The 72,089-nt window shown below is 33.8% G+C and overlaps 2 protein-coding genes across 3 annotated transcripts; one reads left to right on the top strand and one right to left on the bottom strand.

Annotated features, from left to right (window-relative positions):
* The first annotated feature begins 15,957 nt into the window (after nucleotides 1–15,957).
* On the top strand, nucleotides 15,958–18,063 carry LOC112742672 (uncharacterized). Its single transcript, XM_025791909.1, has one exon. It carries the CDS (start codon nucleotides 15,958–15,960, stop codon nucleotides 18,061–18,063), a length of 2,106 nt encoding a protein of 701 aa, XP_025647694.1.
* A 9,874-nt stretch (nucleotides 18,064–27,937) lies between these two features.
* Nucleotides 27,938–60,710, bottom strand: LOC112742099 (1-aminocyclopropane-1-carboxylate oxidase homolog 1). 2 transcript variants are annotated; one of them, XM_025791341.3, is made up of 3 exons: nucleotides 59,861–60,710; nucleotides 58,031–58,352; nucleotides 27,938–28,554 (listed from the first exon to the last, which is right to left on the bottom strand). In XM_025791341.3, the coding sequence occupies exons 1-3, from the start codon at nucleotides 60,394–60,396 to the stop codon at nucleotides 28,288–28,290; spliced, it is 1,125 nt and encodes a 374-aa protein (XP_025647126.1). In that variant the 5' UTR covers nucleotides 60,397–60,710; the 3' UTR covers nucleotides 27,938–28,287. The 2 variants fall into 2 exon arrangements, with proteins under 2 accessions (XP_025647126.1, XP_025647127.1); XM_025791342.3 differs by lacking the exon at nucleotides 27,938–28,554 and adding an exon at nucleotides 55,437–55,806.
* Nucleotides 60,711–72,089: the final 11,379 nt, after the last annotated feature.

The following is a 72,089-nucleotide window of genomic DNA, read 5'->3' as shown; positions in this document are numbered from 1 at the left end:
CGATTTAGACACATAACTCCTTCTCGGTATCTTCTTGATTCAGCAGGTTTTAATACTTTTAGTAGCTCCTTATCACTATTATTGCACTCCCTAAGCCCTTAACCCTACGATCTCTATTTCGGCATTTGCGTTAGGCATATAAATCTCTTTTTAATTCTCTTTTGTTTACCGAACTTTGATATCTTTAGCGGCTCTTTATTGTCTCGCTATGCGTCTCGCATCTTGTCGATACCATCTTGTAAACTGGTAATGGACTTAGTCTGACATTTTCACTCTACACTCTCATTCTCTAACTTAGAACTTCAACTCATCTAATATTTCCTCCTTTGAAATTAACGTCCAAGAATCCCTTATAAACTTCTTGCTTAGGGCGTCTACTACAACCTCATGATGTTGCATCAGCACGCTTCTTATGTCCCCTAATAATGCATGGTAGTAATTTCTTAAATGGTCCATTAGGTTTAACTGATACAAGCATTGGTATAAAGATCAATCTTCTTTCCATGGTTTAAAGGCTTCCAGTGTATCTTGGTATTTCATTCACATGGTGCACCTCATTGCATCTATTTAGTCACGAGCGATATGATCGGTGAGGATTAAGGTTTTGAATTCCCTCGTAATGTCGCTGGTTTACTTTCATGTTCCAAAGTCTTGCTTTAAAGGATTAACACTCTAATAATTGCATCTAAGAGTTATGCGTGACGCCAAAATCCAATACGAGTTTATTTTTCAAAGAAAAGTTATGTTCAAAGGAACGAACGAGTAGCACAAATGGCGTTCACAAGGATTCAAAAGAAAGTCTTACATACAGTTAATCGGAGTTGTACAGAACTAATGGAATGCACAAGAAGAGAAACTTAGTTGCATCTCAGGGAAGAAGTTCGGATCAAGCTTGAATAGAAAGAATAAGACTTGTCGAATTGAATAGGTTCTAGTTGGCTTTAAAGGAATGCAAGTTTCCACAAGGGAGCAATTTCACGCACCACAGATCACCAGGATTCAAAAGTTATATGATTATATTAGGATGAGTTCAGGCTGAATTCAAAAGAGACAAGCTTTGTACGAGTATGGAACAAGATCAGAAGAACAATAAGTTGGGCTTTTACAGAAGAAGGTTCAAGATAGGACTTTCAATGTAGGCTATAAGAGAAAGGTTAGATTAAGCCGTGAAGACTAGTTGGCACGCCCTCGCAAAAAAACACTTAGTTGAACGATCCTCTCTTCCAGTACTCTCTTTAACTCGGTCTTGAACTCTACTGATTCTAATAATGTCTTCACTTGTGGTGCAATCAACACTGCTCCGATTTTTGACACTACGTCTATGGCAAACTCACGCTCACTCTAAGGTGGAAATTCTGGTACATCTTTAAGAACGGTCTTGGAAACTCTCTCGTATAGGAATTCGGTCCCACCTCGACTTGTCTTTCGATCAATCAACAACTAAGGGTTGAACTCGCTCTATTCCTTTTCCTTGAAATCTTAACGTCACTAGATTTCAAATGGTAACTCCGCATAGCTCTCAACGGTTCCAATTCCTTATGTATAATTCACCCGGCTTCCACTTCGTCATTCTGATTCTTATCTTCCAAGAACCTAACCACTCATCTAAGTTAGCTAAGTATCGCTCCATCTCAACAACTAGTAGGCTTCGACTAATCAACGGCTCGGATTCCACGATCATCAAAACTTGTCGTGCTTCACAATTGGATCATACATATATTAAGGATACACAAGGTAGTTAAAACTCGGCTGCTAGCTTATGGTTACCTCGGGTCTGAAGATCAGATTCGTCTGCATCTCGGCGTTTCTTGTGTGGACAGTCTCGAGCTATATGCCCCGGCTTCCAGCACTTGTAACAAACGCCTAGTCCGGCTCTGTGCGGCTCATCTAGAGTAGTCTCTCCATAGCCTTCCTGTAACATTGCTGACTTCATGGAGTAACATTCTGCGAATTGACTTTTCATAACCAATTCAGGGAAATCCATTAACCTTTGCGGACTCACGCAGTTGAAGATGTCTCTTCTAAGCCCTTTCTCATACTGAACACACTTCCACGCCTCATAGTCGGCTGGATTTCCTTGACAAACTCTTGAGAGATGACACAAGTTGTTGAATTCACGGGTATAGTCAGCAACCGATATATCTTCTTGCTTCAGTTGCATTAACTCCAATTCTTTTGCAATGCGAATAGCATGTAAGAAATATTTTCCGTAGAATTCCGTCTTGAATCTACTCCAAGGGATATCTGTTAACTCCATCTGCAAGGTGTGATATAAATCCTGCCACCATTCCTGAGCATCTCCCTCCAACATGTAAGTCACTATTTCAACCGACTGTACTTCCGGTATGTGCTGAGTGTATAAGAATCTCTCCACATCTCGAAACCACCAATCAGCCCCTAGCGCATTGGCATTTCCGTTAAACTGGGATGGACCACTCTTGAGGAAATCAGTAAGGGTCATGGACCTATAGTATTGACCTGTGTTGCTCGTACCAATTACCCAAGCTTCTATCTCGGGGTCCTCGCATTGGTTCGGTCCTAGGATTCTCCTTCCAGTTACCTCGCTCAGATTCGCGAGTCGACATTTGGTCCCTATTCACACCAAACAATTGATATTAAGGTGATCAATCTCAATATCTCAAGTTTAGTGCTTAAGAGTCCCAAATGCATGCTCACGAATATGTATGCTACACATATCAGTTAGATATCCTAATAGCACATAGACACATACATAGAGAATGCACAATAGCATATCCAGTCCATCCTCAGGCTTTGTAGGAATGAACTGCTCTGATATCATAATGTAACACCCTACTACACAGAGTTTTATGCTTAAGTCGTAGAACAGAGGTAGTGTGGTGTTACGGACCTCTAAACAGCAAAGTAAATACATAATAGAGAAGAAGATAATATACTAGGAGCCTTGAAACAAAATGGTAAACAAAAAAATTGCGAAAATTAAAAGCGCAATACTCAACGGAAAGGATTACTTGCGCGCGCTAAGAAACCTAATAGGAACATGATAAAAATAAGCAGAAGAAGAAAGGAAAGCCAAGGAAACATCATAACTAGCCCCTGACACAGCCTGCGAAGCTAAGGCTGGCCGGAGGATACATATATACATATATATACATAAGTGTCCCCAAAATACACCAAAATACCAAAGTAAACTCATATCTCTCTCTTAACCTCTAATAGGAGCAGCATACACAAGTCACTTGGAGAGTAGCTAAATATATATGTACATATATACAAATAGAAAGCCAAAATACGCCCAAGGACTACTTCGCTTCCCAGGATCCAGACGCCTAGCGAGGAGCCTCTTGACCTGCATCTGAAAAACAACAATACAATATGGAATGAGAACCGGAGGTTCTCAGCATGGTAAAAGTGCCACGCGTATAATAGATACGGTCCTGAGAATGCCATAGGCAATCCTAGAACTCCGTTATTCAGTTATTCAACTTAAGTACTAAACAGAAGCCATCAATAGGGGTAGGTATTCTAAATCTACCTAATTTACTCAAGTTCAATCCTAATCTAACACCAAACCGTTTCTCCATTTCCTCCATTCCTCCATCATTCATAATGCAACAGGAACAAGCAACCAAACAAGTTCACGCACAAGTAATGAGCAGATAGTACATAGCAAGTATAACAGGTAGCAGGTGATATATATCAATTAGGCAAACCCAGGAAATGCATAGCAATTAAAACAAACAAATGCATATGATGTATGTCTGTCCTATGGCTGATGGGGCCCATCTGTCGGTTATCCAGCCAACCCGACAAGTCCGAAAACCTTAGACTGTCCCCCGTCACGCATCCCCAAGAGTCTATGCATAGAGTTCATATTCATTCATCATATAATCACTCAATGGGGGCTATCCATACCCGGGAATTTATACGTGCCTGGTCACCCTTACGAGGTAGGGTCAACAGAGTATCGAGAATCAACCTGGAACACGTGATGGCGAGCCACGGCTTTTACCTAGAGAAACTCGTATCTCAGATATCATTATTCATAAGTCATTTCACATTTATAATTAATACATAATCATTTATCAAGCCATGGCATTAAACTTCCTTTAACATTCTCATCTTCTTATAAAACTCCTTATTTTACCTCTTACTTCACCCTCAAGTTACCTTATTTTCCTAGCTTCAACTAGCTACTGGTGTTAGTACCTTACTTTAAGCCTTAAAGGGAAGAAAATGGAGGTTTAGAAGTGGAAAATTGGTTTAAAAATAGCCAAAATCGATTTTTGCAGCAGGCAACATCCATGCGTACACGTAGGCCACGCACACGTGTGGAGCGTACATCAAGTCACGTGTACGCGTGAGTCGTGCGTACGTGTGAATATGCACACACGTGTACACATGCCTCTCGCACATGCGTCGCCAAAATTCCTCGCCACGCGTATGCGTGAGCCACGCGTACGCGTGGGTGGACATTTTTCAAAAAAAATGGGCAGAATGCCCAGAAAGCGTGCAGCAAACCTGTTTGGTCACCCTGAACTCAGATTTAAACACTAAACTTGCAATGTCCATAACTTTCTCCACAAAATTCCATTGTCCACGAAATTAATATCAATCAAAAGCTCTTAAAATCATCTTTTATTTGCAGCAAACCACAATTCAATCCAAAATTTGAGGTGAAAAGTATGGACCTTCAAAGTTCACCCAAAATCATTTTCTCCAAAACACTTCCAAACCCCATCTTCACCACATTTCTAAATCTTACCTTTAAAACCTACATATTGCTAACATAACCAATCTCAATTCATTAACAACCATTCAAGCTACCATGAATCAATCCAATGAGCCATATCCACAACTTTGCCTTAACATATATGAGCAACCCTTTACATAAACCATTCTATTAATGCAACTATCAACTCTTCACACACCTTATTCCATTAACACATTTATTAACTCTTCATACATTAATTCATCAACTCATATAACAAATCTTTATTAACAAACACCAACCATAATCCATCATAAATAAATACAAGAGCATACCATTAATAACTTCCACACCTCATAATTCCAATACATATTCACCAACAAATTTAATCCAACAACATTACAAGGCTAATCATTAAATACAACAACCAATTCAACTTATCCTATGGTTCCTCTAACCTAAGTTTTCACAATACTATAAATATTAAATATGCGAAACTTAAACCATACCTTGGCTGATCACTTAATTCACCCAAGGCAGCCTCACAACACAAAATTACAGCCCCTCCAAGCTCAATCAAACAGCTCCAACACAAGCCTTGGTCACCAACAAACCTCCAAGTAATCCCAATTCAAATCCAATGCATAAACACCCACTTAATCTTCACCTAATACATATATATATATGTTCTAATTCAGTTTTCTATTACAAATACAAGATTGAGCTAGGGTTTAGGTTACTCTTACCATACCCATATGCTCAATAGTTTGAGCCCACAACTTCTAAAAGCTAACTTGAACATAGAACACAAAAATTAGACAAGATTCACCATAGGTTTTCAAGTTTATCAAAGAAAGAGGGATAGAGATTCTGAACCTAATATGAGGCTTACTAGTGAAATTGTTCCGATAGAAATGTAGAACTCGACGCGCTGGACGCGTGGCCGCAAACGGTGCGGCGATCGGAGCCCGGACGGAGGAGTTATGGTGGATCAAAGGTTGTGAGGGTTGAGAGTTCCTCCTCCCTTCCCCAATTCTGTTTGTGTCCGCTGCATGCAATGGGGAAGAAGAAGAGCTGCTGTTTTGTTTTAATATTTGGGTCCGGTTGGACCTACGGGCCCGGTTTGGGCCCCAGTTCAACCGGTTCGGCCCTTTCGATCCGATTTTGGGCCAAATTTTTGAAAATAGTATCAAAATTCTCGTTTCGATGAGCTCTATCCTATTTTGATATTGGTTTTACATTTTTAGCTTTCCTAATTAAAATTTAATTTATTAACTAATTATTTACCGATTTTAGCGGGGTTTACAATATTTGACTACTATTATATAAGTTTCACGTTTGTTTTATTATGCACATTAATTAAATTATAATTTATTATTTTATTTTGTATGTTTTGAAATAATACAATCGTACTATAAGGATGACATCTATCTACTTAATATACTAAAACTGGGTTTTTCTCTAACTAATAAAGGTGAGGTGTCGATCCCTCGTGACTCCGTTTTCCCTCCAAAATGAATGCGCTTTTCTCTATTCTAAATTATTTTATAAAAATATATTTATTATAATTATATTATAGTTAATATTTAATGAATAATACATAATTATACTAATTTAGGAACATATCTTCATTATAATTATATCAAATCAATATTTAATACATTATTAAACTACTTATCAATTATCAATTAAAAATACTTTTATAATAATAATAATAATAATAATAATAATAATAATAATAATAATAATAATAATAATGGCACCGATCGTGGTAATCATGATAAGAATATTTGATTCTAATCATAAAATGATCAAATCTTATGATATTAATAACGCACATTAATTTTAAATATTTTTAGTCATTTTAATTATATTAATTTTAAAAATATTGATATAATTCTAATTCTTATTCATTATCCAATAATAATAATAATAATAATAATAATAATAATAATAATAATAATAATAATAATAATAATAATAATAATAATAATAAGTATTAATCTAAATATTTAATGAAAATATAGGATGAATTTGTGGCTTGAATAATAATACAATTGTATATTCTTGAAGATTTTAAGGCTGTGAGTAAATAAGTGATATAATAGAGAAATGCTTCTGAATATATATTCTTTCTATATTAATATACGCATGCATGTCACCTCAATATTTACTTTTTAGATCGCTCAATTTTCATAAAGCGTAATAGAAACTATAAAAACCAATAAATAATTACTTGAGTTTTTCGTTACTCCTATATATAGACTTTATTTTTTTTATAATACAGTCTATATATATTTATATATCTTTTTTTTAACTCTTTTTTAAAAATATTAGCATATAATTAATGTAGATAACATATATACTGAATAAATATCTCTATTGAATTAATTATAACGATTAATACAAGATAATAATATAAGAATAATCTAATTATAGTAAGAATTTCCATTAAAATTATTGACTAATAATTTGAATATGATTGATATAGTTAAATTGATATAATCGATAAGATTGAGAGTATATATCAATTATATCAATTATAATAATAATTCACGTGACTTCATATACAATAATTTAAATTATAATTGTCACCTAATTATACTTGAATATTATTTAATTTTAGATATTTTATAGGTAAAAGTTATTATCACGTGAATTATTATCATTATTCAATAATAATAAAATAATAATAATAATAATAATAATAATTTTGAATTAATATAATTGATATAATTGGTAGAGTTTTAATTCTCATTCATATGTAATAATTTTATCAGTATATATTCACAATTTTAATCAGTATATAATAATAATAAATAATAATAATATTATATAGACATAAAATTAATTAGTTAACAAATTGAATTTTTATTATGGAATTTTATTTTTCACTCAAATTTTTAATCATTAGTAATTTTATTTTTTATAATTACAGTCAATTTTGAATATAAAAAGAAAAAAAATAGTGTTGATTGTTATCTATTTTATTTATTTACAGTCATAATTAAATTTGATATAATTATAGTAAGTCTCTATAATTATAGCAATTTAAACCTGCTGCATATATAGTAATAATATTATACATATTTATATATCTCCTCTTTTATCTCTTTCCTAAAAATTTTGGCAAGTATCTCCATTAAAAATGCATACTGTGTGTAATTAGTGTGTGTATATATATATAAGTCGTAATAGTCAATTGTTACAATTATTTATTATCTAGAAAATTCGTACCTCATTCATAGTTCTTTTTCTCTTTATTATTTTTCATACGTAATGGCTACAAGCTATGATTCTATCAACAGTATTACCTAATACCTATAATAAATTATGTAATGAAAATGTTTGGAAAATAAAGGTAAGGATTATAAGGTTATGGAAAGTCCCATCCAAATTCGACAAGAGTAAGACAGCTTACCTAGAAATGGTTCTCATGGATGATAAGGTAGGTTGATTATCCTCCATGATTTCTTTAAGTGATGCTAGGTCCAGTTTATAGATTTTTTTTTATATTTTAAATTTATTTGATAAGTAAACCCTTGGACGAATCAACGACAGTGCGATGTAATAGAGTTATAAGTGCTAATAGTCTTCATTTTAAATTTGTTTTACAGTGTGATAAAATCCATTGTTCAATTGAGAATTATTTGGCAAAGATGTTTGAGTATGATCTGATCGAGGGGAAAGTTTATGTCTTCTCAAATTTTCTGATTGAAGAATCAAGCGGAATTTATCTTCCGACTACACATGTGTGTAGAATAACTTTTAAGAAGGAGTCACGTATAGTAAATACGATCGATGATCGTAACATTCCTGACAATCATTTCACTTTTCTCGATCATGCTGATATATTGAGACAAACAAATGAAAAAGCTAACTTATTTGGTACGTAGTTAATTTGTATTATTATTATATTGTGTTATTCATTTATTTGTCTTTAATTTCATGCTTTTAATTCATTTTTTTTAATTAGATGTTATTGGACTCTTGACCGAAAAAAGAGAACTTATATCATGGTCAAAAGTAGAAAAAAGTGGCCATTACATTGTGGTTGATCTCCATAATTTGTAGTATGTGAAGATTTAAAATTTCACCATTAGAATTCATTTTGTAACAATTATCTATTCATATGCAAAATCTTTTTTTATTATTATATCTTATTACTTATTTCTCTTAATTTTCGCTTTTATTTAGAAATGAGGAAAAAATTAGATGCACACTGTGGGATCAATTTACAACTCAACTACTGAATTATCTACATGATCAGCAAGCAAAGGAATAGATACTTACTATCCAATTTACAAAATTCAACAAGGACATTGGTAAAGCATATTGATTTAACCTTTTATTTGACATATTTATTATATTATATTTGTAATTATGTTATAATTATTTTTAAAAATATCTTTTTAAAAAATATTATTAATATTAACATATGATGTATTAAATAGATATTTTAAAAGTAACTGTAGCCTATGAAAAAATACAAATTAACGTAAATAAATATTGCAAAACATATATCTATACAGCTCTTTTTTTTTTATATGGGACACAGTCCAATTAGACTCTATTTACCTCAAAAATTTGCTAACCCACCTAAGCCCAATCACAAACAAAGCAAACACTCTCTAACCTAACCATTCAGTGATTCAACTCCCTCACCTACCCTCATAATTCTACCTTCCCCTCCTCCCTTGAAAAGTCACGTTATTGGGTAGCAATTTTCCTCACTTACTATGAGAAACCTAGCGGCTATTCAATTTCTTGAAGGGAATAAAGGTCAGTTTAGTTTCTCGGTATGACAATTCTATACCATGTCGCATTACATGGATAGCGGATGATGAAGCTTATTTAACAAGGGGATGGTCTGAATTTGCATGAATTCTAAATGTTCAAACTTATGATGTTGTTTCAATTGGTTATCGTTACGAGAATGACTCTAATAGTCTAATCTATACGTGTCTAAGGACTAGAATAAATTAAATATTATTTAAATAATTTAGTTCTAATATTGGTATTTAATTAAATTAGTTTTAGAGAAATTTAAATTGTTACCTCAATTTATATATTATGACTATTCTTCTTGGATATGTTATTTTTAAATTTTTAATATAAATTTTTTTTTTCGACTTTTAAGTTTATTTTTTTCCTGGATATATGTATCACTTTTTTTTCTTTTTCTTTTTTTGTATTTCAGATTAGTAATGCAATTATTAAGAGAACTGTAATTCATCAATAGATTAGAGTGATTAAAAGTTTAATTATATTATGTGGATACAAGATTGATTAATTAAGATTAAAGCGTAGTAAAAGAAAAAGAGTCACAATACGTGATTTTGCTTTTTTTTGCTAATATATAAAGATACGTGAAATAAAAAAAATTAAAAACATCATTATTTAAAAAAAATTGTTAATCATGCGTATTGAAGGGGGAATTGGAAAATATACATGGATATTAAAAATAAAAAATATTTGCACGATTGTAGAATAAAAATTAATCATACATATATAAGGAAATAATTATAACAAAAAAATGATTAATATATGTGATTTAAATATGTTTATGTATAATTAATATATATGTATACATAGATAAAAAAATATTTAAAATTATTTAACAAAATTAATAGGTTGATGGTGGTTATTCTTTTTATTAGTTAAAAAAACATCCTCTCTCTCTTAATTTTATTAAATAATTTTTTTGTCAGAATATTTTTAACTTCCTTTGTAATAAGTATTTTTTAAATTATCTAATGCATAAAATATCACATCTTTTTATTTTATCTTAAAAATTTTATGTTTTTTTTTATATCAAAGCATTACAGTTTATTATATTATTATATATTATTTTTGTTCCACAAAATAAAAGGTAAAATTTTATATCTTTTTTTTGTTACTTATTTTATTTTATTTTGGCTATTTAAATTCGCATGTATATGATCAATATATTTTTTATTATTTATGCAATATTTTTACAATATTTTTTTTAGTTTCACTCAATATGCATTTAAAAAATCATCTTTAAATCCTAAGCCATGTAATTCAAAGATCATTGCATTCATATTTTTTAAAATTTCAAAAAATAAAAACTTTTGTATTATTATAATTAGTTGAATGAAAAAATAATAACAATCACATCATACTTTTAATTAATAAAATAAAATAATTTATCAAATTATATTAAATTATTAATTTTAGTTACACTTAAAAGTGAATAACACTTTAAAAATAACTAAAAAAAATTCAAAAATCTTATGTGAATCAATATGTATATAAAATATTATGTAAAGATAAGTATAAATATCAGGATAGTAACACTACGCTAGGCACGGTAAATACCGGCAAAAATTTGGAGGCCACACATCTCGCCGCCGCAAAGTTTGCTGGGGAAAGCAGAACTCCTTCGCGTGCCACAATCATCAGCGGCGACTCCATCAAAAACGCCGCCAGGACTATGCCAGGCACGGTAAATAGCGGCGAAGATCTGGAGGCCACACACCTCGCCGCCGCAAAACATGCTGGGGAAGCAGAACTCCTTCGCTTGCCTGATCATCAGCGGCGACTCCATCAAAAACGCCGCCAGGTGAGGATCCAATCTAAAATCAATTTTGTTTTGCCCTCTTTTTTTCTTATAAACCTGAGTTGGTTCCCCCCAAATTTGCAGAAAACCCGCGAAGAGTACTCGGTAGCCCGCGAAGCACACTCATTGCTGCTATTCCAAAACAAAGTTGTGAAGGATTTGTTAACAATTTCTCCTTTTCCCCCTTTTTAATTTCTCCTATAAAGTCTAATTCATTCTTCCCCAGATTAAGCAGAACCCGCTTAGAGTTCTTGGTAGCACGCGAACTCTGCTGCCGTCGCTGCTCCACCGCGAAGGTGCTGCCGATCGTGGGTACTCTGCCCGCCGTGCACGAAATTGTTGAGCCACCCTCCACTGTGCGCCATCCTGAGCTATCGCAGCCTCTCCCGTTCCCTGGTTAGTTCGCCATCCTGTTTCTGTCATACCTTAACTACTTGAAACGGGTGTGTTGATTAGCAAGAATGAATTGCAGTCTGTTATTTTGTTCCTGTCTCAAGTGATGAGACTTGATTGGTTTTAATTAATCTAATCTATCTCTCATGTAGAATCATAAATATAAATGTTTCGTTTTTCATGAAGATTTTATCATGACGTTAAGATCATTAAAGATATTGTGCAGTGAATCAGATAAACTTTATTCCTAATATGTAACTTTAGTTAAACAATATAAAAGAGAAAAAAAACATATGATAGTTCAAAATGATCATAGCCTTTATGACAGGAATTTGGATTCAATTTCATATCCACCACCACTTGCAGATACAAGATCATAGCTTCTTTTGCTGGTTAAGTCAAACTAAATTGAACCTTCCATGTTTGTTACCTTTGTTGTTCATGTTTTCCTTGAAATTGGACAAATTAGAGTTGAATTCCTACAATTGAGCTCTTGATGCTTCTAGATTTTTGCCTGAACCTTCCATGGAAAGTGACCTCTGAGCTTTCTCTACCACAGCTTGCAAATACTTTCCTTGAGCATCTATTCTCATCTGAAATTTCTCCTGTACCTATTGGTTATGAAGCATGTTTTAGTTTTATTTTTTAATTTTTTCTGTTAAACTATGCCAAATTGTACCATTTTTTTTCAAGGTTTGATAAAAATACCAAGTATACTATTATCTGAATCTTATACGTGATAAGTACATCTAGCTGTTCTTCAAAATTCTTTGGACTTCAATTTGATGTCTCAATGCCTGCTGCTATTGGGATTTCTCTGTTTTGAGACTATGTTAGAGTATTTTGGAGAATTGAGGGAATATTTGGTGTCAAAGATTTTGGCTTTGGAATTAATGTTGTTGACATTATTAGAGAAAAAGCATAACTCATGTCTATGAACATGGTGCATCTTCGGTTGTGAATATAATGTTGAGATGTTTGGCTAAGTGAGCTTTTTGTAAATACTTTAAAATTTAAAAAATGCCATTTCAGTGAAAATCATGTATCTTGTGTAAAATATTTTATAATTCCTTTACATCAAACGTGATCTCTCTCACGAAACTACTATCAATAACAACTATTCACTGTTGACAGAATATTTTTTGGGATCTACATTAAGCCAATTCAATCCATACATCTTTGTAATTAACATCATGATTTAGAAGAGTTGGGGATGTTGAACCATACTCATGATTTAGAAGAGTTACACATTTTATTTGTTAGCTACAACTTCCCAGAAAAAACACTAATTAACTTGTGAAGATGAGCATATGTCATGTGATTCTTGTTGAAGAATTTCCAACATAAAGGACCGAATCTTTAATCATCTGTTCACAAAAATAGTATTTATTTTCAATTTAACTCTTGCTTCATCATATGGAAAGAAAAATTCTGATTATGTGCTAGGAATTGTAAGATGTTACCTTGTTAGATTATACCTCAATGTTCACAGATTAGGATCTCGATGCGAGTAGATTCTTTTTTTTTTCTTTTTATTTAACTGTCATTAAATTAATTAAATAATAGTAAAGTTTAATTAATCTAGGTTGACTTAGGCCATTTCGATGTAGAACAGTTTAAGGAGCACACGTTCATCATCCAATTGGTAGTCACTTTGATCTATTGATTTTTCAAGTTTTGGATTTGAATCATGGAAGAAAAATCAAAGACTTTGTTATAATCATCTTATTTCTTTCATAAAACATCAACTAAATTGGATTAGTTTAATTAAATTTTAAATAATAAGATTCAGTATCTCAATTTAGATAAACATAATAAATAAATACTACTTTAGACTTTAGATGCTAGTATCCTATATGAAATTAAGACTACAATAGTTTTATTAAGACTTTGTTTGCTATCTTTGTTGTTCATGTTTTCCATGAAACTGGACAAGACAAAGTTGAATTCGGTCAATTGAGTAAAAAGATGGTTCTAGGTCACTGCCTGAACCTTTCATGGAAAGTGTCCTCTGAGCTTTCTCTAACACATCATGCAAATACTTTCCTTGAGCCTCTATTCTCATATGCAATTTCTTCTGTACCTATTGGTTATGAAGCATGTTTCATTTTTTATTTTTCAATTTGTTCAGTTAAACTATGCCAAATTATAATATTTTTATTTCAAGGTTTGATAAAAGAACCAAAAATAAATGCATAAAAATACCAACTGTACTATTATCTGAATTGTATAAATGATAAATACATCTATCTGTTCTTCCAGTCTCTTTTGGATTTGATTTTGATGTCTCAATGTCTCTGCTCTTGGGATTTATCTATTTTGTTCAAGAATAAATGTAGAGAAATGTCATCTATCTCTCATCTAGAAGCTCTATTGTAATTAATCTCATCTATCTTTAAAGTGGCATAATTGGAGATAACGGAAATCATGGTCATGTATATAACTAAAGAAGTGACATTAATTCTTAATACATTACCATACCCCCTTTCATTATCACCTCTGAAGCTAGTGCTAAACTCTGAAGAGCTATTTTCCTGAAATTCACATACGAAAACTCAAAAAGGAAGAAAACAAAACACATTATATAAACCCTCATTCTTTTAAGGTAAATAAAATGGTAATATTTTCAATCTCTCTGAAATTGTGCTCTTCCAATGCAGATTGATTTGAAGGTGAGATTGCACATAGGCTCTTCCACGAAGAAGATTCTGGTGCAGGAAGCAACGTCGTAACCCAAGTGTGTGTCTGTTTTCGCAGGTGTTAAGGATTGCAAAGTTACTTGCAGCAGAGAAGCTTTTAGAGGACAATCTAATCAAGGTTATGTATGACAATTTTGATTTATTAACATTCTTCTATTCATCTCTTGCCTATGTGAGTATTTTAATTGATCAATCTCCTAGTTAGGAAAAGGAAAATAATATGAAGGAACTGGGCATGATGCATATGATAATATTTTGAATGTGTTATAAGCAATACCCAGCATTGGCAACCTCTCAACACCACAACGTTTGCCTTTTATCAGTACTATCAAAGTGTTATAAGCTACACTCTGGGAGTCTTGTAACATTGTGGGGTTTAATAATTTTTTTTTTCACTGAACCAACTATTTGTCGTCTTTTACTGAATCTGGTATTTTAAGCTATGTGTTTTTGGCTTTTTCCTCTTTAATTTGTGTCATTATTCTTGCTCCACTATAATTTCATTTTTTTAATTCGGAGGTTGTATATTATTAGCGAATTCTTTCATGCTGGACACTGGGAGTATGATTTGAATTGTGATGCTTACGGCCTCTCTCATCAATCTTGTGCTGTATGAGTTATTTTCCTAATACTCAAAATATCTAATCAAAGAAATCTTTATATACTTGACGTAGACATCTTTGGATTATATATTTTCTATCATGGGTAGGATATAGATGCTGTTAAATTAGATTTTAGGTATATCTATGTTCATGAAAAATTGAGACTAATTGGAGATGGTAACAAATTTTCATTTTAAATTTGAATATATGAAAAGTAATATATCGACGCAATTGTAATTTTTTTAGAAAGGAGTTCGTCGTAGTTCACCTGGTATTTTTCTTAGAAGCATATCTAAGATAACATATCTACAATTTTAAGATTCTAAGCTACTACATCTGTTATAATTGTTTTTTTATATTTTTTTTGTTGTCTTTTAAATCTGTCTATCATTCCTGTTATGTTTTCCATTTTTCAAGATATTTTGAAGATTTTATTCTCTGTACATTATGATTGTTTAGTTATATTTTTTGATTATTTTTTTAATTTTAACAGTTTTTCCTGTTTTCTTTTTCAATTTTTAAGGACCCTTTTCTTTATCTTTTTATTTTTTGGGCTTGGAACCAGCAATTCTTTATAGAAGTATTCTTTTAAGAAAGCACAGAATTTTGCAATGAGTAAGCCTCCTCCCCAATACTTTTCGTGAGCTACATGTTATCTGGGATGCAAGTAATTTTAATGCTATTTTCATTTTGAGTTATTCCGTCGCTTGCTACATAGTTTTGAAAGCAATATATTGTCTAGTCTATTACATATGGTACTCTCCCATCTTAATTGCGATAAACTGTTACTGGTCTTCTTGACACGCACCCCATCTTTTTCCTCTTTTTTAGTTTAATGTAATTTTTTACTATTCATTTAGTTATCTGTGCTATTTCATTTATTTAGACATTGACAAGAGCTGGATTACAAAGTCACGAGGTAGTGTAGAGTATAGGGATGGTCTGAATAGATTCCTTGACTTCGCATTTGCCAATTCATCATCCGATGGGATGATACATTGTCCATGCCCTTTGTGTGGGTTCCGATTTTTTCAAACTAGAGAGGACGCCTACGATCATCTTCTAATGAAACCCTTTCCCCCTAACTATACCTTCTGGTTACATCACGGTGAGAGGATAGTAGACGAGAGACGTAGCGGTAGGGAAGAATTAGAACCAACTGTAAATTCAGGCGATCAAATTCGTGACATGGTCCACGATGCATTCAACTTGCCGGGACTGCAGAGTGACGATGAAGACTCGATGAGGGGTCACGTCGAAGACGTTACGGAGGGGTTGCCGTACATATCTGACGAACCTAGCCGCGAGACTCGTGCCTTTCACGACTTGCTGGAGGATGGCGAGCAGGAATTGTATCCGGGATGCTCAAGATTCTCGAAACTGTCTTTCTTGGTGAGGCTCTACCATATCAAGTGCATGTGCGGAGTGAGTGACAAGGCTTTCAGTTTGATTCTAGAGCTACTGGGGGATGCCTTTGAGCATGCAGCGATTCCAAAGACGTTGCACGATGCCAAGAGGATCATAAGAAAGCTCGGTATTGAGTATAAGAAGATAGATGCATGTCCAAATGACTGCATGCTATATCGGGGCTCCGATCAAGACCTGTCTAGATGCAAACATTGTAAAGCATCCAGGTGGAAACAAAAGACCCGGAAGAGTTCCATAGTAAAGATCAATGCCGTTGTCAAGAAGAATGGGAAACCTCTGCCGGCGAAGATTCTCCGCTACTTTCCTCTGATTCCACGGTTGCAGCGATTATTCATGTCTAGCAAGACATCAGTAGACATGTTGTGGCACAAGAGAGGAACCAACTCTGACGGTTTCCTGAGACATCCCAGAGACGGCGAGGGTTGGAAAGCATTTGACATGAGATATACTGACTTTTCATGTGATCCGCGCAGTGTTCGCTTAGCCCTGGCCAGTGATGGCTTCAATCCTTATGGAAACCTCAGTTCAAAGTACTCAATATGGCCAGTGATTCTTATTCCATACAACTTACCCCCATGGATTTGCATGAAACAAACCAACTTTATTCTCTCTATGATTATTCCCGGTCCTAAAATGCCTGGCAATGACATAGACGTGTACCTACAGCCCCTGATCGATGAGTTCAAGCAGTTGTGGGCCGGTGTTGATACCTACGACGCCAGTGAGAAAAAAACATTCAAGATGCGTGCTGCGTTGATGTGGACTATCAGTGATTTTCCTGGCTTGGGCAATTTATCTGGCTGGAATACGTACGGCGGGAGAGCTTGCCCCACGTGCAATTTGGACGCCGAGACTAAGCGACTCACCTTCAGTCAGAAATGGTGTTATATGGATCATCGTCGCTTCCTGCATTGCGATCACAGGTATAGACAGGACCTGAGTAGATTTGATGGTAAGGTAGAGGATAGATCCCCACCTACCAAATTGATTGGCAGGGATGTCCTGAGACAATTGGAAGGTGTGCCCGTCTCACAGGGCAAGGTGCAAGCGGTGGGCGGCAAAAGAAGGCGCGGACAGCAAACCGTGATGCAAGATGAGTCTCCCTGGAAAAAGAGGAGTATATTCTTTGATCTGCCCTACTGGGAGAACAACGAATTACGTCACAACCTTGACGTGATGCACATAGAGAAGAATGTATGCGACAATATTGTTTACACCATGTTGAACGAGAGCGGTAGATCCAAAGACCACCTAAAAGCTCGAAAAGATCTCCAATTGATGGGAATCAGGCAAGATATGTGGCCACTTGAAGGTGGAAAGTATCCCGCTGCAGTCTTTACCATGTCCAATCCACAGAAGGATGTCTTTCTTAGGATTATCAAGAATGTGGTCTTTCCTGACGGGTACTCTAGCAACATCTCTCGCTGCATTGATTTAAAACATCGCAAGTTACACGGGTTGAAGAGTCATGACTGCCACATTCTGATGGAACATCTATTGCCAATTGCGTCAAAACATGTATTGCCCACCACAGTGGCCGTCGTCCTGGCTGAGTTATCAACCTTTTTCCGACTAATATGCAGTAAATCCATAGATCCTCAACAACTTTCTCTCCTTCAGGATCGTGTGGTCAATACTCTATACCCTTTGATGATTACTTGGCTCTAATGGTTCAATGCCAGGTCCCATTTGGAAGCACCAGTCATTCGAACGAGTTGCAGTGGCTTGCATGCGGTCCCCTTGATCAGGCCAGACGCTATCAGGCCTACAACGTCAATGGATTTAAATTCAGAACCATGTCGAGGGAGGAAGGAATGAAAACACAGAATAGCGGTGTCTATGTCACTTCAGACACTAGAAGTTATGCAAGTAAACGGGATGCCAATGTTGCTGTTGGCGGTGTCTCGTACTACGGGAGATTATTGGACATCATCGAACTGAATTACAGTGGTCAATTCACTGTTGTGTTGTTCAAGTGTCTTTGGGCAGACACCACGTCAGGCAGAGGCATCCGACACGACGTGTTGGGCCACACCTACGTCAATTTTGCCACTTCGATTCACACCGGTGATCGAGAAGACGATGAGCCGTACATCCTGGCATCTGAGGCACGTCTTGTGCTCTACGTGGAGGATGAGGTGGACAACGGATGGAGTGTAGTATTCCATGTAAAGCCACGAGATTTGTTTGACATGGGCGAGGATTTTGAACATTGTGAGGTCGACCTTCACCCCCAGGCTTGTATGACTACGATGCCTGAGTTTGATGTCGAAGGCCTGCGGCTGACAAGAGACGGCGATTTAGAGGAATCCACTAATGACGGGGTTGAAGATTGTGATGAGGCCGCCGATTCCTAAAACACTAGATGTCCATCAATCATGTAGCTCATATTTTAATATACTAAAGAAGGGACGAATATATCGACTTATTGTCGATTTTTTTATAACTTATCTTCAAGTCTTCTTACACTCACATTTTTTTGGTGTCCTTCTTCTAATGGTTCTATGTCTTTGGCCTATCAGGAAAATTGGAGTGCCGAGACTTCTATCTCATTTGCAGCAGCCGCTGTTTCGGAGAGAAGATGATAGAGGCGTCCCCATTCTATTCCCTGGATGACGCAACATCATTTGCAAGGAAGTTGTGGTTCAATGAGTCCAGTATACAATCATGGCTGGATGCCTTTTCTGGTCGCAGACACCTCACTCAAGCCATTGGTCATGCGCCGGGTTCAATGATGAAGGTTTGAATGTTGCTGCCCACTTTCTAACCGATTTCTTTTTCATGTTCGTGTATGAAATCCAATTCAGTTGATTATGCTTACATTTTAGGAATTGAATCAATGGGACCGTATGTACCGGGCAAAATTTGGGTTTCAGTTTATAACAAGTACGGATACGTGGTGCTCACAGGAAATACTCGACGAGGTGAAGGTAAATGTTCATGATTTACAAAAGTATTTAAATAGCGTACATGAAAGTTCTCGAACTACTTAATTCAATTCTAATTTCAATTTTGTTGCTGTGATAAATTAGAATCACTTGTGTATGTTTGCAGTCACGGCATGAAAACTCCCTTGTTGTTGAACTGGAAATTGCGGCACGGGAGGAATTCAACCTCATAGTACATGGCCTTGATCGACTATGGGACAGTAAGAAAGACTCGGCCTTTAAGATATTTATATGATCTGAATATGTTTAATCCACTATGAGTTTAACTATTTCAATCACTTAAAATAAATATTAACACATATATGAATTCAGACTTATATATATATATATATATATATATATATATATATATATATATATATATATATATATATATATATATATATATATATATATATATACATTCATGATAACTAATTTGATGTAAACCATAATATTTTACGGCCTAGTTAGGTTGCATACGAAAATTTTATCACATGTTGGTCTTATTTGAAATAAATAACTTCCTAAGTGTTCCTCTGAGAGTTAAGATGTTGGAAGGGAAGGAAAGGGAGAAAATGAATGGTTTCATGAATAAATTCTGCTTAATTTCACTCTCCTAGTCCCCTCACTGTCTTCCCTTCCTTTTCATGATTTCAACCAATAGATACACCCTAAGGAACTCACCTGAGATAATAGTGGCATTGACCCTTGTCATAAACCCAAAATGGCAAATAATTCATAGCAGTACATTAGCTGTTACTCATATTATTGTGTTTTACCTCAGTTCCAATCTGTGCAGAACATCCTGTTCTGATTTGTCTGGTTTGATCTTTTTCCGGATCAATTTGAAAATTGGGTTAACACGTTCTTTTTGCTTATTAGTTGTGTCTTATTTTCTTCCTATCAATACTCTTGTGTCTTCACTAACTAGTTATCCCATTGTTGGCTGACTAAAGAAGCAATTGACTTAGATGTTAAGATTTTTTATCACGCAATTCACACACTTAATCTCTTAATCCGGGCTTGCTTGGCTACCTTGCAACTATCAGGAATGTCTCGTGAGAATATTCAGAAGGAGTCTGAAGCACCGGGGGAGGTGGTTCCAGATTCATTGGATGGAGAGGATGTTGTCCCTTCCGATAGATCTGATGGCGAGGATGCTGATGGACCCAAGGCTTCCACTCTATCATATGATCTGAATTTGACGCCAGAAGAGAATGAAGATCCTTATAGTGGAATGTCTCCTGAGAAGAGGAATGCATGGCACTTGGCTGTGTGGGCTACTAGATACTTGAACCCTTGAGAATATGTTGGTTAGTCTGAAGAATTGCGGTCTAGGTTGTACAGGGTAGCCAGGACGTGGTGGTTGAACTTTATCTTGACTTTATAACTATTTTCTGTATTACCTTGGATTGTTATTATGCTACATAGAAAGCCACTAGTCTACTAGCTTCTTATTATTAATGCCAGTTATATTATTATGAATGAACTATAGTTGATTTATCTAGACTAATACATCCATCACTGGTAGTGGTTTTAATTTACTGTGTTTTTTTGTTTTTCTTAGGTAGAAGTTTAGTGGATAATTCATTCCTATATTAGGCCATATGCAATATGCTGAATTCATGATTACTGTCATCTGATTTTTATATTTAAGCCTTCTTTAGAGTCATTTGTCATTTTGATTTTATATATTTTCCCAAAGGGACTGCAAAGTCTTTTGAAGGGCTTATATATATAAATATAATAAACCTCTGATCACATAGCAAAACTAGAACAGCTTTATTCATATCCATTAATCAAATTAAATAATATACGCTAAGATGCCATCCTCAATTACGAAAAAAAAAAAAAAAAAAACCTATGCTATGCCAAATTTAATATAATGTTTGTATATTTTTAGAAACACTTCTTCACTATTAGATGTGATGCTATAGTCATGACCATTCTAGCATGTTCCCCCATCAATTCCAATTATGATAGAACTGGTTCTCCAAGTTGATAATCAATTGTTTCCACTAAAACACTATTCAATGACACATTGACTGATCAAGTAATATATTGATAACTCTTAAAATGAATGAGAATGTGATAGTGGTCAATGGCCTGCTAATAAAAACATAAAAGATTATCAATATAATGTTTAGTAAATTTTTATAATATAGCTTCTAATTCAATGGTTAAAATGAAGACAATTTATACTCCAAAAAGCATGGGTTCAAATCCCATTTCATGAGTTTTAAATTTATTTGCTACTGTTCTATCAATTTTTTTTTTTGTAATTCTTCTATTTATTATTATATAAAGATACTTTAGTTTTTATAATAATTTCTAAATGAATGTAAGAAATTATATACATAATATATTAGATTAAAGTTTATTTTTTATAATATTAAAATCAAAATATATTAAGTGAATTATTTATTAATATAAATTTATCATCTATTTTATATTTTTTAATTTATCTTAAATACATATATTAAACGTAATGGAGAAACAAAGTTATATTATTTACGTTATATGACTTGTATCTTTTATAATTTGGATAAAAATTAGAATTTTTTTTTTAAAAAACTGATAGAAATGATTCCTTTAAAATTAAATTTAGTTTAAAATAATATTATTAAAAGCAACATTTTTTTTAACTTTGAATTTTAATATGATACTTCCAATTTTATCATTTCGGTCCCCTCTTTATAAGATTTTAGGATCTGCCACTTATTATTATTATTATTATTATTATTATTATTATTATTATTATTATTATTATTATTATTATTATTATTATTATTGTTTTTGTAAAATTAAAGAATAAGTTATAAATTTATGTACCATTGAATTTTTATATATATCAGTTTTCTCCCACTTTTATCACTCCCGCGTCTCAGTTTCGTTTTATTTAGGCAATAGTAACTTGGGGAAACAAGTTTTGGACCTATTTCAACCTAATTTCAAAATCCTCATCTCCTGCGCCCTACCACTTCTACTCACTTCTCAAACACTTCATAACCCGCGCAACCATAGCTCCCTGATCTGGCCTGTATTTGTTGTCGTCGAGGAGAACTGCTCTTCTGTATCCTTGTTTTTTCAGCTTCCAGAACCTGCAGGTAACGTCGCTCTCCCTATTATTTTCGTAGTCGTGGGTTTGGAAAGGCTGTTAGGCCCGCCCTCTTTGTTCTGGTAACCACCCCTGTTTCTTCCAATGGCCATTTGTGATGTTCTAATGTGATTGCATTAGGTGTTCTGGGAGGCATTGAATGAATTTGATTCTCATGAGTGTATTTTAAATCTTAACCCCTTTTACATTGCTGATATTTTCATGAGTAGTGCTACAGTTTAGGAATTTTTCATATCATTATTCCATCTATGTGTTGATACTGTGATGGCTTTTCTTTCCTGTGTTAATATTCTCTTAGGGTATGCTTGGGAGTTTAATCTAACTGAAAAGAAAAGATGAAGGGTAGGGATTTGGGAGATTAAGAACACACCGCTATAGTTCGAAATTTTGTTTTTTAACCAGTTTTTATATACACAAAATTAAAATCGGTATCTAACATTTTTTAAGATAAATTAATGAACTAATTATTAAACTAACGAAACTTAATTTCTTATAGTAATGAAATTATCATAACTTCATAAGGAAAAATGCGAAAAAAAAGGTTCTTCATTATTACATAAAGATATACAGCACTCGCGAAGCACCAATGGCTGTGATCATTCCATGTGCATTTGATTTAAGCATATCGTGGTATATACATAGTTACTTGGTCTGCACAGTAGGCGTGTTATGTCTTGTACCTTCCCCCCTGAGAACACGTTACTTCATTTGTTTATTTTGGTTTCATTTGGTGTTATAACTTCTTTTTGGCCTTAAGGTTCTAAATTTGCTCCTGTAATTATGAATCTCGCTTATAAAAAACAAGTAGAGTATCTGAGCTTATAACCATGTCTTGTGCTGAGTAACTCATAGCGTTGTATACAAGTTAATTTTGTGGGTTATAGTATATATAAACAAAATTTACCCGCATTATATGTTGCTGGAGTTAATGTTTCGATTTTTGGCCTGCATCATGTTATTATGTATATAAGATGGCTAGGAAAGGCCGATTTACCAAAAAGGATAAATCAGGACTAGCATGCCAGCAGTCTCAAAAGGCACCGGCTTCGGTTCCGTCTCCGACTTCGGCTCTCCACCAAGATGGCTCTGAAATTCCCCAAGCAAGCTGTGGTAGTGTTCATACAACCGTACGCCCGTTCCGTCCACCGCGCAGTGAACCAAGGCCTGCTCCACAGACGCGCACTTATAGCAGTCAAAACTCGGAGCCGGGACACTTAAACTTGGACGCCAATGCTCAAGAAATGGATTCTATTGATCAAGAAGTTGACGACAGCTTTGTTGCTTCTAAAGCTCAGAGTCGCAAAGGACGGAAGACAACAGAGTATTGGACTGTTAAGACCATCGGTAACTTTCTTTTTGATTTACCATCTTCAATTTGCGCTATAGTATGTGTTATTTAATTTTCTTCGTGCAAACGGTCTACAATGGAGACATATATAAAGGTTTATAATTGGCTTGTAGATTCCAATGGCACAATCAAGCCGGCTAAACTGAGTGTGATGGAGGCTATGGAACGGCCCAATGGTAGAAGGATCGTGCTTAGGTTCAACAATGAAAAGCAGGCAGTTGGAGACGAAGCTGGCCTGTTGAGTGGCGTTCTCGGTATGCTTGGATCTGACTACGGTAAATTTCCTATCTGCGAGGAAAGTTGGCGTCACGTTACCACTAAAGAAAAAGTTTATTTCGAATGTGTTAAGGTAAGAGTTTATATCCGATCTAAGTTACATCTGCTTATTCATGATTAGAATTGATTATTTTAGGAATAGTAATTTATTCTTAAATTAAAAGTAACTTAAATATAACACAAAGTGTTTGGATATAAAGTGGTTCATGAATATACCGATTTTATTCACAAACTTCTGTGTACTCTTAAGATATGAGTTGGAATTTTTCCTTTTTAATTTGTTAGCTTGTGGATTTCTGTTAATGACATTATACAATTTTCAATCCCTTTGTGCGTTTTTTTAATCAATATTATATATGAGTCAATAAACATCTTTTACTCCATTTTTTTGGGTTCTGGTCGGTTGGTGCAGCTTCTTCGATTTATTCTTTATTGCTAAAAGATGTTTTTGTAATGGATGGCTACCTTTACCTGCTCCTTGACCAGGGAGTGTTACAACAAATATTTTTAACAAATCGTGTCATTTATGCAGCAAATCTTTGAGTTTGATGAAGATAGTGACGGGGTTATAAAAACAATATTTTGAAAAGTATGGGGAAGTCCTGGAAAGATACAAGGCTGAGATTGTATGATGATTACTACGAGCCAACACTGTCGACTGAAGAAAATATCGAGAACCATCCACCAGGAATTGATCGAGATCACTGGAGATGGTACCTTGATTATCGCGCTAAACCTGAGACGAAGGTAAAAATAGTATTTATATTGGTATAACATAGTACAATCACCTTTGCATTGTGTCTTTTTTAAAACAGTTTCTAATCCCCATTTATCTCTTATGGACCAATAGGAGAAGTGCAGGAAAAATGCATTAAATCGAAAAAAACAGCTGTATACCCATACTGGCGGTTCAAAAAGCCTGGCTCGACGGAGGGAAGAAGAGGTAGTGTACTTTTTTATTCACTGTTCAGTATTGTACTGCTCTGCATAATCCCCGTTTAATTTTTTATTCTCCCTGATTGCGTGGTCTTCGGTGATGGATTAAACTTTGTTATTTCAGTCAGAACAAGAAGGAAGGATAGTCAGTAGAGGAGAGTTGTGGGTCAAGGTTCACAAAAGAAGGGATGGCTCTTATATTAATGATGAGGTGAGAGAAATTGGTGTAAGTACAACTTAGTATGTTTAGTCATTACATTTATGATTTCTAATGCATCCATAGTTCATTGCTGCTTCTTAGTTGCCTATTCCTTGTGTGCTGAGCTGAAAATAGGTTGTGGGTTTCTTTTCATTCGATGTTTACAAATAAGCTTTTGGGTCCAACGCTTATACATCATGAAGTACACTTGATACATTTGAAAGATTCAATTAATTTACAAAATATCTGAATTTTCAAAAAAGGTTCTTTATTTGGGCAGAACTTTTGATAAGTGTGTTATGAATAATGATGTTTTAACAGCTCTAATTATTTGTTTCAAAATATATATGTAACACATAATTAGGAGAAATTATCAAAATTACATGCTGTAACTAGTATTGAATTATTTCTCTGCCCATTTTATTTATTTATTTATGTATTTATACATTTACTTAAATGAGCGATATTCTGAGAGCGTGTAATATGCATAAGTTTAGTAATAGAGAGAGAACAGTAGAAGGTTGGAATCCAAGTTTAGTAATAGAGAAAGAACAGTATAAGTCTTGGAATCCAGGGAGATCTGAATAATGAAATCTATAGCGTACTTGGGTGTCTTGTGGTTCCTCAAATTGATTTTGTGACAGAACTGGAATCCAATCCATTCAAAATTATTCTCTGCTCTCACTTCAGATGTATATCCCTATGCATGCTTATGCTTATCGTATGCCTCAAATATAAACTCAATTTAAGTTTTAGTTAAGTTGAATGTACATGAATCGGATCTATATTGTTGTTTTATGTCTGTAGGAAAGACTTCTGGAGATTGAGCAACAAGATGAAACTTCTAGAGTCTTGTCTCAAAATGATTCCCTTGCTCAGGTTTTCGGAAGAGAGAAACCGGGTAGAGTGCGTGGAATGGGTATTGGACCGACTCCCAGTCAACTCTTTGGTACAAATTTGCAACCATCAGTAAACAGAGTCCTAGAAGAGGAGACGCAAAGGAAGCTGAATGAACTACAGACAGAACTGGAAGCCGAGAAGTTGAAAAGGAAGGCGATGGAAGATGAAGCAGCAGCAGACAAGAAAATGATAAAGGTAATGGAGAGTGCTTTGATTTATCTTTTTCAACGACAGGGTGAGGAGCTGCCACCAGAGATTGCTGCAGAGATGTGTTCAGTGGAATGATGCAGTAGAAAATAGTAGTTTAGGATTTAAATTGTTTTGGATGGATGCATACTTTTTTTGAAGTAGACTAGGTAACTCTTAGCAAGAGATCTATTTTGTTGATATTTTGATAAATACATTTTGGTTTTTGGATATTTTTCTGGTTTTGTCACAAGTTTAGATTCTATCCGTCAATACAGTCACTCCTAAAATAATTAGAGATCCAAGGAACCAAATTTATTATAATATTTAAGAAAATTTTACGTGATTTCATAAATAAAAACCCAAATTCTGCGTTTTTTTTTTTAATTTTTTCCTTAACTTGGCGGCGGTTTTTAAAACGCCAGAAAGACTAAAAATATATGGCACTTGTATGGTGGATTGCGGCGGTTCGCAACCGCCTATAAACATGGAGACAAACCGGACCTATACTGCGGCGGTTGTACGAAAGCCGCAAAATACATTGATTTAGAGGAAACTGAATTGATTCGCGGCGGTTTTTAAACCGCTGATAAATAAAGTAGAGAATCGTAGAACGTTTATTTTGCGGCGGTTTTTTAACAGATGCCGCGAAGTACGTATTTAGCAGCGGTTATACCAGCGGTTGCTGGAAACCGCCGCTGAACTCAGTCCCAGCGCTCATAACCAGGGCGGTCACCATAGCCGCCGGAAATCTATTTTGCGGCGGTTTAAAACCGCCGCTAAAAGGATAAAAAAGCGCCTCTAAGCCCCGCCTGTGTTGTAGTGTAATTACGGAAGAATACGAAAGAATACAAAATAATTGTAAATTCTAAGAGTTAAAATAATAAAAAAATGAGAAAAAAAGAAGTTAGATATATATCAATTAAATAATATTATAAAAAAAATTTAATTTATTATTTTATAATATCATTTTTTAAAAAATGCATGTATGCATATAATGAATTCTCTGTTTATGTTTGTTAAAAGTTGAGACCGAATTGCAAGTCAGCGTACAGTACATCACGTACGTAATGAATACTAAACCATATAAATTAAAATTATTTTTTTTTTCTTTGTCTTCATCCCTTCTAAAGTATACATTTTTTTCCTTAAAAATCGCTTCATTCTTAATTTTCTATGTAAACCATATGGATGAAAAAAATATATACTCCATCTACTCTCAATCTTTTTTTTATTGTGTCTTAATCCAGTATAAATAAACATCTTTCATACTACCACAAATATTTAAAAGGTTATAAGCACTTTTTTTTATAATTATCTTAAAAATGGAGGAATTTTTGGCATGGTTAATTATGAGTCATTTTTTTTGTAATTTTTTTAGAAACAAAAAAAAAGTAATACATAATTAATTTAATAAATGAAAAAAGTTACAGAGAGATTAAAATTAATAAAATTAGACAAAAACCTTAAGGAAGAGAATGGAATAAGAAAGAAGACGAAGTATTTAGAAGTTATGCATGAAATAAAAAAGTAACCATAATATGAATGAAAAAAAACTTAATTGGTAATTTACTTTTTTTGACCTTTTTCAAAATAGAAAGATATATTAGTTACTTATTCTTAATAGGGTTAAGATGGAGAAGCGAAAATTGAACATCAAACTTTCCTATTCCCTTTATATATTATTATAAATATTTGTGTTTCGGATACATTTAAAAACTTTCTAAAGCTATAACATATAGGAAGAATTTTAAGTGTACTGAAAACATCAGTGTTCTAATTATTTTAACCGTTTATCTGAATTATAAAAAATATATATAATATATATTAATTAAAATCAACGATTAAAACAAGTGAAACACCAATATTTTTGGTACACTTAAAATTTTTTCTAACATATGTAAAAAGCAATAGTAATAATAGTGTGCCACCCAATCTTTTATAGTAGTTTCCCTTTAGGCTGTGGTTTATTGTTTTGGGGCCAAAATATACATTCGTTTCACAACTTGAAATGCTGCAAAGTAGAGTTCCCATCAAGCCCCTTAGCAAAATGGTGCGCCATTAAATCTTTGATGGTAGTTTCCTTATAGACCGGGGGGTTTTCTGGGGATAACAATTCCTTTATTGGGCCATAAGTCTTGGATTTGCCTTCAACTTGGTCCCACTCCTGCCAATTTGAAAAGAAGCTAGCTATTGAAACTCTTGGCCCTCTATGATTCGACAAGACCCGGTGATAAACACTGACGAAACAATCATTTGTTATCAACTGCAAATGTAGTAAGGGAAGTTGATTAAATATTTACAGTGAATATCTGAGGTTTATTTTTTTATAAGAATGGCTTAAATATAGGATTCTTTTATTTAAATAATTAAAATATTTTATTTTTTAAAATGTATAACGCATAAAAAATTTGATTTTTTTAAGCCATGTGTTACTTCCAAGGTACCGAGACCCGAAAAACTAAAAAAACACCTTCAATATTCAATCACCAAAATAAGTAACAAGAAAGATATTACAAATTCCCGGTATATCCGGGATCGGACAAGTAATAAATGCGAAAATGAAATATGTGCATTTAAAGAAAAAAGTTTAATAACAAAAAGTTTTTAGCTATAATTAGTCAAAATTTTTTATAATTTATTTTATTTATATAATTTAATAATATTTTTATTTTTTATTTCAATCTCTTATCAATTCATTTATTATATTCTTATTAACCTCATTTATTAATGATATTAATTATAATATTATATTCTTTATTATTAACCATTCTTGTAATCAATATTTAATATTTTTTTTATGATTTAAGTTTTATATTTAAGAATACAATAAAAACTAATAATAATTATAAAGAACGGTAATAATAATTTATATTAAATGAGTTAATTGTAATTGATTTTTTTTTTGTTAAGTCGTTTATCATCATTCAATGGAGATACAAAATCTAAAAGCGGTCCTAATATAGTTTTATTTCTGTTAATTCAATTATTTTCATTCAAAATTCACAACTCTAATACCATTGCAAGCACAATTAGAAATTTAGTATAGGCCAAGAAATTTTATAAGAAGTCATCTTTATCATTACAAATAGTATGACAATTGAATTCGACCTTAATATGGTACCTATGATAGAAGGTGCTGATGAAAAATTTGAACAACAGATGGACTCATTCGACGAAGTTGTTGTCAGTTAATCAATTTTTGAGAATATAAAAAATCACACTAGTATGATGAGGTATGGTAATAAACTGAATTTTTTTCTTTTTTTGTGTTTTTATGTGTATTTATAATTATATTGTACTACTATGTTCATACACATAATATTCATACATTCATATACATAACATCCATAATTACATACAACTAACATCTAAAAATTAAATTCATGTTTATTAGATATTACATTTATACACGTATTATTTTTTAGTTATTGCATAAGTAACTATAAAGTTAACACAAATGTTTCTAAATTTGATCATAATTAAATTTAAAAAATGTCAAATTCTTAAATTAATTTATTCAATTAATAAATTTACTCATAACATCCATAAATTCATACACATAACATCCATAATTTTATATTAATAACATCCATAATTTGTACTCATAATATTCATAATTTCATACTTATGATGTCTATAATTAATAAATTTTTATAATTAATATTATCGAATTTTAAACTATATGTTTTATTATATTTTTCAAATTATCTCATATATGTACTAGTAGATCATAATTTTAATTATTTTAATATTTTTATTTAATATTCATATTAATGCTTATTTATTGATTTTAATATGATGAGTTAATAATTATTTTTAAAAAATTATTTTTAAATTTTTGTTTATATTTTATATTTTATTTTTAATAGTCTATATATAAAATATAAATTGTATAGTAAAACTTGTTAAAAATTTTTAATTTAACTTCTATAATTTTTGCAGAGAATTATTGCATTTAATGGATAATAATGTAATTGAGAGATGTTAGGAATTTGATTTGAGAGGAACTGAAATTGATTTTGAAAAAAACATTAATAACTCCAAATATGCAGCAAAATGATAGATGATAAAAAAAATAAATAATAAAAAAATATATGTCACTTACTTATTAAAAAATAAAAATTTTTATATAATATTTTTATATTATAATTATTCTTTAGCTACCAATGATCAATCTACTTAAAATATGGTCGTATTAGTTTTCGAATCTTAATATCTGAGATACATACGGAATCAATGTTCATTTAGAACTGTTACAAATTTTGAAAGTTTGGGGTAAACTTTTTTTAAACTTCTTTGAAGTACTATTATAGGTCGACAATACACATGTGCACTCTGGGAACATCAACCAACAAAATACAATGTGATACGTAGTCAGGACATTATATTTTAAGGTTGGTTTGTCTCTCTCTTATCTTATGTCAAGTAATTAATTTCTTAATAATGACATATTTTGATATTTTGATCTGTTTAGTTTTGATTGATATGTTAAGATATTTTGACTTAATTAGTTAAAAAATATGTTAAAATAATGACATTTTACATTAACTTAATTTAAATAATTAGTTGATTTTTTAGAATAATTCGATTTAAGTAGTTAGAAGACGTGTTAGAATATTAATATTTTAGATTATTTTAATTTAATTAATTAGTGAATGTGTTATGGTCGTTGGATTTAATTAGTTAGTAAAGAACATTAGAAGATAATTAATTAATTTTTTAAATTTAGATGAAGTTTGTTTTTTTACCATATCCTTAATTATATTAGGATATTACTAATTAATATTGTTATATGATTGTATCCATAAAATAGAGTTTTTTTTAATTAAATTATTTTATTAGCTAGAAGACTATTAGTTAAAAGAGAACGTTAAAAGATAATTAATTATTTTTTTTTAGATTTGATGAAGTTTTTTTTTATTGAATACTTAATTATATTAGGATATTACTAATTAATGTTCTTATATGATTATATTCATAAAATACTTATTTAATTAGTTAGAGGAGAACATTAGAAGATGATTAATTAATTTTTTAAATTTAGATGAAGTTTTTTCTTTTTGCCGAATACTTAATTAATGTTGTTATCCTAACAATTTTTAATGTTCTCTTCTAACTAATGTTGTTATATGATTATATGATTATATTCATAAAATAGAGGGCTCTATCTAATATTTAACTACGATTGTGACACAGGTTGGATGCTTTCAGACTTGATGAGGTACGATTCGCTTAGCTTTCTAATGTCTTACAGATATGGCTCTTCCATGGCTGATTAGATGGTTATATGTTTTTTCAGTTCCGATGGACATCTTACAATAATTCCCAGCAACATCACATGCATCTTGACTAGATTATAAGTGCTAGGGAGATTCGTACATGGAAAGCTGTAGTGCCAATGGTCATATAGAGAGATAGCCTCTAGAGTATCATTATATGGACAGGTCAAGAGACAGCTTGCGAGTCAACAGCACCAGTTAAAGGACCCGGTCAATGTGGACAAGTTTCTGTTCAAGATGGCTCGGGGCGGCAATATCAATACATGGTGGCCTTAGGTGCACCGCGAGTGGTATGACTTGTGGAGAGTGATGAATCCACATTTTATGGTGTTTATTTGCTTTAATTGAGTGGATTTTATTGACTTTTCTCACATTTATTCATTGAAATAGCATAGTTTTATGATTTTTTACTAAATTGTATTTGAAAGTAAAAATATGCTTTTTAGGCCTTATAATTGCTAAATTTTATTCACTTTATTCCCATTCGATGTCTTGATGTATTTGTTGAGTGATTTCATGCTTGTAAGGCAATTATGGATTGAAGAAGTGAGGACAAAGCATGCAAAAGTGGAGAATTCATGAAGAAATAGAGTTTGGAGCTTTTCAGCAAGTGTGCGTATGCACAGTGATGTGTGCGTATGAACGTTTGGAAGAGTGAGCGTGCGTACGCACGAGAAGAAAATCAACAAGTGTGTGTACGTACACACCTGTGAGTACGCACAAGTCCTGGCACGTGACTTTATTAAATGCAAAACGCTGGCAGCGAGTTTTGGCTTCCAAAGTCCAATCCAACTCGTTTCTGAAACTATTTCAAGTCTAATTCAAGAGAGAACAAAGGGAGAGCAATTAGGTTTAGTTTAGAACATATTTTAGGTAATTTTTAGAGAGAGAAGCTCTCTCTTCTCTCTAAAATTTACGGTAGATTAGTTAAATTTTTCTAAGATTTATGTTTTGATACTTGCTTTAATTTAGTTTTCTTTGCAATTTCTTGTCATTACATCTTTGCTCTCTTAGTTTTACTTGTTATTTTCTTTATTTCGTCATTTTTATGTTCATGCACTATTGTTGAATTTGGATTTCTATTAATGCAATTTGATGTTTCTTTGTTTATTGTTATTTAATTGAGTTGTTATTATTATATTCTTGCATTTCGTAGCTTTAGATTTTATTATTATTGCAATTTAATATGCTTTTATTTTTATGCACACCAAGTGTTTGATAAAATGTTTGGGTTAGTTTTAGTGTAGTTTTTCATACTCTTGGCTTGGAATTGAAGATCTAGGTGACCTTGAGTCATTGATGTCCATTCTTGATTGATATATTAGTGTAGTTAGTTGATTTGGTTTCCACTAACGCTAGTCTTTCACTAAGCTAATTAGTGAGTAGGCTAGAATTTTTGGATTGAGATCAATTATGCGTATTTGACTTATCCTCGATGTTAGGGTTGACAAAGTAGGATTAACTCTTCATAATCATCATATGTTTGTAGTCAATGGCTAGGATAGGTAACCTTAACTCTCAATCTTTGCCAAGAAGTTTCTAGCATTTGAATTTTTCTTTCTCTTGATTAATTGCCTTGAGTTTAATTGCTTTTGATATTTAGTCATTATTTGTTTCTTTAATTTCTTACTATTTACATTTCTTGTCTCTTGCTATCATTCTCCATTTCCTTATAGCCAATAATTATACACTTCATTTCAATTCCTAGAAAAAACGATCCGGGACTTAAAACTCCCGTTTATTTGATTTGGATTGTGACAATTCTTTATTTTAAACTTTGATGTGAGGATCTATTACCAGTTTGGACTATGCTTACAACGAAATACTTAATTTCTATTGAAAAATTCTAATCTGGCATAAATCTCCATCATCAGAGAGCCCGTGGCCAGTAGTAGCACATGGTGATCATTGACGATGTCCATAATCCTCAACCCACATAGGAGTACTTAAAATGATGGTAGGGAGAATGTCGAGTTAGGTTTCTATCTAGGGAGGGTGTCTTGGCTGATTCGAGAGTTGCGGCCCTGCCTGCAAACATCCTCCCGACTGCTTTGAGAGAAAATGTCTTAGACCTTCCACGGGATATTTCAGATTGCAAGCAACAGGCAAGGAGGCAAGTCAGATATGATATTTAGAGACCAATTCGGAAGGTTCGGAATCAGCGAGGGAGGCGTGCACCTACGGATGGTCAATTGTCAGATGAAAGGAGGTTGAGTATGCATACTAGGAGGATATCCTTGAGGATCCTCCAATGACAACACAGCAGGATATGCCATCGTCTGGCTTCTTTGCTGGTCATTTGGCGGACATTGCGATAGAGTTCATGCCAGAGTCCACCTCAGGGGCACAACAGTATAATTCCTCCTCAACAGCAGTGCAACAGCATTGGGACATGTCATAATGGGATCATGCTAATTTTGACCTGAACACACCATAATGGGTATCATTCGACGAGTTATATGACCTTATGCATGCACCTGGGGATGTCATGGACGTTCTGGCAGATCGGTATCATGGTAGGAGTGACCAGTTGATTCATAAGGCAGGTCAGCCATCCACATCTTGGGTCCCCACACACACTTCGCTGACAGGACCTTATAGACTCAAGCCATATATGCCTCCTGTCGCGTAGCAGCAATTCTACCACCATGGGAATATACATACACTTCCCCACATATGAGGCTACAATAACTCTCCTAGAAGAATCACTCTTGTTAGAGACCCGGTTTTAGCAACGTAATCTAAATCAAATTCACTCTTGTCTTCTTCAACATGATCATGAGGTTTGGCAAAGTGATCGGTGTTGCCATCACCGAGACTACCTGTGGGATCAAAGTGGATGAGCCACAACTACCACCTAGGTCATGAATCGCAGCATACCACTCTATCACATGTTATGACGTTATCCAAACATGTATGTCAAACATTATGCTCACATGCTGATTAGCTTTGACCCAAATTATCTTGTTAAGAAACTCTCTATTCGGTAGAGCTGATAGGAATCTATATGCAACTCTCACAACCTCCTTAGAACCTATTGTCCCCATGTTGCTCAAGATGACATTTTTTAGCACATCTAGAAAATCAAGATGGCAAGTGTGTAATATCACATGTGAATTACACTCAAATATGATTCTTTTCTCACTGTTTCTTTTAATTCCATTGGGATAAACTACCAAAACTAACCATATCTCGGGTATACTGGGCAAAATTACTTTCTGGCCTTATCTGGGTACTCAACATCCTGGATATGTACAACTATGTAGTTGTACCATATCCTGAGTGTAGTCGATCTACTTTTTTTTCAGTTGCTCCTTATCTCAGGTACACAGTACCTAAATTGTGTTTTTATTGGTTTATTAGGTTGTGTACCCAAGATGTGTGTGTATGTAAAATTGTAATTTATCTACACATTATATATTTTAGTAAATATAATATTTTATTTAGGATTAACTATCAATTCTGCCTCTAAATTATCAGAACGCTGATAAATTAACCCTCATTTTTGTTAAGGATAAAAATAAAAATGCTACTACAATACTCAATCATAGGAAAAACCTTTTTTGTTAACGAAAATACCAGAGGTGGCAAATAGAAGACAAATATGGCATTTGTAATTGATGACGTGACATTGTTTTACCTTAAACCCAAATTAAAAACTGTAACATCCCTAATTTCTTGCACCAACTTCTCATACCACCCCTTTTTCTATACTAAATCCAACACTATCACAATCCCAGCACCAACATGATCACCCACCATGAGCACTGCCCTCTCCTCTTACTCGTAGTAGCTACCCTCTCCTCTTTTCTCCTTTATGCTCCTCTTCTCTCCATAGTTACCATCTCCTCTCTTCTCCTGTTCTAGCTACACGCAACAATAGCCACAAAGATAGGGTTCTCACCAGAAAGCAATGCTCAAAGTCTGTGTAGTCACCGTGGCAATAGTTGGAGATCCAAAAGGTAGGAGCACCAAGAGTTGTAGTTTTTGAGAAGCTTTTGATAGAAGCTACAAAGGATACGGGTGTCAAGTGTCTCAATGTTGTCCATCGGTAGTGCGACGCACATCTAAGCATTGTTGAAATGAAAGAAAAGGTTGAAAGCTAGAGAAGAGCGCAAGCTGGTCAAGGTAGTCTATGTGTGGTCATCGTTATGTGAACAATGGCCACCGGAGGTCTCCAACCGTGGGTAGTGCGGCTACAGGGGTGTCAGTGAGGAGATTGTGGACGAGGATTATGTCATAGGGCTTTCCCTTTATCTCTCGCTTTGTATCTGCTCTCATTCAAGGCTTCCTATATGCATTGTTGGTGGATTGATCTAGAGTAGGATAAGCAGTAATGAAATTGGAGTTAATGGGAATGAAATTGAAAATTTTTAAAATCTAAAATATTGAAAATTTTAGTGGATATGATGAAAGGTGAAATGATATGGCAGCGGTGGTGGTAGTGGTGGTGGTGGCGGCAGCGACGGCAGTGGCAATGGAGACTTTGGTGGATTGATGAGAGGGAGAAATTAAATGAAGGTGGTGGAAAGCAAGAGAAGATGTTATAGAGAGTGAAGATGTAAAAGAGAATCAGATGAAACGAGATGTAAATATGATAGATGCTATTTGTACATCTCTATATACCATATCAGTCTGTTCTGTTAGTGAACACTGTTTTAATGATTGAACATTTCTGTAATATTTTTAAATTTTAGTAAGGAATTTTGTCGTTAACAAAAGTGAGGGTTATTTTTATGTTATTTTTATGAGAATTATTTTCAAAAAGTAACGCCATTACACATAAGTGCAAATTGATAGTTTATACTTTTATTTATTTAAATAAAAAATCCCTTAAATATATGACAACTAACCAATACACAAGAAATATTGTTGCAATGGATCAAACCTCACATCAGCAAATCCAATGAAAATACCCCCAATAAAAGAATAAGTGCATTATTGTTTATAAGGTGTAACAGTGTAATGGTAAATAAAAAATAAAAAATAAAACATGCATATTTCATGAATGCACCTTCAACAATGTATCGTACAATTTGCACTTATGTGTAATCGTTACCTTTAAGCTTCTTAGTTCAATCAATGCTTAGAATTTTTTATCTTTTTATGATACACAGATCGATAGACCAGAGAAAATGTTAAACTGAATCGATGGTACAGAATGCAATCTTGTGGGTAAAAGGAGATGCTATACCAGATAAAGAAGAAGAAGTTGCAATGATATGCGGTAAGTTATTTCCTTTTCATCTGTTTTTCTTTTAGAAATCAGTTCTTCAATTTTTGTTTTTAAAAACACTGCATATAAATTGGACTAAAAATATTGATGGATTGAAGATAAATATATGTTAGGCGATTGCTATGGTGCTTTACAAAAGGTGTATGTTATTGCAAATATATGTATGCATGAACTCAAATATTTTATGTATGTAATTTTGATGAATGACAATTATAAAATAAGCTTCATGATCATTAAATAACAACAAAAAGAAGAAAGTGAAATCTAAATTATAAAAAGTTTAGCATCTAAGACTTAGATAATTTTAATCAATAACTAAATTTTTTTCGTACATGTGAAAATGTTTTTGAAATTAAGGTTGTTCTTCAATAACAAAGAGTAAGAAACAGTTGTCACCACCTTTTATATCCAGCGAATCCACCTTGAATCAAAACCAAACTTTTCTAGAATAAATTATAGGAATTGCCACTTAATTCTATGATATGCTTTGCTCATATTAAGCTTCAAAGTTATCTCATTCACAAACCCCTCTTCTTTATCTTCAAATAGTGCATGCATTCATGGACTATAAGAATATTGTCAGAGATTGGCTAGCCTTTCATAAAGTCACTTTAGAAATAAATTTGTAGACAATAGAAGATAGGCTAATAGGTGTTGGTCCATTACCTTTGCATCTGGGATCTTTAGAATTAGACAAATATGAGTGTGATTGAAGCCTTTTAATATTCGGCCACTAACAAAAAAACTTCGGATTGCTTTAAAGACATCAACCACCATAATATCTCAATAGAATTGAAAAAATTTAGAAGTGAATCCGTCATCACCTGGGGCACTCTGGCAATGAACACTAAAAAATGCTCTCTTAACATCCTCTAATGAGACCAAACATAGTAATAAACTCCATTTTATCATTCTAAATTGTGTTAAAAAGTATGGTGTTTATCAACTAACTTACACAATTTTGGCTTAATTAACTGAGTTTTTTGAATCTTGCTTCTGATAAAGTTGTGGTAGAAAACATACTTTCTGTTATTCTAATTGTTAATTTCTTAATCTCTTTTTATGTCATTTGATGCCATGATGAAGTTTCTTTAAGTGTTTTAGCGTTAAGGTACATCAACGATCTCAAAGGATGACAGGGAATGGAGCGAAGAAGCAAATTCGAAAAGCAATTTGGAAGAGAAGCTGATTGGCAGCTTGCTTAAACGGGATTATCTCACTTAAATGAGATTCCTGCTTGAGCGGAACTTTCTCACCTAAATGAGAATCTTGTGCAAACGATATTTTCTCGCATGAATGAAAATCTCACGTGCGTGAGGTAGGATCGCGTGCCTTGATTAATGAAACACATGTATTTAGGTTTTGGGCTTCCCAAGGGCTCATAGCAGCTATTTGAGATAATATTTGGAAGCCAAGATATGGAAGAGGAGGACATATTATAACATACACATTCATTTTTCTTTTTTTTTTAGGGTTTAGGATCTTGAATTCTAGGTAGAGAAGCTCCAACTTCTCTCTAGAATTCAAAGGTTTCTTATGAATTTCTCTCTTGTTTTTAGATTTTAGTCTGTTTAATTGTAGTTCTTAGTTTATAATTTCTTGTTTTGCTACTCTAATGTCTTACAATTTCTTGTTAGTTCTTTAATTTTGTAATTTTAAGTCCTTGAATCCTTGTTAAATTTTCAATTCTCTTTAATGAATTTGATATTTTATGCTATATTCTTGCTTATTTAGGATGTTATTGTTGCTTTTTTGAATTGAGTAGTTGTACTTTTTATTATTCTTATAATTTATGATGCTTTATTTTTATGCACACTTTATTTGATAAAATATTTACATTAGTTATGGAATAGATTTTCTCTTTCTTGGCTTGGATTGAAAACTTGGGTGATCTGGAGTTACTAATATCCAAGTTGATTAATAATTTAGAGATATTAATTAATCTTATTTCTGCTAATGCTAATCTTTTACTAATTCAATTAGTAAGTTAGTTAGGACTTGTAGATTATGATTAATTAAGTCTAATTGACTTTTTTCAATTTGTAGAGGTTGACAAATTGGGTTCGCTCGTTGTAATTATTATGTTGTGGTTAGTAACAAGGATAGTGATCCTTAACCCTCAACCATTGCCAAGATTTTTTGAACATTTGAATTTACTTTCTTCTACTAGTGAATAACCTTAATTACTCTTAGTTTAAATTTTCTTGACATTTACATTTCTTGCTCTTTTAATTTCTTGCTATTTAAATTATCACCATTTTCGATCAAATCCCATTTTTTCTATAGCCAATGATTGAGTACTCTATTATGATTCTTAGCGAGAACAACCTAGAACTAAACTCTTGTTATTATTTTAAATCTTTGTGACATCTTTGAACTAAACTTTCAGAGTGTTAAATTCCAGTTTAAAGCTACAACAAAACTTGAGCTTTTAAACTTGTAATTTTTCTAAACCAGTACTTAGCACTCATCATGGAGCGACTTACGATTCATGGCAGGGGTAACTTTAGCATCAAAATCATTAAAAAGAGTGGCTGGATCAGCATTGTTAGTGAAAGTAAACATCTTAAAATATTCCCATTACAAGAACAACGCTGAGTACTGTTGAATTTAGCATCGGACGTTACCGACGGATTTAGCGTCGGATCCACTAGCAGTTATGAGTGAAAATTCGCTCCTTGAAAAAATATCATTAGATTCGATATTCCATCACTAAATCCGAAGGTATTTAGTGGCGTAAATTTTTATTTTATTTGTGCCAATTTTTCCATCAAATTGTAAGACGAAATTTTTTCCGACAGTAGCGGATTTAAGTGAAACGCATTGTTTAGGTAACTACAAATTACCTTATCGGCAAATCAATCGGTCAGTAAATCCGCCAATAAAATTGGGTTAAAATTATAACGCACTTCTTCCTCACTTTTCCGAACTCTCTCTCTTCTCCTGTCCTCTCTCTCATCTCCGCTACTCCATTGAAGTTGCTGCCATTGCCATCACCTGGAGCTACTGCTGTTGCCACTGCTGCGCATTGTCATTACTGCTGCTGGAGCTGTCGCCGTCGTTGCCGCTATTGGTGTCCATTCTCATTAGAGGTTCTCACTTTGTCGCCGTCACTGCTACCTCCTGTCACCACCATCTTCCAGCCACCATCAAAGTTGAGAATTCTATAGTTATTTTATTTTTTTTAAAATTTTTTCTTTGTGAGTTTAAGGTATTGTTAGGGGTTTTCAATAAAATTATTGATTAATTTTGTTTAATAAAGTGGATGATTAGAATTTGTTATGTTAATTTAGTATAACTAGAAATTATATAATGTTAGTGTAGGTTATGGAAGAGTAAAATTAAGAGTGTTTAAGTTGTTGAAAGATTTTATTTGAGTATTAAGAGTGCTTGAGCTAATCGAAGATTTTATTTGAGTTTAGTGAATCAGTTTCTTTCAATTGCATTTAATTTATATCAGTTATTTTTCTTATGCCTGTTGTTAATTTGGAGAAATTAAAATTAGGTTTTAGCTAATTTCAATGTCGAGTTTTATTTATTCCTTGCAAATTAGTTTTTGATATAGTTTTACCTTGTGAATGTAATAAGTTGTTCTTTTTATTAGAATAGTGCTATTTTCTTTAAGATCAATTGGAGTTAGCTTATTTATTAGTCTGTGCAGTATATTCTAGGTTAGTTTTCTATTTTTAAATATACTGAATTGTTTAAGTTTTATGTCAGACTTGCTTTTCCTAGGATAAAGTTTTAGGACTGAAGTGAGAGAAGGTTGTGTAGTGGCGCCTTCTCGAAACATTTCTTTGCTAAAAAATTGTGGAGTTATAAGAGGTTGAGAACTAGAACAACTAGGATTTGATATTTTATTGCATGCGTCTTTGTTCTATTTTGGTTTGTGAGAAAATGATAATTGGTTTTGGTAGGAGATTCTAATTATAGTGGAAACTCTGCCAAATTTTCTAAAAAATTTAATAAGTTATGTTGTTGGTTGAATTTTAGGGTTTTTGTTGAAAAATAATTCCCATCCATCATTGTGGATGTACGGTAGGGATAACAATGGACCAGGGGGTTTAAACTTGAGTTCTTTAAGAGGGTTGATGAGTTTGTTGCATATATCTTCAACATAGAACCGTTTAAGTCTCAAAGAGTATCTAGGTATCTTGCTATAAGTATCGACTGACTAAGTGGTTAGGGCATTCAGATATAACACTTTATCTCTACTATAATGGGTTCAAGGATGGCTAGTGGATGTGGATGGAACATGGAAAGATGGATGAGTAGGGAATTAATCAGTCTGCCTTGAATTCCAATAGGTCTGAGGGTTGATCAACGAGAGTTCGGGTGGTTAGAGAACTAAACATGGAAGAAATGAATTGGGAGGGAACCAAGAGAGATACATCGAGATGGTACTTGATGTGACTGGTGTGTTCGATATAGAAGATGCTGAAGAAGAGCCTAACCTAGATGCAAAGAGATTTTATCATCTATTAGAATCTATTGCAAAACCTTTGTTTGAGGTGTGCGTTTATTCAAAATTGTCTGCATGTGTTAGAATTATGAGTATTAAGTCCGAGTCAAATCATACAAAGAATCCTTTGATAACTGGGACACCTTTTGCAACGAATTAGTACTTGGCGGGACTACTTCTATCCACCAAAGCCACTATAAAGCAAAGAAGTTAGTTTTGAAGTTAGGTCTAAATTCGGTGAAAATCGATTGTTGTTTGAATGTTATATGTTGTATTACAAGGGGGACGTGGATATAATTGCTTGCAGCTTTTGTGATGCACCGAGGTTTCAAGTCGAGAGAGAACAGATTGGTAAATAACATGCCAAGAGAGTTCCACACAAACGGATGTACTACTTGTCCCTAATTCCTAGGCAAAAATAATTGCATGTATTGATGAGTCCAGCCCCTTACATGACCTGGCATAGTAACAACAAGAGAGATGACCGTTTTATGATGCACCTATCATATGGGGATGCTTAGAAGCATTTTGATCGGGTCCACCCTACATTTGCGAATGACCTTAGAAATGTCAGATTAACTTTGTGCTCTGATGGGTTTGCACCGAACTCTAATTTTGGTAATGCTTACACTTGTTGGCCTATTGTGGTGACTCCTTATAACCTATCTCCCGATATGTGCATGAAGGATCCATACATGTTCCTAACTTATATCATACTTGGTCCAAGCAACCCAAAGGCCAAAATAGATGTCTTCTTGTAACCCTTGGTAGATGAGTTAATGGAGTTGTGGATTGATGGTATAGAAATATATGATATTTTAATGAGGACAAACTTCGAACTGCATGTTGCGTTGATATGGACCATTAACGACTTTCCTGCATATAGGATGTTATCAGGTTGGTCCACTCACGGAAGAGTGTCGTGTCCCATTTGTATGTAGGATACAAAGGCATTTTGGCTGACGAATGGGGGTAAAAATTCATGGTTTGGTTGTCATCGAAGGTTCCTCAATATTGATCATCCTTTTCGGCACAACAAAGACTCATTTAGGAAGAATAAAACTAAATAAGAAGACGCACTGGTGAGGTTGAATGGTTTGCAAGTTTGGCATCGTGTTAGTAGAATCACAAGGATTGTTGATAATGGGACAGGGTTGAGACCACTAGGATATGACAGGGAGCATAATTGGACAAATCAAAGTATATTTTGGGAGTTGCCTTATTAGAAAGACAACTTGGTTCGTCATTTTCATGACTGATGCACATTGAAAAATACGTGTCTGGTAATATCATGTACACCATAATGGACGATGAGCGAACAAAAGATAACAATAAGGCAAGGTTGGACTTGGTGGACATTTGCAGGCGGCTATATCTGAACTTAAAGAGACTTGAGAACGGAAGGTGGGTTAAACCAAAGGCGATGTTCACTTTAACAAAGGACCAGAGACAAAATGTTTGTAGGTGGATTAGAGGATTGAGGTTTTTTTATGGTTATGCCTCTAACTTGGGTAGGTGTGCAAATGTCTCACAGGATAGGTTTGCTACGTTGAAGAGTCATGATTGTCATGTCTTTATGGAGTCATTGCTTCTTGTCACATTCAGAGAACTTCCTATCAACATCTAGAAACTCTTCACAAAAATAAGTGAGTTCTTTAGGGAGTTATGTACTACAAAACTTAATGTTAATAATCTCATAGTCATGGAGAAGTACATTTCCATCATACTTTGTAAGTTAGAGAGGATATTCCCTCCAAGGTTTTCTGATGTTATGGAACACTTAACAGTCCACCTGCCTTACGAAGCAAGATTATGTGGGCCGGTCCAATTTAACTGGATGTACCATTTTAAGAGGATAATTGGATCCTTCAATTGCACCATAAAAAATGAAGCTCGGATCGAAGGAAGCATCTGTGAAGCATTCCTAGCTAAAGAAATATCCGTATTTTTATCTTTCTATTTTGAGCCTCATGTTGAATCACGTAGAATAAGGGTGGGAAAAAATGATGAGAGGGGAGAATCCTCGTCAAATAGAACAATCTATCCAATATTTATTCTAGAAGGAGTTACAATGGGTGCAGGTAGTGAATATTGGTTAGAGAAAAAGAAAATTGATGCCATACGTTGATAAACCCCAATTTTGTGGTTTATCTTGTGCTTATTTTGGGGGATTTTATCACCTTTTCTCACATTTATTCAATGAAATAGCATGGTTTTGTAATTCTCCCTTAATTTGTGCTTAATTGTAAAAATATACTTTTTAGGCCCTTAAATTGGTGATTTTAATTCACTTTAATTCCATTCGATGCCTTGATGTGTTTGTTGAGTGATTTTAGGTTCATAAGGCAAGTATTGGATGGAAGAAATGAAGAGGAAAGAATGCAAAGTGGAGAAGCCATGAAGAAATGAGCATTTGGAGAATTGAGGGCCACGCGCACGCGCCATGCACGCGTACGCGTTGATAAAACCATATTTTATGATGTATTTTGTGCTCAATTTAAGTGATTTACTCAATCCTTCACCCACTTATTCATGTAAATTGCATGGTTTTACTTTTTCTTCCTTACTTTATGATATATATGAAAACATATTTTCTTATGCTTTAAAAATATTAATTTTTAATTATCCTTTATTACCATTCGATGCCGTGATTTGTGTGTTAAGTATTTTCAGGTTTCATAGGGCATGAATGGCTTAGAGGACAGAAAGGAAACATACAAAAATGGAAGGAAAGCACAAAAATGGAGTTTTGAAGAAAAGGCAGCGACGCGAACGCATGGACGACGCGGCCACGTGCCTAGCGCGAAAAGGCATCGACGCACACACGTGACTGACGCGGACGCGTGCCTTGAGCAGAACGCAAATGATGCGTACGCGTGACCGACGCGTACGCATGACAAGGAAAACTCCCAGATGACGCGAACGTGTGACAGACGCCACGTACCAGAATCTGCAGAAAACGCCCCCAGCGATTTCTGTACCCTTTTTCGGGCCAATTCTGAATCCAGAAACACAGAATATAAGCCAGAGAGTGGAGAAAAAAAGGACAACTTATCATACATTCACAATTCAGAATTTTAGATTTAGATGTAGTTTTTAGAGAGAGAGAGGTTCTCTCCTCTCTCTTAGGATTACGATTCCTCTTAAAGGAATTAGGATTTCTTCTTCTCAATTTCCAGGTTTAATATTCCTTTTATTTATTTTCTCAATTTATTTTATGAACTCTTTATGTTTGGATTGATTTTCTTTTATTAATGCAATTTGAGGTATTTCAGAATTATGATTGCTTTCCTTTATTTATCTAAATAATTTAGATTTTTTCCTGTTGGCTTTGGTTGATTAATTGGTAACTCTTGAGTTGTCAAACTCATCATGATTGATAATTGTTATCTTTGCTGATTGATTTAAATTCCTATAACTCTAATCTTTCCTTAGGAGTTGACTAGGACTTTAGGTGTTAAATTGATTTATCCACTTGACTTACCTTCATAGTTAGAGGTTGACTTAGTGGGGAGCAAAATATAATTCTCATCACCATTGATAAGGATAACTAGGATAGGACTTCTAATTTTCATACCGTGCCAAGAGTTTTATTAGCTATTGATTTATTAATTCCTGCAATCTATTTTTTCTCATTCAAACCTTTTTCAAAAACCCAAAAATATTGTTTTCCATAACCAATAATAAATCGTACTTCCTTGCAAGTCCTTGAGATACGACCCGAGGTTTAAATACTTCGGTTATAAATTTTATTGGGTTTGCTTAAGTGACAACCAAAACTTTTGTACGAAAGGATTCTCTGTTGGTTTAGAAACTATACTTACAACGCGATAATATTTGTGAAAATTCTTTACCGATAGAAATCAGATCGTCACGCGTGAGTAGAGGTTTTGCTAGCGACGTGCACGCGTCAAGCACGCGCACTCGTGATGTTCGGCACGTGACCCACTTAAAGTGAAATCGCTGGGGGCGATTTCTGAGCTGCCTAGGCCCAAATCCAGCTCGTTTCTGAGGGTATTTGATGCAGAATTGAAGATTGAGCAAAGGAGGAGCAATTGTTGGTAGCTTAGCATCATGTAGTGTAGTTTCTAGAGAGAGAAGCTCCATCTTCTCTCTAGAATTAGGTTAGGTTAGGTTAATCTCTCTTAGATCTAGGTTCAATTTCATGTTTTCATCTTGTTTCCTTTACAATTTCTTGCTTCTACACTTTCATTCTCTTAGTTGTGATGTTAATTTTATTTTTATACCCTCTTTTATGTTTAGGAATGCTCATGTTAGATTTGAATCTACTTTAATGCAATTGGATGTTTGATGTTCTTTTATTGTTGATTTGAGTTGTGAATTTAGTTTTCTTGCAATTGGTAGTTGGTAGATTTATTATTCTTGCACATTTATTATGCTTTCCTTTTATACATTCCAAGTGTTTGACAAAATGCTTGGTTGGATGTTAGAGTAGATTTTGAGCATTTTTGGCTTGGAAAGAGTAATTAGGTAATCTTGAGTCATGAATACCCAACTCATGTTGGTGATCTAGAGTTGTTAGCTAGTATTATTTTCATTAACTCTAATCTCTTGCTAATTCACTTAGTGAGTTGATTAGGACATTTGGATTGATATTAGCTAGTCTTGTTTGAGTTTCTCTCATGGAAGATAACTTACACCTTCTTCCAACGTTGGAGATGACGAAATAGGATAAATTCTTGTTAATCATCGTTATTAGTGACTAGGATGGAAAGCCTATGATCTCAACCCTTACCATGAATGTCTCTCTCTTTATTAATTGCTCTCTTTAATTGCTTGTTTGACTTACTTTTCTTGCCCATTTAAATTCTTGCCCCTTTTACCAATCAAACCCCTTGTCCCTTCATAGCCAATAATTGACCACTTCATTATAATTCTTGTGAGATAACCCGGAGTCTAAATACTTCGGTTAATTTTCGTTGGGGTTTGTACTCGTGAGAAAACGAAAACTAAATTTGACTCGAAGATTGACTATCGGTTTGGACTATACTAACAACGGAAATATTTTGTGGAATTCCGAACTGGTGTAAATTCTTGTATCAAATTTATGGCGTCATTGTCGGAGAATTGCAATGGTGCTATGTTATTGGCTATTGTATATATTGTGAATAGCTTGATTTTTGGTTTGTTTGTTGGTTTTTTCTAGTTGTAGGACTTTATCTTATTTATTTCTTGTTAGCTTTTGTTTTTATTTTCTCTTTCACCATGAATTCTCACCCCTTTGGCTATGCGTTTGGTTTAAACTATGTTGTAGGAAATGGAAGCTTCAATGAGGATGTGCATCAAGGATTTGGAAATCAAAGGAGGGAGGAGACCCAAGCTTATGAACAATCTTCTTGGCAACAACCTCCTTCCAAACCAAGTTTGACAAGAGTGCTTGAGGATATGACTACTCTCCTCACGGAGATGTGCAAGGACCAAAAAGCATTTTATTCTTATCAAGCCGTTCAAGCGTCACCCCAACATAACTACTCTCCAGATTCTTATGGGTATAATCATAATCCTAATGCATACTAATTTAATGTATGTGATGACCCTTATTGTGATTGTCAACCACAACCACCACAGACATATGATCCCTTCCTTCAACATGATTTTGAACCACTTTACTCGCAAGCTCCTTACCACCAAACACCTCCATATGACCCTAATCATTATCCATCATACCAACCACCTTTGAGCCATATGAACCATACATGGAACCACAATAATTCCAACACAATTACTCCCAAGAACCACCTCAATATGCACCATCTCCATACCCTTCCCAAGATGAACTACCTTCCAATTATGAATCCTTTCCCTCAAATAATGAACCCTCTCTTCCACCACCGCCCCCCAATGAAGCCCTCACGCTAGAACTAAGAGATCTTGACTCTCATATCCAAAGGCAACAAGAGGGGATGGAAAAGGAGTTTAAGGAGCTAGAAGCCAAGTTAGCTACTGTGAGTGAAGCCATTAACCACATAGCCTCCCACCTAAGCTCATGCATTCCAAGTACTCCCATTGACAAATGTGGAGAAGCAATTAAGGAGCATAGTGAGGGAGTGAGTTTGGAGCTTCAAGGTGGAGAAGATGAGTTGAAGCAAGAATTGTTACAAGGGGAGAAAGTTGAGATAATTGAGTCGGAAGAAGTGGTTGAAGATCTAGGAGATGTTGGAAGTCCATGGGAGTATAGAATCATAGAGCCCTCTTCCAAGAAGCTTGATATTGATATTAAGGAGGGTGTACAACCTCCAAGGCCTATCATGGTGGAAAACTTTGAAGAGGTTGATCAAGAGATAGATTCAATCATTGATGAATTCTTATGTACAATTGAATCCTGCCCTGTTGGGCTTGACATAGAGATTAAGGAAGAAGATACCTCACCTCCCATACCCTTGGTAAGCAATGAAGAAAAGATTGAATTATAAGGAAGGTACCAAGAGGAAGAGGTTGAGCAAGAAGCAAGCTCCATCATTAAAGATGATTTCACACCAACTAATGTGTCTTTTGAAATTGATGAACCTACCTCATTGTGTTATGAAATTGATGACAAGGAGGACCATGCACAACCTCCGACACATGGTTTGAGCAATGAAGGGTGTATAGAAGAAGTTGGTGAGCAAGGAATTGAATTTAAAGAAGCTTGCAAAGAGGTGGAAGTTGCAAAGGAAGACCACAAGGGAATGGATCTCGCATTGGCTAAGTGTGGGAGGTCCCCTTCCTAAGTCACCACCATCCTACACAACATTCAAGTGGGTAAAATTCTTATCCCTAAGCTTTACCTTCTCACTTGAATATGGTTTGCTTGAAAATGATAGTCAACTTAGAGCCCTTTGTGGAGTTGAGAGTAGGAGAGAGTTGTGTAGTGGTTGGAGACATCCCTCTAAGTTCATGATGGTTACATGCTCGAAGTTGAATAGCAATGGTTGGTGTAGAACCAAATTGCAATGGCCTAGGAGAATGTTTGGATGCTCAATTGAGAATTCACAAGCCTTGTCACCCAAATTTAACTATGGTAGTCAATGGAAAGATGGGTGCAAGAACAAGGTTTGGGACCCCAGAATCCATTTCAACAATCAAAACTCTTGGGGCTTTGTCGTTTACTTAAGCTTATTTGAAGGCTTTATGCGCCTAATTTGGGATCCCGGTGGACATTGGAGATGCAAACATTGGTGGGGATTCAAGGATAAATTCAAGCATAAACCACCATAGCAAGGACCCCCACTAAATGTCTAACTTAAGGACAATAATCAAAAGTGCTAGGTGGGAGACACCCCACCATGGTATCATTTTTCCTTTTGTAAATATTGGTAATATTAGCTTAATTTCATGTTTTTATTGGTTTGTTGAGTTTAGTTGGTAGTTTAATATGTTGAATAAGGTTTTATGGTGTTTTGGTAGTTGTTTGGAGGTTTGGAAAGCTTGATTTGGTGCAAAAACCTGAAAAATTTTGAACAACAGGGCACCAACTCACGCGCACGCGTGCATGACGCATACGCGTGAATCAAGCATTTTCAACCATCCACGCGCACGCGTACGCGTGGATGCAAATTTCTCACCTCCAAGCCATTTTCCCGAGAGTTGTGCCTGCACTGTGCGCATTTTGTGCCTTTCGCGCAAGGCTACCCACGTGTACGCGTACAGGATGCATATGCATCGCTCTCAAAATAACCCATCGACGCGCACGCGTGACTCGCGCGTACGCGTCGCTCCCATTTCACCACTCCACGCGCACGCATGACAGATGCGTACGCGTGGGCATCTTTTCTCAATCATCTTCTTTTATTCTCTTCTTTCCATTTCTTTCCTTCTACTTTCTTCTTCTCCTCTCTTTCCCTTCTCTTTCTATCATCTAACGCTTCCAAACACCATTTATAACCATTTCTTTTAGTTAGTTAATTGATAGTTTAGTTAGTTTGGTTTTCATTTCATCTTCTCTTTTTTATTATAAGTGTTGGAATATTCATCTTGTTTACCATCTTTTGCTGCTGATTATTGATGCAATGTTAGTATAACATCATTGTTGTTAATCTTCATTGTTGGACTCTATTGTTGAGGTTATAATAATTACTTGGTCTTGAGCTCCTAATGCCTAATTTTGTGAACGCCAAGTACATATGATTTTGCCTTCAAGTTTTTAAACCTTTTTGAATTGCATGATTTGGCCACCATATGATTTGAACCCTTTTCTTTGAATTAGGCAATCTCTCGATGGATGATGTGCATTTATCTTAATGCATTGTGCTTCTTGATTATATGCATCCTTATGTCTTTGGCTTGAATGCTTTCATGCTTCTTTATTGCTTGTTTGGTTGTCTTAACTGCAAGTTTAGAGCATCTCAAGCACACTAGGGTGAGTGAAGTGCATGTTCCTTTTTGGTGTAATTGTGACATAGTTCTTTTTATGCTAGTGTGTGTGTTCTAAACCGCATGCATCTTAGAACCCACACACTCGGTTCATTAATGTCACACATTGGGTCACTCACTTCATTCTAGTGATTTACCTAATTCCAACAATTTATGCTTCCTTGCTTTTGCATTTACTTTTCTTACTATTCTCCTTTCTATTTTTTATGGAGGAGTCATTATAAGCAAAAACAGAAGCGGGAGGAAGAACACGCAGCAATCAGTTGACCCACCAACTGAAAGTGGCAACTCGGAAAGTCGCCGTACCCCCTTGCTCATTTTTAGTGCACCGAGGACGGTGCAAACTTTTAAGTGTGGGGAGGTCGTCCGACCATTCGGCGCTTTTGGGTGACAAGTTTCTAATCCCAACACTTTTGCATTTCATTTTTAGGTCTTTTAGGATTTTCAGTTGCATTCTCTTATTTTGCATACATATACACAATAAGCTTAGTCAAATAATGAGATTCTCCAAGGATTTTTATCTATAGGGCACCCCAATTGATTGGAAAAAAAAATTTAGAACTTGCTTGAACTACATATTGTGGAACATGATTTTTGAGCTAAGAACACAAGCATGTGAGACTTGAGCCTAATTGTGTGATTACATCATATAACCACTTACTTTCATTCTTGTGTGCATTATTCTCTTTCTATGATTGTAATCCTTAATTTGTTTGATTCTTTATTTCCATTATTTTGTGTATACACGCACTTATATGATTGAGGCCATTGTTTCAAATAGCTCACTTACCCAAATAGCCTACCTTTCATCTTCCATTGTTAGCCAATTTTGAGCCTATGCTTAACCCATTTGTTCTTAATCGTAGCACATCACAAACCTAAATGAAAAATAATAAATGTCTTTTGTGTGGATCTTTGATTAGCTTAGACTAGTGAGAGTGTTCATTATTTAATTTTGGGAGAGTTGGGAACATTGGATAGAGATAAAAGTGTATTTTTGTATCATTGTTGAAAATCATGGAAATTGGGTACATACTCATGTGTTAATCAAATGTAATACCATATGTATTGGTACTTTTGTTTATTGAGGAAAAAATATATATATATAATAAAAAAATATATAAAAAAAAGAAAAAGAAAAAGAAAAGAAAGAAAAGCAATAAAAAGGGGACAAAAATGCCCTAAAGTTCAAAGTTCAATAAAAATCAATGCATATGAGTGGTAACCAAAAATAGAATGCATGAATGTGTGAAAAAGTGAAATCACTGGGGGCACAAAAATGCCCTCAAAGTTCAAAGTTCACTTGAGGATTTGCAAGCCACGCGCACGCGTACGCATGAGTAGAGCTTTTGCCAGCGACGTGCACGCGTCAAGCACGCGCACGCGTTACGTTCGGCACGTGACCCACATAAAGTGAAATCACTGGGGGCAATTTTTGAGCTGCCTAGGCCCAAATCCAGCTCGTTTCTGAGGGTATTTGATGTAGAATTGAAGATTGAGCAAAGGGGGAGCAATTGTTGGTAGCTTAGCATCATGTAGTGTAGTTTATAGAGAGAGAAGCTCCCTCTTCTCTCTAGAATTAGGTTAGGTTAGGTTAATCTCTCTTAGATCTAGGTTCAATTTCATGTTTTCATCTTGTTTCCTTTACAATTTCTTGCTTCTACACTTTCATTCTCTTAGTTGTGATGTTAATTTTCTTTCTATACCATCTTTTATGTTTAGGAATGTTCATGTTGGATTTGAATCTACTTTAATGCAATTGGATGTTTGATGTTCTTTTATTGTTGATTTGAGTTGTGAATTTAGTTTTCTTGCAATTGGTAGTTGGTAGATTTATTATTCTTGCACATTTATTATGCTTTCCTTTTATACCTTCCAAGTGTTTGACAAAATGCTTGGTTGGATGTTAGAGTAGATTTTGAGCATTCTTGGCTTGGAAAGAGTAATTAGGTAATCTTGAGTCATGAATACCCGACTCATGTCGGTGATCTAGAGTTGTTAGCTAGTATTATTTCCATTAACTCAAATCTTTTGCTAATTCACTTAGTGAGTTGATTAGGACATTTGGATTGAGATTAGCTAGTCTTGTTTGACTTTCTCTCATGGAAGATAACTTACACCTTCTTTCAACGTTGGAGATGACGAAATAGGATAAATTCTTGTTAATCATCGTTATTAGTGACTAGGATGGAAAGCCTATGATCTTAACCCTTGTCATGAATGTCTCTCTCTTTATTAATTGCTCTCTTTAATTGCTTGTTTGACTTACTTTTCTTGCCCATTTAAATTCTTACCCCTTTTACCAATCAAACCCCTTGTTCTTTTATAGCCAATAATTGACCACTTCATTACAATTACTTGTGAGAGGACCCGGAGTCTAAATACTTTGGTTAATTTTTATTGGGGTTTGTACTCGTGACAAAACCACTATCTAAATTTGATTTGAGAATTGACTATCGGTTTGGACTATACTAACAACGGAAATATTTTGTGAAATTTCGAACCGGTATAAATTCTTGTATCATGCATCTGCATGTGTTGCTTAACTGTGACCAGAATTCACCCTATCTAAGGTGAGTTTTTTAAGTCTTCGTAAATATTACAATTAGTAAGATAATAACTTCCTCATCTAACCAAAACTTCAGTACACTGAAACTTTGTTATTTATCATATTGTATCATAGGTTATTCTAGAAAACAAATCTTGATACATCAATGAACAATTTTTCGCATTGGTTCTGAGAATACATTAGTGTCTCTCTATCTGACACAACAGATTAGAAACTAGTTACACTTAGTTGAAACCCAATGAATAAGGGCACAAGCTACCTAATATACAGTGTTAATGGATATCAGTTGCATTCTTTACAATCGGTGGGAGAGAAAATAGATAATACAGGAGTCTGGGTTTGTGGGATCCAGGCATTGGTCATGCTTATTGGTATGGTGTGTTACACAATATAATTTAATTAGAGTTTTTTTGTTGCACTGCGTACAAGGTGTGCGTATTTAAATGTGAATGGTATGATCAAAGTTCACGATGGAAAACACGAACGCATAAGGACTACAATATCACTGAAGTAAATGTAACCAGAAAATATAAGCACTATTATTCTACCTCAAAATGCACGACAGGTATACTATTTGCTTTATCCGGGATCATGCAGGTCTAGTTGGGATATTGTGGTTAAAACTAAGCCAAGAGGTCGCATCGAGTATGATGGGGTAGAGGGTCAACAACCTTACCATGTTTATGACCTAACTCCTTCAAAAATGGTGGTTTACATCGGTGGTCCGATCACCCTTAGGTCGGCTGTTATGGATGATGACATCATTGGCCAGGTAGATGACGACACACTACCACTAGAGGACGATGATCTTTAAGAAGAAGAGGGGGTCGATGGAGACAAAGAAGAAAAAGATGAGTTCGATGATTGGAAAATTACCTCAGAAAAGGAGGATGATGAGCCAGAGGAAGAAGATGATGAATCTAAATAAGGTTATCCTAAATATAGTTTAACTAGCTTGTTCTATACTTAAACCTTATTTTAGTCAGATCATATAATTACAACGCATGCTAGCGCTAGCCTTAGTTCTATCTTATGTATTTCTTTATTTCATTCATATTTTTATACTGTATGTTTGATCTTTTAGACCATGTATAAATCACTTTTTTCAGATAAATTACTAATTTATACTTTTATTACCAGGAATTGACTATAAATTATTAATTTTTAGGATCCATTATAGATTGAAAAATAAAATTACAAAAAAATTGTCGTTTCAGTCAGATTCACCATCAGAAATTTTTGACGATAACGATGTTTCAAGGTTTTCTTAAAAAAATAAAAAAAATTAGAGCTACCATTGGATTTTTCGAGGGATAAATCCAATAGTAATCAAGCACAAAGTTTCAACGTTTGGAGCCACATCTACCGTCGAAAAAATTTTGATGGTCATCGGCATCAGATGGCCGTTACTTAAACCTCGTATTCTGCTAGTAATTTCGCCGGAAGTTACCGCCGAAAAAATAATCCGCCGATAAACATTTACCGGAGAGGTTTATACCATCAAATACAATCTAATGCAAAATTCGATGGTAATCAATTTACCGGCGGATTATTTTCATTATTCTGCCGGTAAATCTGACAGTACTCAACGTTTTCTTGTAGTGTCCTTAACAACCATAGCAATCTCGCCATGAGTGGTGGTATAACTTCCATAATTCTTTTTCAATTTTCAGATTTTATTTTTCCAAGTCCGTAATTGGTAGGGTTGATGGAAGAATTTAATGTTTTTGTCACCCTCCTTTAACCTTTTTACTCTTGATTTGTCTTTTCAATAGCTCTCTTCTCTGGAATAAGCTACTTTAAGTTCCTTTTCCGACTCATTTAGTTGGTCTCTGCCATTAATGCCTGATTCTTTGAGAGCCTCAATCCTATTGAGGAGGTTCTCAATCTCATTTTTAGAATTGAATTTGGATGACTATTGCCAAAGAACTAATTGATGATGACCCATCTTCATTTTCTATGAAAGAATAAACATTGTTGAACCCTCAAACCTTGAACCCCAGGAAGCAGTGATAATATTCCTTATTTCCTCTATTTTACACAAATGCTTTTGGAACTTGAATTTTTTCGTGGACTTCTCTATTTGAGGACTAGTATCCAAGAGGATTGGCACATGCTCAGACTCATTTTCCAAAAATTTAATCAATGAAGTAGTAGGATAGATATTCAACTATCCCTCTAAAGCGAGCATTCTATCCAATCTCTCGTCAATATGCTTTGAACCCGCCCCTTCTTTTATATGACCATATGAATGGTCTACCTACCATGCCGAAGTCCATTAATCCATTTTCATCAATAAAATTAGTAAAATCAGACATCACAGCCCATGATTTAAGTTCTCCTCCCATCTTTTCTTGTTGATTCACAATGGCATTAAAGTCTCTGAAAATAATGACATTTTTGGGTAGATGTTAAATAATTCCTGAAATCTCTTCGAATTGTTTAAGCCTTTCATTATCCGAACAGCTTAAATAAATACCATCAATCCCTATAAAGAGTTACTAGATGCGTCGTTTACCTTTATAGCGATATAATAATTTTCAGCTGCAATAACTTCGAGATTAAGGTCTTCTTTCAGGCTAGAAGCATTTCTCCCGCTGTCCCAATCAGGTTATTAATCTTCCAATTCACAAATTTACAGCTTCTCAATTTTCTTTTCACTATGCGAGATTAGTTTTTAGTTTCACAGATGAACACAATTTCAGGAGAATAAGATTGACATATCTCTTTAAAGTTTTTAAACTTGGGTATTGTATTTTAACTATTTGTAAACTATTATTATATAGAATTTGCTAATTTATGTCCTAAGAATACATTTTAAAAGTACTATAAAAAAAAATATTTGACGAAAAGTTATTAAAAAATTAACTTTATTTACATTTTTAATATATAGAATACATTGCAAACTTCAAAGTTTTTTTATTATTATATTCTTAACATATGCTCTTAAGGCATAAGTTAAGTAAATTCATATTAATATAATACGTAATTTATATTTTGTTTTCGTATTAGATGTTTTCTAAAACATTTACAAAACTAGAGTAGAGTTATTTAAAGAAGAGAGAAGCAATTTTGTGTTTTTGACAACTCCATCGACGTATAATAAATTCTTTTGACTCAATTCGAACTTCACACAAATTATCAATGATATGCATAACTTATAAACAAGTCTCTGTGTATGCTTACATTATAATTTGTGTGATATTTAAGGAAAAAATCTCAAAGATTAGCATAATTTATTATTTTTAATCAGTACTTTTAGTTATTATTACAATTTTTTTAGTCTAACAATCTAATAACATACTTTTAGCCCGTAAAGTTAAATATTGGTGACAAATTATTTGCTAAAAATAATAAATTTTGCTGCCTCAATCCTATTAAGGAGGTTCTCAATCTCCTTTTTAGAATTGAATTTAGATGACTATTGCCAAAGAACTAATTGATGATGACACATCTTCATTTTCTACGCAAGAGTAAACATTGTTGAACCTTCAAACCTTGAACCCTGGAGAGCAGTGATAATATTCTTTATTTCTTTCATTCTACACCAATGCTTTTGGAATTTGAATCTTCTCTTGGACATCTCCATTTGAGGACTAGTATCCAAGAGGAGTGACACATGATCAGACTTATTTTCTAAAAATCTAATCACTGAAATAGTAGGATAGATATTCAACTAGCCCCATAAAGTGAGCATTCTGTCCAATCTCTTAGCAATATGTTTCGAACCCTTTCTTTTATTTGACTATGTGAATAGTCTCCCTACCATACCAAAGTTCATTAATCTATTTTCATCAATAAAAATAGTAAAATCAGACATCACAACCCATGATTTAAGTCCTCCTACTATCTTCTCTTGTTGATTCACAATGGCATTAAAGTCTCCAAAAACAATGACATTTTCGGATAGTTATTGAATAATTGATGAAATCACTTCGAATTGTTTAAGCCTTTTCATTACCTGAATAGCTTAAGTGAACACTCATCAATCTCCATAAAGAGTTATTAGATATGTCTTTTATCTTTAGCCATATAATAATTTTCAGCTGCAATAACTTCGAGACTAAGGTCTTTTTTCCAGGCTAGAAATGTTTCTCCCGCTGTTCCAATAAAGTTATCAATCTTCTAATTCACAAATTTATAGCTTCTCAATTTTCTTTTCATTATACGAAATTAGTTTTTAGTTTCACAGATGACCACAATTTCAAAAAGTGTGGGATTGACATATCTTTTTAAGGTTTTAAAACTTGGGTATTGTACTTTAACTATTTGTAAACTATTATTATATGGAATTTGTTAATTTATGTCCTAATGATACATTTTAAAAACACTATAAAAATAAATATTTGACTAAAATTATTAAAAAAAAATAAACTTTTTTAACATTTTTAATGTATTGAATACATTAAAAACTTTAAATTTTTTTATCATTATATTCTTAACATATGCTCTTAAGGCATAAGTTAAGTAAATTCATATTAATATGATAAGCAATTTTTTTTTATTAGATGCTTTCTAAAACATTTAAAAAATTAGAGTAGAATTATTTAAAGAAGACAGAAGCAAATTTGTATTTTTGACAACTCCATCATCGACTGTAATAAATTCTTTTGACTCAATTGGAACTTTATATAAATGATCGATATGCATGATTTATAAACAAGTCTTTGTGTATGTTTACATTACAATTTATGTAATATTTAAAGAGAAAAGGTCAAGAATTAGTATAATTTATTATTTTTAATTATTAACTATTATTATAATTATTAGTCTAACAATCTAATAACATATTTTTAACTTATAATTTTAAATATTGTTGACAAATTATTTGTTAAAAACAATATATTCTATTATCTCTCTAACATCCTTCATATTTAAATTAGAAAAATGACTAGTCAAACACCTTTTATTAATATTAATTAATATTTTAGTTTAACATATTATTTTTATACGACTAGAATTCAAAGTTTAAAAGTTAAAATTTAATATACAACTAAGATTTAGAATTTTGTATTCACTATTGATTATGCAATATACCTTTTTGAACTAAAATAGTACAGTTTAGGCTGTCACATGGTCATGCAAAGTCATGTGATGATCGACCATAGTTGTAGGGCTTAAAGAAGGCCAGGTGCCCTGCTAATGGTTTATAGACTGAATTGTGTTTTATCTGGACTGACCTAACTTAAAAAAAATAACTCTAGACTCATCCTATTTTAAAAATCTAAATATTTTAATAGGTCATGCTCAGACTTATGAAATAACTTATTTAACCTGTCAGATTAGTTTAGACCTGTTAAAATATATCATACATAATTTTCTTACAATTTTATATTAAAAAATATAATAGTAAGAATTTAAACTTATATAATTTATTTTATTTAAAGACTTTTATCCATTAGACTATTTGTTTTTTTAATTACATATACAGTTTTTAAAATATATTTAATATTTTTATTTTAATTGATTATTTATTTATTTTATATATATTTTTTAATTTTTCGTTAAATCATCAGACCTTTTAATAGATTTTTAGCTAGGTCAGTTTTGTCAACAAACCAAATTTAGTACTTAATAAATAATCTCTAGTAAGTTGCAAACCAACAAATTTTATTGCATACTTGACATATCAAGAATGAAGCCTGAATCTAGCCTAACTTGTTTCTACTCTTACATATTTTGTAATTGGTTTATTTAGTTATTAAAATAACAAAACAACAGTCACTTGAAATCACAGCTAAAATAACAATCACAATAACAATAATAATTAGTAATAGTAATAATGACAATAGATGATGATGATAATGCGAAAATACTCACTTGCAGGAAATCTCCTACGTTTATAACAAGAGCTCCATGCACAGGAGGAACATTCAACCATTGATTCTCATGAAGAACTTGAAGGCCTCCAAGTTGGTCTTGAAGGAGTATAGTGAGGAAGGAAGCATCCGTGTGCTTAGTAGTGCCCAAAGTAAGTTCAGGTTCGGGGCATGCTGGATAGTAATGACCTTGAATAAAAATTCCCTTAGAGCAACCCAATTCTTTCAGGTAAGTTTGCTTAAGGCCAAGAGCCTCCGACAATAACTCAAAAATTGTAGACCCCAATGCTTTTATTCTCTTTGAATATTCCAACAAAATGTCTCTGCAAGACCTCAAATTTAACAACTTTTTAATAATTTGTTTAGTATAAAAAAAGTAATTATTATTAAATATCACAGTCATGAATAGCATTGTGTACGATTCTTTTAAGATTAAATCTACCTTTTGCCTCTAATATTTTTGAAAAAATTTATAAATATTCTTAATTTTAATTTATATCAATTTTATCTTTAAATATTAAATGAAAAACCAGACTTTATCCTTTTTTTAATTTTGTGAGAATAGTTTGTTCTGATCTTGTATTTTATTCTTTTAATTATTGAAATCTTTCCGTGCAATCATTTCACAATAATTTTTATGCCTGTCTACAAATAGCTGTCCTTTTTATATTCAGATGTATTCCAAAGAAGAGAATTATTTTTTGATAGAGGGAATAAAGGTAGTTCTTGTTGCTTGCTTAGTATAATATGTTACACAAGAATTCTTTGTATATACCAGTAACCTATACGTTATGCCCGGTGATTAATATATGTAAAATCGTACTTCTAATAAACATCAATTAAAGTTTCTCCGAATAAAATTTTTGTTACTTTTAATACAATAAATATGAGTTTCGGTAATAAATATCTTAAATAAAAATTTTTGAAGTTTTTTTTAATAAATGTAGTAAAACCTATAGAGCGTATTCGGAATAAAGTATCTTTAGAATTTAATTTAAAATAAATTATATTGGAAACCAATTATTTTATTTAAAATTAATTATATAAGATTTAAATTAATTTAATTTAAAACTAGATATAATAACTTAATTTTTATTGTTATCCTTTTTATTACATAGTTTTTTATTACCACAAATTACAGTACGTTAGACTTTTGCTAGACCAGCTCCAGTCCTCCACTCATTCTCTTTTTTAAATCTTCTCTTTTATAGTAATAATACGTAAGGGGTAAAAATAACTTTTTAAATTTTTAACAAATCAAATTCTATCAAAAGTAAAGGATTTGATGAATTTATACTTTAAATCATTTCATTTTATTTCAGTTTAATTTGATAAATTCTCAGTTCTACTATATTAAGACTTGTTTGACTTTTGAAAAAAAAATTTGAATTATCTTTTTTTTAAAATATTTTTTAAAAAAATAAAAATAATTTTATATTTGAATATCTTTTACAATTTTTTTTATTTATCAATTATGTTTGAATATAATATAAAAATATTTATTTATTTATTTATTTATTATATATAAAATATTTTTTAAAATTTAAAAAAAATAAATTATAACTTCTTAAAAAAAATATTTTTTATTTTTTTAATATTTAATTTTTATTATTAAAAATTTGTACACTTATCACCAAAAAAAAAAAAAAATTAATAACATTCAAACAAACACTAACATCTTAACAAATAATCTCAGATTCTCAGCTAAAATCTAAGTGTGTTGGTAACTTGAAATTTTTATTTTGAATAGTTAACCGTCACTATATCAAAACTAGATAAACTATGAAAGCAAAAACTGAAAACGACGATATCACCCAATTATAGTCATTACCTGCATACAGCAGGCAATTCTTCCGCTTTAGGTATATCAGGAGCCATGGAGAACCCAACAGTATCTCTCCAATTAGCAAATTTGTCCCTGTAGAGGCTTGTATTGGAGTAATACATAACTTTCTTCGTAGTATCTCTGCCGTAAAATTGCTTCCTTATATCAGTGTCTTGTTCATGAAACCTACGGATTCCATCAATCATCTCATCCAAAACACTGACAGGAATCCCATGGTTGATCACCTGGAAGAACCCCCACTCGCGGCATGCGCTTTGAATTTCAGTAACTGTTTCTTTGTGCGGTCCTCTGAGGTCTATAATGGGAACGCTTAATCTTGAGTCGCTTGCCGAGTTTTCGACGCCGGCTACCGATAGTCGTTCACCGCAATGGAACATGCGTGGAACTTTCTTCACTCCGGAATCCACCAGACCTTTAACTCCTGATTTTGATTCATCAAATTCTTTTATCTCAGCTTCTCTGTCATAAGTGGAATCTTTAGTGTCTGATGACTCTGTTTCCTTTGTTATTTGCAAATCCATGTCAAGCTGAAACAAGCAAAACAGGCCTTTTTTTTTCTTTTGGTGACTACTTGACTCTCTCGAAGAAGAAAGCAAAATAAAGAGAAGAGTAAATCAAATTGTCAACGAAGATAGCGGATTATTTGATTAAAAAAGAGGGAAGACCAAAATCAAATCACGGAACCAATGGGGTAATTTTCACACGCGGAAAATATGGATAATTTTTTCCCGGCATCGATGAACGAAACTTGAATATGAATGTGAAACTAAAGGAACGACTTTCTGAGACATAATAAAAACGTGATATTTTCTGGCTAGTTATATAAATGGATGTTTCCCCGAAGTCAAACTTTTATAATAATCCTTTTATAATAATCCAAATCGGGTGCGAGTGTATGGTCCTCACTTCTCAGCTAGTCAATAGCTTTGAGGGATGAATTAAAATAGACGCATTACGATAAATATAAGATAAATTTCTCGGAAGATTACATTATTTCAAATCTAGGAATAAAACGATAAACTATCTAAACCTATGACGTGTATTTTTTTTTATAAAATTGAACCAGCTGGATCCAGATCTTGTTATTGGGAATCCATTAACTTCGCACGACTTCGGGTTCTGTCAATGGGATAAGATCTTCCGGTAAGAATTTATTTTTCATTCTTTATTTGGACGTGAAATGATATCATTAGTTAGAAGAGCAAAGTACTTGTTACCTGATTAATTTTATGTTCGTGTGTTGTATTGTCTACGCGACGTGCTAGATATTACGAAGAATCTAAGAAAAAAATTATTATGAGGTAATATCTGAAACCAAGGTAAATTTGGGTTTAGAGGTGTGATAAATCATAATTTTTTACTCGTCTTGAATTTGATAAATTTTATCAATTTTTTTTATATTTATTCACTAAAATAACATGATTTTGTAAATTCTTTTTAAATTGTATTTAAGAGTGAAAACATGATTTTTAGATTCTTAAATTGCTAAATTTAATCCACTTTAATTTCATTTGATATCTTGATATGTTTGTTAAGTGATTTCAAGCTTAGGAGACAAGGATTGGATCAAAGAAATGAAGAAAAAGCATGTAAAAGTAGAGAATTCATGAAAAAATGAGGTTTTGGTAATCTGCCCAATCCCGCGTACGTGTGACCCATGCGTACGCGTCACAAGCAGCACGTGAACAACTTAAAGGAACACGTTGGAGACGATTTCTGAACTCAACCAGGCCCAAATCCAACTCATTTCTGAAGTATTTGAGGCCAAATTCAAGATCGAATAAGGGGAGAGTAATTAGGTCTAGTTAGAAACATGCTTTAGGTCATATTCTAGAGAGATGAGCTCTCTCTTCTCTCTAGAATTAGGGTAGATTGAGTTAGATTTCTCTTAGGTTTAGGTTTAATTCCTGTCTTGATTTAGTTTTCATTGCAATTTCTTATTACTACATCCTTGCTTTCTTAGTTTTACTTATTATTTCTTGTATTTGGTCACTTTTATCACTACAAGAAAAAGGCGTATTTGTAACAAAAAATATTGTTACAAAACGTCGATATTTTGACACAAGAATTTTTTGTAACAAAAAAAGGGTCCATTGCAGTAAGTCCCGTTACAAAAAGTTTTTGTAACGAAAAATGGAACTGTTACAATTCAATACCATATTTTGTAACAATTTTTTCTGATACAAAAAACCAGAAGCCGTTACAAAACTGGTAACAAATTTTGATCTTGAAGGTATTTTTCGTGACAGTAAATTTTTTTCCTATCAAAAAAATTTGTTACAAAATGTAACATGATTTGGTAACATTTTTTTTCTTCATTTACGAAAGCGAATAAGTTATTTTGTAACAACTTTATTTTTATTACAAATTATGTGCATAATTTAGTAAATTAGTTTTTAAATTAACTAATATAATAACGCTTTTAATAAGCTAGTTTACATCTATTTAATATGCAAAAACATACATAAGTCAAACAAGATCCTTCTAACTAAAATTGTCTTGAAACAAAATAACATTAGCTAGTGAGTACATGGATTAGTTCAACCAAAACATAAAAGTTCTAACATAAAAGTTCAACCAAAACATAAAAGTTCTAACATAGATTAGTGTCTCTATGCATCAAAACATTCTTGAGCCCTCAAGGTTGCATATGGTCACCCTTTCAGCACTCCTGTAAATAAGAAAAACCGAAACCAAAAAGTTAGAAACAAGATATAACACTATCTATAATTTTTCCACTAAGTTTTATCCAAACTGTTTATAAAAAATTCGGCAGAACCTCCCCTAAAAATTGGATATTTCCACCGTTCACGGTTCCAACAAACACAACCAATATGCAACTTATGTCTCAACCATACCCAACCAAATTTATCAAAGCAATCAATAGGACATTTGTCATTTTTCAACCATGACACAAGTAAAATATGATAAAGAGATCCATATACAAATTAAAGTATACTAATATAAAATGGGAATCATCTACAAAAATATATTAAAAACATAAGCAACTTTAGGAGTACCTTTAGGGTCTAGTTTGTTTCATTGTCAAAGCGCGCTATGAGAGAGTTGACAATAGCTTGTTGAGCTTCCAATTGAGCTTTCATTTGAGCTAATTCTTCCTCTTGCGTGTTCGTTGCTCTTCAAGTTTTTCTTTGAGTACATCTATTTCCTTTGTTAGCTCCTCACGGTCTTGCATTGCCTCTTGAAGTTGTGCTTGAATCCTTAACTTAGACTTTGAAGCCTTTATGCCATAACTTGCACCACTTTTGTCACCTCTCACAATTAGAAAAGCTTCATTTGGAGTGAGAGGATTTTCCAAATCATAGGAGTCATCAAGCATAGTGCTAATGTCATCCTACACAATCCAATTTGTAATTTGAAAATGGAGATAATATTTAACTTTCATGCAACAAAAAGAGGAAAAGCTTAAGAATGTTACATCAATTTGTTTAGCTTTTTCATTCACCCATTCTCCATTACTCTTTTGATGAGTAATTTGCCATAATTCTTGAATGTCAGGCTCGACACCGGTTCTAGGATGGCGCTGCAAATTTTTTGGAAGTGTAAAATATAGCATGTAGTTAAGTGCAAACATGACATAGCAAAAAATAGAAGACCAAATTAAAACTTTAAGACTATTTACCCGATCACGTCTAACAACTTGAAATGTCCTTCGACCAACAATATGGGGTACAACATGATGCTTTCTATTATCTTTGTTTCTTAAACTTTTTTCCTATAGAAGACCAAACTCACAAAAGACAAAAGGAGGTCAGCTATAATAATTTGCATTGACCTAAAATAGCAAAACAACATAAAAAAAACCTCAATGGTTGTCACAATGAAAATTTTAAACCTGAAAAGAAGGACTTCCAAAGTAGGACACCAAAGTCTCCCATGTCTCCGGTAGAACATTGTTTGGTGGATTTTGAAGGCGCTCCTCATCAGTTTGATACAACTCATAGTGCTCACGCAATCTTGAGCGCCAACTTCGATAACATATGTTAGCCTTAGCTAAAATCATATTGCGCATTACTTGCGTATCAGCTATATCAAACTTTTCCTACAAATGATTTGTCAAAGTTAGTTAGCAGAAATAACTTCTATAATAAACTGAATAACAGAAAATATAAATATCTATTACCAAAATGATGTCGCATATTTTTTGCTTGACATCATCTCCAACTTGGCTCCATTTCTCCATTTCTCTACATCCAAAGGAGCATTTTGTCTTGTAACAATACCCACTTCAGATGCAAACAGATCAGCATGGATGCCATTAGGAGCTAAGTTCTCCAAAGAGATCGGCAATTCCAATTTCCCATTTGTCTTTGTTTTGATAACCCTATTTGTTGCAATCCCACGCGAAGGTCCCCTTTTACCAATACGCCTATCAACAGGGGCAGTGGGTGGTGCTGAAGTAGTGTCTGCCGGGGCTGGGACAGATGCTGCTGGGGCTGGGGCAGGGGCTGCATGGGCTGCCAGGGCTGGGGCAGGGTCTGCCGGGGCTGCAGGGGCTAACGGGGCTGGGACAGATGCTGCAGGAGCTGGGATAGGTGCTGCAGGGGCTGCCGGGGCTGGGACAGGGGCTGCAGGGGCTGGGACAGGTGCTGCAGGGGCTGCCGGGGCTGGGGCGGGGGCAGGGGCACGCGCTGCAGGGGCCGTGGCAGGTGCTCGTGGTGTATAACCAGATGCAGCAGCCCTTGTCAATCTCCGTGTAGCCATTATGTTACGCAATCTACAATAAAGTTAACAGAGATAAAATTAGAAAAATGAAATAAAAAAATAGCAACATCGTTTAATATATAATTACACAAAGGAAAGCACATCAATAAAAGTTGGTACTTGATTCAAAATATATTATAGTTTTCAAAAAAGTTAAACAAGTGGAATAAAGATTGAAGAACTTAGCAAATGCAAATATGATGTAATTCATAAAGTTTAACCACTTTAAAGGCAATCACCATTCCTATACAAAAAATGGATAACGTATATTCACAATCCTGTACAAAAAGTGGGGCATGACATAACATAGCATCACAGCGGCTATCACTTTCAAAATCACCAAAAAAAGTGCAAACAATAGAATCAAAATAATAAAACCCAGAAACAAAAAATAGAACAAACATATCAACTCTCCAAATAACCTAAAAATCAAATAATCAACCATGTTACACACCAATACTTTCAACCACAACAACATCAGCATAATCAACTAACAATATTTTCAACCACAATAACAGCAGAATCAAGGTTCAATATTTCAGCTAAGATTATCAACTAACAGCATATTTAACAATACTCAAATAAACTGAAGTTACCTTTAGCAGAAACGTAATAGGACCAGACCCGACCAGCAGGAGAAGAAGGACAATCGAATCAGACCAGCAGAGGCAAAGGACAACGCCGGATGAGCAGAGCAGCATAAACTATCCTAGATTAATGCAATGTAAAATACACAAAATTATTAACAGAATTTAAACAATATCTCTATGTTACTAAGGATTAAATAGTTACCTACTTTACTCAATTCACAAACACAAAAGTATAAAAAAAATATTGGAACAGAATAAAAAGAAAGCATAAGCTAATAACACTAATATAGTCAAACAGATATAAAAACTAATATTTTCAGTCACAACATCAGCAGAATCAAGGTTCAATACTACTTTTAGCTGGACTTACCTTCAGCAGAGGAGACGAGCAGAGCAGACCGCCAACAGACCAATGAAACACGGCTGAACCAGAAGAAATTGAAGACTGCAACACAACACCAGAAGAAGACCCTTTTTTAAAAATTCATCATTTCACTATCAAGCTAGAAGACAAACTTTTTAGTGCTAATAGAGGTTTCTTCTGCTTTATTATGTAACTCAGATTTTCCAACTTTAGTATACAACCTTCAAGAAAGGAAAAAGAACAAACAGAACAACATATTAAATCATTTATTTTTACATAATTAGCATCAAGTTTTCTCTTCTAAACCTACAATAAAACAGCAAGAATTACGTCCACAAAATTAATTTATAACAACTACATATTAGAAAAAATCATCACCTCTAGACTGAAGAATGACAGAAGCAGATCCAAGTTCAGTTCTCAGCGACGGGTTGGGGCCGTTCCACCGTCGAAGACGCAGGCCACCGGGGAGGAGATGTGACCGCACGATCAGAGATTCGGCACGAGCAGAGCTTCGGCAGGAACAGTGCACATCCAGCAGAGGACTCACCCACCAAGACGACCACAGATACGGTGGTAGCAGAAACAGAAGAGGCTAGACGCAGAGGCAGAGAAGGCGGAAGGCAGCGGAGCCAAGACGGCCACGCCGATAGAGACGGAGGTGAGGAGTGGCACCCACGAACCAGATTCGACCAGCGACTTGAGGACCACGACGCAGCCGGAGACGTCTCCGAGGGGCTACGCCGGTTACTCTTTCTCCCGCAAGCAGCTCCTTTTTCCCTCGCAGATAGGGTTTGTTGACGGCGCCATGGGTTGAGAGTTACTGAGTGTGAGGCTTCGAGTGAGGTGGGGGAATGGGGGAACCTTAGGGTTTTTTTACCATTTTACATTCACTAGCTATTAGCCCTTGGTTTTTTTAACATTGCATTTAGTTTTTTACATTTTCTTGGAATATTTTTAACTCTTTGTTATTTATATTTAAAAATTAATAAAAAAATTTAAATTTTACAAATTAGTTTTAAGTTATCTTAAAATTCTGATTATTATAAATTATGTACTAATTTTCTAAAGGAATATAAATTAATATTTACATCATTTAAAAATTAATGAATATGTAAAAAATAATCTATACAATATATTTTAAAAGAATTATATAAAAAAAAATTTTATTTTTGAAACAAAATAAAATTATTTTAAAAAAATATAAAGACAATTTTTTTAATTCTTAAAGTTTTTAACATTTTGAAAAAAAAATGTATAAATTATACACATATTTTGTGACACAAAATAAAACTTGTTACAAACAATATTAAATTTCGTGACAAATTAATTTTTTGTTACAAATTAATTTAAGTTTTTCAGACAAAAAAATATTTTGTTACAAAACATTTGATTTTTTGAAACAAAAAAACTATTTTGTTACAAAATACTACGAATTTTTGCAACTACTCTATGTTTTGTTACAAAACATTACAATATTTTGTAACAAAACACCGGCGCGTTACAAAAACTACCATCATTTGTAACAAAATAAAATGTATTGTTACAAAATATCTGGATGTTTTGTAACAACTTGTAATGTTGTTACAAAACATACTTTTTTTTGTAACAATCAGCAACTATTAATACAAAAAAAGGGTTTTTTGTAACAATTTTTAATTTGATACAAAATTTTTGTTACAAATGTTCCATTTTCTTGTAGTGTATGTTTATGCACTCTTGTTGATTTTAATTTCCTTTAATGGAATTTATGTTTTATGTTTCTTATTGTTTAATTGAGTTGTTATTATTGTTTTCTTGCATTGGTAGCTGTTAGATTTTATATTTCTTGTTATTTTACCATGCTTTCATTTTATGCCTTTCAAATATTTGATAAAATGTTTGGTTAGATTTTAAAGTAGAATTTTGTACTCTTGATTTGGAATGAGTAATTGGAAACTCTTGAATTGTCAAATTCTTTTGTTGATGGTGATTGAGAATTGCTAGTTGGCTTGAATTCCACTAAAGCTAATCTTTGATTAGGACTTGTGGACTAGATTCAATTTTACCCACTTGACTTTGTTTCAATTGTTAGAGGATAACTAAGTGAGAGAAAAGACAACTACCATCATAATTGAGGATGATAATGAGAATAGGAATTTCAATTCTCACTCCTTGGCAAGACCTTTCTTAGTTGTTAGCTTATTTTCTTGCCATTTACATTTCTTGTCTCACTCCAAAATACCTCATAACTAATAATATGCACACTTTCCTGCGATTCCTTGAGAGACGACCCGAGGTTTAAATACTCTTGGTTTTTATTGGTTTGCACTTGTGACAAACAAATTAAACTTTGATTGAGAGTTAATTGTTAGTTTGGATCTATACTTCGACGAGATTATTTTTGTGAAAATTCCTAACCAACGATTCTCCTACGTCAAGTTTTTGGCGCCGTTGCCGGGAAATTGTATATGTGCGCTTGTTATTGGTTATTGTATATATGTTAATATTGTGAATAGCTTGATTTTTGGTTTGTTTGCTAGTTTTTGCTAGTTGCAGAAGTTTATTTTCTTTGTTTCTTATTAGCTTTCATTTTTATTTTCTCTTGTCACCATGAATTATCACCACTTTGGCTATGAGTTTGGTTCTAACTATGTTGTAGGAAATGGAAATTACAATGAGGATATGCATCAAGGATGGACAATCAAAGGTAGGAGGAACCTCAAGCTTATGGACAACCTCCATGGTAACAACCCCCTCCAATGTACTATGAGCATGAACCATTCCATGATACATACCAATCCAATGGTTATGGTGGACCTCATTGTGGTTATCAACCACAACCACCATATGCCTATGGGCCCTGTCCTCGACATAACCCTCAACAACCATACTCACAAGCTTCATACCACCAAACACCTTCCTATAACCCATCTCCATCATATTGCCAACCTTGTATACCTCAATCATATGAGTCATATGAACCATACATAGAACCACAACAATTTCAACACAATTACTTCCAAGAACCACCTCCATATACACTATCTATATGCCCTTACCAAGGAACCACCTTTCTATTATGAACCATTTCTCCCAAACAATGAACCCTCCTATCCACCCCAAACACCAATGGATAACTCTCATTTCAATTCTCCAAGAGCAAAGGGAGCTTTATACTATTCTCCAAGGGGTAGTAACTAATTTAGTCTCTCAACGCTTAGATACTCAAAGCACTCCCATGGTCACATGTGGAGAATCAAATGAAGAGTGGAGTATGAAAGAAAGATTAAAAACTCCAGTAGAAAATGAAGAATGGGACTTTGTATTGGAACAATTGGAGGAAGCCGTAATTGTTGAAGAGGAAGAAGTGGTTGAAGACTTAGGAGATGTTGAAAGTCCATGGGAATCTAAAGTTATAGAGCCCTCTAAAATTAAAGAGGTTGATCAAGAGATGGATTCAATTGTTGATGAGTTTCTATCTACATTAGCTAATCACCTCAATGATTTTGTTGAATCCTCTTTCATTGGACATGAAGTAAAGGTCAAAGAGGAATATGCAAACCTCCAAGTCCCTTGGCAAGCAATGAGGAAGAGATTGAATTGGAAGAAGGTTGCCAAGAGGTGGAGGTAAATCAAGAAGAGCACAAGGGAGTGGAGCTTGCAAGATTATTGGGTAAATCTCTTATTCCTAAACTTTCTTATTCCACTTGAATATGGTTTGCTTGAGACGGATGATCAACTTAGAGCTCTTTGTGGCTTTAAGAGCCAAAGGGAGATGGTTAATGGGTAGAAACACCATTCTAGCACTACAAAAAGGTATATGGTCACGGTTTCATCGTGACCATAGCTAGTGAAAAGGGTGACCATAGGTCTATGGTCACGATTTTTCACCGTGGCCTATTCTGTCGTAGCCATAGACCTATGGTCACAGTTTCTATCGTCACGGTTGTGGTGTTCAAATTCTGGCACTTTAGGCCACATTTTTTTACCGTGACCATAGGTTAATCTATGGTCATGCATAAAAATTGTGACCATAGGTTGCTCTATGGTCACCCCTTTATTAGAACTGTGACCATAGCCTAATCTATGGTCACGGTTTTTACCGTGACCATAGCCTCTATGGTCACCCCACTTAAAACCGTGATCATAGCTTTATTTATGGTCACGATTTTCACTGTGACCATAGCCTCTATGGTCACCTCACCTTAAAACCGTGACCATAGCCTGATCTATGGTCACGGTTAGCCTCTATGGTCACCCCACTTAAATCCGTGACCATAGCCTTATCTATGGTCACGATTTTCACCGTGACCATAGCTTTTATGGTCACCCCACCTTAAAACTGTGATCATAGCCTTATCTAACCGTGACCATAGCCTTATCTATGGTCACAGTTTTTCACCGTGACTATAGCCTCTATAGTCACCCCACCTTAAAATCGTGACTATAGTCTTATCTATAGTCATGGTTTTTACTGTGACCATAACTTATCTATGGTCACCTCACCTTAAAACTGTGACCATAGCCTTATCTATGGCGACGGTTTTTACCGTGACCATAGCCGATTTGTTTTATGAGATTTATTTTTTTAAAGCATAATCACCTCCCAAAATGATGATAATCACAAAATAAATCTAAAAATAAAAAATGATAATCAATAATTAAGATAAGTTGTGATTAAAGTAACCATCTAACATATCAATATAATTGAATGAATACACTTGTCTCAATCTCAATTTTATACAGTGATATATACACTAACACTAAGTAGACACTATTAACAAATAAGTAGGTGTAATACCAAGAAAACAATTAGGTACACTACCAACTGCAGCTTCCACTGAATCCATATTAGCAATGGAAGAATTAATCCCAGTAACTGAACTATTTGGAGTAGCATAATTAATCCAACTTGTGCTTGAGTTGTTCGTGGTGCTGATGTTGGTACTATCAAGGGAGCTTCGAGATATTACACTTAATTTTCTAATATCCTCAGTATGGACTTCTCCATCCTTGGAGTTAAGAGGTAGCCTCAACCTTTGGGTTGCTTCAGCCACAACCAATTGATGCTCTAAAGTCTCATAAACCTGATACAAATGGATATGTAAATTTTTTGTTAAGTCAATGAAACATATTCTATGACTGTTGACTAATCATATATTGGCCAAGGACTAAAATGATATATGAAATATAACTTCAGTACTAAATAGCTAAACAAACTAAATCAAGTAAAAAGACTACCAAATGAAGCTCACGAGGAGGTGCTAAAATAATATATAAGTTACTAATGTTCTAATAATACTAAATTACTAATATGAATAAATTAAAAAAAACAAGTAACAAATCAGAAAAAATGCAACAGAGAACAATAATTAATAGCCCTAATATTTAGAAGTTCTGATAATAAAAAATAACATCCCTAATCACAAGTTTTAATAATCAAAATCAAGACCCACACTCCTAGTAAGAAGTTCTTATAATCGAAATCCCTATTCCCTAATTAAAATATTAATTAATTATAATAATTAATTATTTACATGAGAAGAGAGGAAGAAGACAACCGGAGAAGAGAGCATAGAAGAGGTGGCGGAGCTAACAGATAAGAAGATGACCGGACCGAGCAGAGAAGCGGTAGTCATCACCGAGAAGTAGTTAGTCAAACTAGTAATCCGCAAGCAGCAAAGCGTCAATGCTGGACCACCAAAATAAAAGAGGAAAAAGAAATGTCAAAACTGGAATAAGACCTTTCTTGGTACATTTAATATGCTCAGTTCAGTTCAATTATATTTACCAGAGAAGCACTATCAGTCATCAGTCATCACTCGTCCATCGTCAGTCGTCACCGTCGTCAGTCAAACAAGGAGTTTTGGCACAGGAAAACGTGTTTCTGAGTCTGGTGAGTAGTGACGGTTGCTGGTCAGGGTGGCGCTGTGCGGGAGGGGAGGAGAGTGCATGGCTGGGAGAGAGGGTTAGGCTCCATGGATGTTTTGGAAAATAGGGTTAGGAAGAAGGAGGGTCATGTTAAGAAGAAACGGGTAAGGGCTCGATGGTTTTCTTCTTTTTTTTCTTTGATAAGAGTTTATCAAATGAAACAAAAAGGGATAAATGAACGAAGGGAAATTTAGGGGAGGGGGAATTGGGAAAATTTTTTTTGGGGGGGGGGGGGAGGGGGAAATTAGGTTCAAAAGGGCACCGTTTGGGGGCAGGGGTTTTTTAAAAAAAAATTACTGTGATCATAGGCCACCCCTAAAACCGTGACCATAGGTACTCTATGGTCACCCTTTTTCGTAAAATCGTGACCATAGACCCTTTTAGGTTGCTCCTCAAAATCGTGACCATAGACTATTTTAGGTCACTCCCAAAATCTTGACTATAGACCTTTTTAGGTCATCCTTTCGAAAAATAGTGACCATAGATCCTTTGAGGTCACCTCCAAAACCATGATCATAGACCCCTTTGGGTCACCCCCCAAAACCATGACCATACACCCTTTTATGTCACTTCCAAAACCGTGACCATAGATCCCTTTAGGTCACTCCCCAAAACCGTGACC

Source organism: Arachis hypogaea, chromosome 14 (genome assembly GCF_003086295.3).
Source record: "Arachis hypogaea cultivar Tifrunner chromosome 14, arahy.Tifrunner.gnm2.J5K5, whole genome shotgun sequence".
NCBI lineage: Eukaryota > Viridiplantae > Streptophyta > Magnoliopsida > Fabales > Fabaceae > Arachis > Arachis hypogaea.
Note: the sequence above shows the minus strand (reverse complement) of the source record. Positions and strands in the feature narration are given on the sequence as shown.

Excerpts from the sequence above, each read along its gene's own strand:
- LOC112742672 (XM_025791909.1), top strand. The coding sequence starts at position 15,958 with ATGATACATTGTCCATGCCCTTTGTGTGGGTTCCGATTTTTTCAAACT.
- LOC112742099 (XM_025791341.3), bottom strand. The coding sequence starts at position 60,396 with ATGGATTTGCAAATAACAAAGGAAACAGAGTCATCAGACACTAAAGAT. Across the intron at positions 58,353-59,860 it reads GAATTGCCTGCTGTATGCAG|AGACATTTTGTTGGAATATT; the intron begins GTAATGACTATA and ends GAGGTCTTGCAG. Across the intron at positions 28,555-58,030 it reads ACGTAGGAGATTTCCTGCAA|TTGATAACAAATGATTGTTT; the intron begins GTGAGTATTTTC and ends CTACATTTGCAG.